Consider the following 72089-nt stretch of genomic DNA (forward strand, 5'->3'; position numbering starts at 1 on the left):
CATAACGATCTACGGCCAAGCATATACCTTACAATTATACTATAGAGCACACACAGAATTTTTTTTTTTTTTTAATATATTTTTATAATAAAGTGAGAAAAGAATGAAGAAAATCTAAAGAAAAGAACCTAAGAATCTTAAATCTATGAAAAGGAAGAAATTAATTAATGTTTAGATGTTAATTGCAATCAACTTAAACAATCATAGACTCTCTATCCTAAGGTTAACTTAGATCTAGACAGCTCCTAACTTTCAAGATTGCTTTTGAGCACTCCAAGCTCAAGACTGACTAATTGACTCAGCCAGGTAAGCGTAAGATGTGGGAGGTTCCCTGCTCGTTGCTTTCCTTAGACACCAACTAAGTTGGCCAGGTCAGTCAACGGAACCAATTGAAAACCACTTTCTTTAATCACTTGCCTTAGACACTGAGCAATTAACCAATCCGCACTCGGTTCAACTCTAGAGCTTTCTTATCCTATTGAGCTCGAAATTCCTAGGGCTGACGTCTAGTTGATTTTAAATTAAGGTCTAGGTTATGCAAATGCAAGGGAGTGATTTGTGGGCCAAGGAAGGGTGATCAAATCCCCACCTTATCTGGTTAATGGGTTATTGCCCTTAAGATTAATTATGGAGATGCAATGCAAATAAACAAGGTGTCCAATCAAGTTAGAAATTTTTATATTTAAGGTTACGCTATTTTAGTTAAGTGTTATGAAATGTCAGTGGTTTTTTTTTTTTTTTTTAATATAATTTTATCTTTTTATTTTTTTTAATTTATTTTTTTTTTAATTTTGCAAGAAAATAAATTTAAGTGATTAAGTCTAAAAAGCAATAAATTACTGGGCTATGAAAAGTAGCAAATTATTCTAAGCAGCAAAATTCTAAATAGTAAATTAGTTATGCAAGGTAATTCTGTAATTATGCAAATAAGATTATCTAGCTAGAAAGTACTGAAAAAAAAAATTTTAAAACGAGAAATAAAAATTGAAAAGTATATTTTTTTTTTTTAAATTTCTTTTTTTTTAAAAAAAAAAAATTTTTTTTTTAATTCAACCGTGCCAAGATCCCCGGCAACGGCGCCAAAATTTGATGCGTAGTCGTTGATAGCACCAAAAATAACTCTACTTACTACGTAGGTAGGATGAGTCGAGATCGTATCCTCAGGGACCTTGGGCTAAGTTGAGATTGCAAGTTAAAAGAAAGAAGCGTTGTTTTTGATTTAGAAAATAAATTATCGTAAAATTGAGGTAATTAAAAAATAAAGAGCTCGGGAGTTTTGAATTAATTTGCACTAGCAAAGTTGTATCTCTTTTTTAACTAAATAGATGTGATTAATCTTAGGAAAAATACCTGTCTTTCCTCGACACGCTCCGTACCCGTAGATCACGGCGCGTCTCCGGAAAGTACTAGGTAACCAACTCTTCTTTCCTCGGCACGCCCCGTATCCGTAGATCACGACGCATCTCCGAAAAGTAAAAGTTGTTCCTAATATTAATCTAACAAGAAAACATAAATAAAAGCATATGATAGGGAGCAAATAAAGAACTCATGATAATTTAAATAAAAAGCATAATCTTTATTGCATATAAGGAAATACAGGAAAGTTTAGAACAATAAACCATCTCTGTGTCGTTACAAAATTTCTTCTCCACTCCCGAGACTGCTAGCCTAGCTGCTCATGAAGTAATCCCTTTCTATTCCTCTATGCAAGGCTCTAGAAGAATTTCTGGGCTCCCCCCTCTAATGGGAGTACAAAAGCCTTTTTATAGATATTAGAGGGGAGGAGTTTTACATGGTTTTCCGATGTGGGACTAAAAAAAAAATACAAATCTTTCCACTGGAAATATTTCCAAATAAAAATTTAATTTGCTCGCCACTGTGTCTGCGGTGCGCGCCTGCCCGCGTCCTGCCCGCGTCCTGCCCGTGTCCGTGCCGCATCCCGCGTCCGTCCCTGCGTCCGCCCCCGCGTGTTCACGCGCGCCTGGTTCTTCATTTGAATTCACACGCGCCATCTTTTTTCTTTTGAATTCATATCACGCGCCAAAGGATTCACGCACGCCCAGGAACCAAAAAAATTCACGTGAAACCCTTTTCCCTTTTTTTTTTTATATATTCCAAAAAGAAACAAAAGTTCCTTCATAATGACATCTATATCCTTTTTGGATTCCTTGCATAGTATCTTCATTTTCTATAATACCGGATGCGTCTTTCTTTTATTTTAATTTTATTTTAAGTCCAATTTTCTTCAAACTTGAATCTTTTTGATCTATGAATCGGACTCTTTGTATCGGCGATCACCTTTCCTGTAAAACATAGAAAGAAACATCAAATTCTTAATAAATAAGATAAATTAAATATAATTTCTTAATTTAAAATACTTAAATTAAGTGTTTATCAACACTCATATAGGAAACGATGACTGGATAGTCGGTGGAATAAATTCTGATAGTCTAAACTTTGAGTCAGATGAAAGTAGAGATGAAGACTGTTGGATGGATGAGGACAGTAGCAGTAATGATGATGATGGTGAAGATGACAATGATGATGAAGATGTTCAGGCTAATATTAATGTGGAAGAGCCTCAACCTCATTTGCACGAACCTCCACAATATTTTAACGATATAAATTTAGATGATGGTGGTTGTGTTAGTGCTGGTCGAAGATTGAACTCTGACAATCAATTTTGGGACTCCTCGATGACTGAATTTTCTAAAGATCTAATGTTTGAGAGTAAAGATTATGTAAAGAGAGTTGTTGATTTTTATCACATTATGAAGCATCGGACATACAATGTAGTTCAGTCGCATTCGAAATTATGGTCTGTACGATGTGCATCATCAGATAATGTTCAAAATTATAAATGGAGGCTTCGTGTTGCATTGTTGAAAAAATATGAATATTTTTAAATCATAAAATATGAGGGTCCTCACACTTGTTTGTTTACGGAATTGAGTCGAGACCACAAACATGTTCGTGGAAGGATGATTAGCACATTAGTCTGACATATTGTTGAGAAAGATCTCGGTGTTAAAGTTGAAGCTATTGTGGCAACCGTTAATGATCAATTTCAATATACAGTGTCATACAGGAAAGTATGGTGTGGAAAGCAGAAGGCATTGGTTGATATTTATGGAGAATGGGAGCCGTCTTATGCTAAATTATCCTATTATATGGCTGCACTTCAACATGCAAATTCCGATATAGTTGTTTCATGGAATTTTTTTCAAACTGTGAATTCCAATGTTCGAGTTTTAAATTATATTTTCTAGACTTTCAAACTATCTATCCAAGATTTTACGCACTGCCATCCTGTAATTAGCATTGATGGCACGCACTTGTATGGAAAGTTTAAAGGTAAGATGTTAATTGCAACAGGAATTGATGCAGAGAATGGGATATTTTTATTAGCATATGCAATTGTGGATGAGGAGACGACTGCAAGTTGGAGTTGGTTTCTTTTCCAGCTCAAAACACATATCATTAAAGATAGAAATGGAATATGCTTAATTTCTGACAGGCATCCAGGTATATTAAATGCCATCACAGATGAGTCTATTGGATGAAGTCCACCATGTGCCTATCACCGATACTGTTTAAGACATATCTGCAGTAATTTCAACACTTATTTTAAAAATGTGCAGCTGAAAAGAGCAGTATGGCAAGCAGGAAGCGCTCATCAAGTTTGCAAGTTCAACTTTATCATGGGTAGGATCAGAATAGTGAATGAAGAGGCTTGGAGCTGGTTGTCCGAGATAGAAAAGGAGAAGTGGACGTTGGCACATGATGATGGCCTGTGCTATGGTATTTTAACTATAATTTTGTCGGAGATTTTTAACAGTATTTTATGAAGAGCTAGAAATGTGTCAATTACAGCTTGTGTTCAAATGACATTTTATCGTCTTGTGAAATACTTCAATACGAGGCATGCCCAAGCCTTGAGATATGTAGAGGAGAATCTAAATAATCTTTTTACTCCTCATGTTGCAATTAAGATTGCTGAAGATCAAGTTAAAGCTAACCAGCACCGAGTAATAGCATTCAACCTTCAAAGAGGTATATATGAAGTGCTTACGAGGAGAGCAAGCGCAGGGTTACGAGATGGAGGAAATTTTCATACTGTTACTTTAGCTGAAAAAAAATGTTCTTGTGGAAAGTAAAGCATGTACAAATATCCATGTTCACATGTTTTAGCTGTGTGTCAAGAAATTGCTGTTCATTTTAGTGTAGATGATGTATATACAATTACAGCATATATGAATGCTTGGAGTGGTGACTTTAATCTATTACCACATGAAGATTATTGGATGCATACACGTATGTTCAAATGTATTCCTGATCATCATCGTTTGAGACCCAAGCAGAAAGGTAGACCAAAGTCAACAATACTACGAAATGAGATGGATGATAGATCAATAAGAAGTAAGAACCACTGTGGCATTTGTAGGGAACAGGATCATGACCGCTGTCGCTATCCTAGGATTCTTCAACATACTTTAACTTCAAGCAGTGGAAGAAATTAAAAGCTCTGAAGATTTATTTTCGTTATTATTTTATGTATTTCTGTGAGATTGTATTTGAATTTACGTGTTTAATATTCTGAGATGAACTGAATTTTGTGTTTAAGTTGTATTGTGTGACAATATTATGTTTAAAATATATATTTTTTAAAATATATTGTATCTTATTTTTTAATACACCTGTGATAATATCGTTATTTTAGATTCATTAGTGTATTATGGCTTACGATCCGCAGTATCCCGATCCTTGAGACAGCAGTATTCTTACATTGCAGGAGCACCATCGATCACAGACTATTTAGATGGCGGCGTAAGCATTCTAATCCTATTTACTATTTAAATTTTTATTTTAAAAGTCATATACGTTATCTAATTATTATATTTTATTGCAGGAGCCCAGACACCTTCGTCTATAACGATCCGATCTTGACTTCTGGAGGACAGAGGACATCCCACATAAAGTATTAGATTATTTACGATATCTGAGATTTTATGGAGTATATCGAATTAGTCGTATACAGATGGACGTTGGTCTTATTACTGCTTTGCTTAAGAGATGACGTCCAGAGACACACATTTCATCTTTCATTTGGTGAGGCGACCATCACTTTACAGGATGTCAGTATCCTTACTAGACTACCAGTTGATGGTGATCCAGTTACCGAAGTTGATTCCACACTTACCATTCTGAAGTGGCAGGCTTTGTGCTTGCAATTGCTAGGATTTGAGCCTGACGTATATTTTTTTGATCATTCACGACTTAGGATTGAGTGTTTAGATGATCGTTATCGATATTTTCATATTACGGATGATGCACCAGAGGAGATGGTGCAGCAGTATGTTAGGGGTCAGGTGCTGCGGTTGTTAGGTGATGTCCTGTTATCCGATACTTCATCGAATAAGATGAAGTTGATATTTTTATCATTATTAGAGGATTTAGACTTTACTCGTCGACTCAGTTGGGAAAGTACAGTACTAGCTTGCCTATACAGAACTATGTGTCGGGGTTCTTATACTGATCAAAACGAGATTGATAGTTATCTTGTATTATTACAGGTATGTGAATTAAAAATTTTTATTTTTAATATTCAATTATATTTTACATTGGGTATATCATGTATGATTTTTTTAAAATTTACAGATTTGAGTATGGGAGCGTATGCCGACTATCAGTCCATTACGACGACAGTTGCTCGAGATGCCATCAGAGCAGTAGGATCCTGATGTTCCATTCAGACTAGACGGATCATTAGAAAATAGGTATCAAAATATTATTTTTTTATTTCAAATTTACTATTTTAAATTTGATAAAATTTATTTAACATGAGTACATTGTGAAACAGATGGAACGTTGCATTCAACGTTCATCACGTATCGACGATAGTGGCACGGGTTTATAGGTGCCAGTTAGATACATTAGTTGATACATATAGACAGATAAATTTTAAATTTTTTACAAATATCATTTTACAGTATTCATAATCTATTAAAATTTTAGCTTACTAATTTTTTTTATTTTAACTCTATCAGTTTTTGTGGGAGTCATATACAGATGAGATATTGGCTATACTGCCGCAGATGTGTACAGTTGGACACGACATATGGACTGCTAGGGTACCACTTATTTATTTTGATATGGTAGAGTGGCATCTTTTCGATCGTATCCTGCGGCAGTTTGGTCAGATTCAGGGCATCCCAGAGCAGTTTGATACCAGCCAGGGACTTCATCGTATTGATCGACGAGGGAGAGCTCGTAATGACTGGCGTATCAGACATGTAGAGTACATCGATATTTGAGATGCACGTCGAGATCACATTGTTCATGGTGATCCTATTTTGAGAGGTCGTTCATATACCGATGACTATATGGCTTGATTTTTTAGCATTACGGTGCAAGTCATTGGACAGTCTCGGTATGCAGTTCTTGGATACGATGGCGAGAGTTCTACTGTGCGTCTTTTGGTAAGATTACGAAAATTACTTTATGTTATTTGTGTTATATTTTTATTTTATATTTTATACTATACTGACTGTTTTATTTTTATTTTGTAGACTGATTATATATCGGATCTTGTGTTGGATGCTCGTCGTGCTTTATCTACGACTGATGAGGATGAACGGATTCGGATACTGTGGGAGATAGAGAGAACAAGTTTTGAAATATTGATGGCGATTGGTGTTGATCCATATAGCTGTGCGCCTTGGTATAGAGCAGTCCCGACGTCAGATATGAGATATACGCCGTCACCATATGTTTCACATATGCCATCACCGCATATTTCATAGATGTCATCATTAGATGCTGCACAGATGCCACCACCTTTTGATCCACAGATGGCAGCACCTTCTTCTTCCTATATCTCCCAGATGACATCACCGGATATCAGTTGGCCACGTGAGTATGATACTTTCTTTTCAGGTCCATCCGTGTATCCAGATGAGAGGGTTGAACGAGTCTCTCAGTTCGTAGATGATCCGACAGTATCAGTTATTCCTAAGCAGCATGATCAACAGATCTCCTCCACTGATATAGGGGAGGAGCCATCACAGCAGGAGCAGCCGGCGAGGACCTTCCTGAGAAGGTCCAAGCGATTACGGGCACCGCGACATCCTTGTGGACTTAGTTTTTATTATATTTGTACTTAGTATTTTTTACATTTTTATTGTACTATTTTTTGTACGTTTGACATTAAAAATTAAAAATTATGTAATCAAGTTATAACTTTCTAAAGTTAGACATGCAACTCAACTTCCTGATGTGATGGATTTTGTTCTTCAATCCTATTAACTCCTGCTCATAGTAGCTAACATGATTCAAATTAAGTTCTCAAAGTAGCAAAAGTAATCCACATTCTATTGAATATGCATAATGTCCAAAGCGAGAATAACTTATTAAGCATTAACTAACTAGGGAAACTACAACACCAAGACAAGCCTTTTGAACAAAAGAAGCCAAGCTAAATCAGCAGTCTAATTTCAGAAAGTTACATAGGAGTACGACTGTGCACTTCAAATAGTCTAAGCAAAATAAATAACTTTCGTCGAAATATGAATTCTTGGGTTCAACATTGTACAGTGATTCAAGTTTTTAAATATTGTAAATTTTACCTGAAAAACATTAAAGCCATCCATAATTTTTTTATGCTGAGAAGTCTCCAATGTGAGTCAAGATTTTCACTTTAGAAGGTTTTCATCTGTATTCTGACGAAAATGTTGGTGGATAAGATCTTGGAAATACGTTCAGCCCAAGAAAGGCTCCTTTAAATGTGCATTTTGTGAAATGAGATCAACAATTCTGGCATTTCATTTCAGGAAAAAAAAAAAAACAGAAGAAGAAAAAAAGAAACCTAACATTTTGGCCTTTTTTAGGTTTTTTTTACCTCTGTTCCTTAGAAGCATGGTGATGAATCCGTGTGGCGAAAAACAAAAATCTCTGCATGAAATATATCAAACTGACTTACCCATAGGAACCTAATAAAATGGACAGATGATTAGTATGGTTTGCCAGAGAAATTTGCTTAAAGATATGAATTATTTAGCACAAAGCCGTAATATCTAAATCCATAAGTGATTTTCTATGTTAATCTATATATATATATATGCAAGAACTAGTACGTATAATTATAATTTTTAATTAATAATTAATTTTAATTTATATATTTTAGCAAAGATATTTTTGATTTTGATAGAAAATTCAAAACATGATAGCAACTGCACATACAGTATCAAGCTTGAAAGTTAGGGTGAAAGCGTATATATAATCATATAAATTAAGAAAAATCTTTATGAGATTGTATTAGTAAATATTCTTATTCTGACCATTATTGTTGTCTTCATTGAAGGCATGTTTGTTCTCATTTTCACTGCTGCAATCTCCAATCTGCACCCTCCACAATGTGACAAAGGCCAAAAATATGCAAGCCCATCATCAGGGCAGCTTGCGGTCCTCTTCTGCAGCTTTGTTCTGTTAGTCATTGGAGTGGGAGGCATTCGACCTTGCAACCTAATCTTTGGTGTAGACCAATTCAATCTCCATATGGAGTCCGGAAGGAGGGATATCGATAACTTCTTCAATTGGTACTACTTCACCTTCACAATGGCCATGATCTTTTTTTGAATTATTTTTTATTTTAATTAAAATTAAAAATTTTATTTCTTCCAAATTTAAAATTATAATTATAATTTTTTTCTATTTTTTATATTTATGGCTTCTTTACGGTACTTTTTATTTTTTAATTTATTATTTTTTTGATTTTTTTTAAAAATTTAATTTTAAATGGAAAAAGTAAGTTGAAATGATATTTTTTATTTGAATTAAAATTATTTTTTTTTAAATTCAAAATTATACCTTATATTTTTTTACCATTTCTTTCCCATCTTTTCTTTTTTTATGGTATATTTTATTTCTTTAATTTTTTAAGATTTTCTTTGAAATATTTTTTTAAGAAAAAATTTTAAAAGGAGAAAATAATTTGAAATTATTTTTTTATTTGAATTAAAATTAAAATTTTTATTTTTTAAATTTAAATTTAAAATTTATATTTTTTTCTCATTTTTTCTCATTTTTACCTTTTTGGCATTTTTTAGGTATTTTTTTATTTAGAATATTTTTTAAAAAATTAAATTTAAATTAATTTAGTTATTTAAAATGATGTTTTTTTTATTTGAATTATAATTAAATTTTTATTTCTTAAAATTCAAAATTATAAATTATATTTTTGAATTAGAATTACAATTCTTATTTTTTTTCTTTTTTTCTTTTTTTATGGTATTTTTTATATTTTTACATCAATTTTTTTTCTTCAGATATTTTTTTCAAAAAATAATTTGAAAGAAACAAAATAATTTGAAATGATATTTTTTATTTTAATTAAAATTAAAATTTTTATTTTTTTTAAATTTTAAATTTATAATTTTAATTAAAATTTTTATTTTTTAAATTCAAATTTATAATTTTTATTTCTTTCTTTTTTTTTCTTTTTCTATGATATTTTTAATTTTTTAAATTTTTAAGATTTTTGTTAAATTTTTATATTTTAAATTTCATTCAAAATTAAAATTTGTATTTATTTCTAAATTTAAAATTATATATTTTATTTTTTTCCCATTCTTTTCCATTTTTTTAGTTATTTAAAATAATATTTTTATTTCAATTATAATTAGAATTTTTATTTCTTAAAATTTAAAATTTTATTTTTCAATTAGAATTATAATTTTTATTTTTTTTTCAATTCTATTTTTTTCTTTTTTTAATGATATTTTTTATTTTTTTACAATATTTTTTTTCTTTTCTTCAGATAATTTTTTTAAAAAATAATTTGAAATGGATAATGTAATTTCAAATGATATTTTTTATTTGAATTAAAGTTAAAATTCTTTTTTTTTTAAATTTTAACTTACAAATTTCTTTTTTTCACATTTTTTCCTCTTTTTTTTACTTTTTTTATGGCATTTATTTTTTTTTTCAAAATTTAATTCAAATTAAAAAATTAATTTTTTTTAAATTCAAACTTATAATTATATAATTTTTCTATTTTTTTCATTTTTTTTTATTTTTATGAAATTTTTTTAGGCTATTTTTTATTTGTTTAGAATATTTTTTAAATAAATTAATTTGAAATTGGGAAAGTGATTTGAAATGATATTTTTTATTTTAATTAATTTTAAAAATTTTATTTTTTTTAAATTTCAAATTATAATTCTTATTTTTTTCCAATTTTTTTAAATTTTTGATTTTTTAATGGCACTTTTTATTTTTTTATTTTTTTAAATATTTTTGGAAAGAATTTGAAATGATGTTTTTGAATTAAATTTAAATTTTTTATTTTTTTTAAATTTAAATTTATAATTTTTATTTCTTTCACATTTCTTTCTCTTTTTTTTTCTATGATATTTTCAATTTTTTAAATTTTTATGATTTTTGTTTACATATTTTTTAAAAAAATTAATTTGAAAAGAAAAAAATCATCTAAAATTATTTTTTTTATTCGAATTAAAACTTCAAATTTTTATATTTTAAATTTCATTCAAAATTAAAATTTTTATTTATTTATAAATTAAAATTTTAAAAATTTATTTTTTTTCCATTCTTTTTCGGTTTTTTCCTTTTTTTTGAGAGAAAAATTAGAAAACATCATTCAAAATGGTGTTTTTAAAAACATCTTTTTAAATGGTGTTTTTAAAAATATCATTTAAAATAGTATTTTTTTTTTGGATGATGCTTACGTGGAAAATATGGATGACGTGGTTTGGAGAAAACGTCATTCAAAATGGCGTTTTCTTCCTTTTATATTACTTTCATAAATAAGTTAGAATTTATATTATTTAAATAAATAATTTTTTTTTGTATTATTTAAAAAAAAAGACTCAGTTTTGGGTTTCAAAGGTGTACAAGATCTGATAGCTATCCAAGGAAAACCACAAAAATAAAAACTCCTATTGGTTTCCATGCACATGGAATCCTACATGTTGCAAACCAGTGGAAATAAAAAATGTCTGTTAGGGACGTCTTTTAACAATGGAATAAAAGAAGTCGTTGGCCACCAAACCTCCATTTTTTGTTTTAGAAAAGAACAACAATGCCCATATTGTAGCTGGATCGTATTAGACTTTCAGTTCTCGTCTTTATTTCTCTCATCAAATATCTTGACATTTTTCATCTTTCTATAACAATTCTAGTTGTACTTCCTTCTGTGTAACACTAATAATTAACTATACAATATTTTCGATTGTACTTTTATTCAATCTCATCATTCTTGGATCATGATCATACTGTATATTAATTGAAAGGTTCAAAAATGAACCTCCTCACAAAATACTTCCAGATCAGTGGAGTTTTAGTTGAATAATCTTGGAGCAAACAACTGCAGCATTTCTCGGTTCTGACCGCTTCGTTTTAACTCACAAAGTACCGGTAAAAGATGTAGTGGTATGGTTTTGCTTTAAAAGAGAATTGAACGGTCATCCAAGTTATGCCATCTTTGTTAGATAATTTTAAAATTATTATATCTGGATCGTACTTCTATATTTATACAAAAAATTAAATCATAAATAATTCATATCTTGTGTGATCGTTTGGATGATTGATGAAAATCGTTCACACCCCTTTGAGAGTTGGAGGAGGAGATCAGAGCACTTTTATATTTATACCTACACTTATCTTGTTTCATCAAAAGACTAACTTTCAATTATAGTCAAACTTGCAGTTTAAATCTTATTAAAAATAGATCTTTTTAATTAATTGAACTTACTGTAATTAATTAAGTACATATGATTGATCGAAAGAGTTAAACTTAATTAAGTGATTATTGCAAATCCAATAATTTTGACTACATAGTTGCATGATGGTATACTTCATTTAAACCATATAATCTTTTTTTTTTTCGGTACAAAACTATGGAATCTACTTTGCAGCATATGTTTTATGTAGCACGAAGAAAGTTAGGACATATAGGCCATTTTTCTTTAAAAAAAAATAGTATCAAGAAATTTTAAAAAAATATTTAATTCAAATAGGAACTTCTTGTACAAATCCAAAATTAAATATATATTCCATTTTGAAGCTAAACTCTCCCCTCCTATGAACTCCTTGAGCTCCTCAAGCACCAACCTCTCGGAGAAGCTCTTCCTTGGAACCCCCTCCCCCCCCTTCTTCCCCATCTCCTCTCTCTATCTTCTCTACCTCTCTCTTTTTTCCAACTGTTGGCTAGTCGATTTCGGTTGGGAGCCAAGCTCCACCCCCCAATCCTTCTCTCACTCTCTCTCTCTCTCTCTCTCTCTTCTCTATCTCCAATCGATTCTCTCCAATTCTCCCTTGATGCCATTATTTTTTAGCGACAGACTACCGATCCAATCATCATCGGCTTGATTTGATCATCAATCTCTCTTCCCTGACCAATGGACTCCTTCTCTCTTCTTTTCTCTTCTCTCTCGATGCTGCGATCGATCCGTCACTGGCATTCATCTCTTCCCCTTTGAAGATGGCTAGCCAGGCCCCTCTTATCCCCCCTCTTTCTCTGTTTCCTCTTCTTTCTTCAGCACCGAGGTAGAGAGGAGACCCCCTTTCTTTCTCCTTTGCCTTGCATTTTCTTGAAGTCTGATGGCCGTCGGGCCTCTCTTCCTCTTCTATTCTTAATACCCTCTTCCTTCTTCTTTTTCTCTTTTTCCTTTTCTTAAAGTTGGATGGTTGTCGACTCAGGGTCGTAGTTTCTTGATTCGACCATGAGCCAACCATGGCCTTTCATTTATTGGATGCCTCTTTCTTACAGCCCTCTCTCTTAGTCTTTCTTTTCTTGATGTCATTGTTGTCACTAGCCAGATTTGATTGTTGAATAGCCATCAAACCCCCTTTCTTCTAGGCTGTAGACTTCATATACAGTTCCATTCTCCCTCTCTTCTTCCCTTTTTTTTTCTAAAGGCAAGCTTATTTACAAAGAGAAGTGGTTGACTTCTTCGACGGTTGGCTATGCTACTTCGACATTTATAAGATAGAGATTTCTGGATTATGAAATTCAAATTTTAAAATTTGAAAAATTTGTTTGTTTGGAAGAAATTTGAATTTTAAATTTTGAATGGATGTAGAGTCGTTTCTTTCTCACTTCTATATTTTTTCTTTTTTTCCGCTCTTCCCTCGTTTATACTCTTTCTTCTCAATCACATACATACACTTCCATCTCGATCTTAACCATACCTTGCTTGCCTTGCCAGCCAATCAGCAATTCAGTTGGTTTCTCCACATTTGTAAAATAAAATTCAGCAAAATCATACTATTGTAATATTTGATGTTTTCAAATAAATCATCCAAATATCAAGAAGTTCTCTCTCTCTCTCTCCCTCTCTTTCTCTCTCTGTTTATCATCATTTTCTTTGGTACATATGGGCGGTCGTATCACTTTGATACGAGAGCAGCTCAAGAAATCAGAAAATAAAAAATTCCATAGGATTAACAGACAACTCTCATCTTGTTGTTAGATCCAACCTTTAAAGTGCTCTACCATATACAATGAAATCCAATTTATCGTATTGTTTATCTCTTGATAATATTTTGAGCCGACACTGTAATAGAGGGGTGAAGGATAGTCTAGATGTCATAGTAGAGTGGATGGATTTCTAATTGCTTTATGTTGTTCTGGATACATACAGTGATGGTGAAAAAGTCTCTCTCAATAAAAATCTTCTCCGTCTGTATTTTTTGTCTGATAAAGATAATATCCATCCAGACAGTATGAAGCTTAGCTCTCAAAACTGAAGGTTCAATGAGATGAGAGCCCCCACCATCAATTACCTCACATTTGGATCTTGGATGACAAACTCTGCACCATCTCGATTATCTGTAACAATGTCATCAAACTTTATCTTGACAAATCTTGAAAGAGGGACTTTCAAAAAAATAAAAATAATCTTCTAAATCGTTGTAGGGACAGCACAGAAGTCTCAGGTGACGGGGGCATCAAGGAACTGGCCTTTCTCACCCTTAAACATGCCAGATCTCTTGGCAAGACCGTCCTAGTTGGTTCACTGGTTACAACCCTTGCACCACTGCTTCAATTTTGCAACAAAGTAAACAGGCACCATGATTGATTATGACCTTTTCTGTTCAAGTCCCTAATTAATTATACCACTTAATGCCTATACATGTAAGCTAACACTATCTAATAAGATACCAAAACACACAACGCATGATTTGCATTTGCAACTAGTCCTTATGAGCAAGCACTGAGCATTAGATGTTCCTGTTTCAATCCAATACACCTTAAACAAAGATCAACAAATACATTTGACTTAAATATAATTCTCATCGACAGACAAATATTTAATGTAAACATTTTTTTAGCTCGCAAAAATTCGCACAATATCATTTTTATTGTTGTGGGCAGGCCGCGAGGGGTCTTCTTAATAGTCCCACATTGGGCAACTCTGGTGTGTGCATGTGCTTAAGTAGTGCGAACTCCCTCTTGCCCATGTGAAATGCCTTTTGCCCAGAGGGGTCGAGGGGCAAAACCGTGACTCCGGATGCGCGTGCGTCCAAAGTGACGGTGCCCATAGGGAGAGTGGATAATACCTTGCATGCGGTAGAAAGGAAAAAATTCCGTAACCTTAACACAGTGGGACACAATAGGAGAGCGCCAGGTAGGGACACCCGCCTCCTGTCGTTCAACACATCCGCCTCCTGTCGTTCAACACATGCACCCTTCAGAGTGGGGCTGTGTTGTAGGCAGGCCGCGGAGGGGCCTCTTTAATAGTCTCACATCGGGCAACTCTGGTGTGCATGTGCTTAAGTAGTGCGGGTTCTCTTTTGCCCACATGAGGTGCCTTTTGTCCAGAGGGGCCGAAGGGCAAAACCGTAACTCCGGGTGCGCGTGCGTCCAAAGTGGAGGCACCTTTGGGGAGAGCGGACAATACCTTGCGTGCAGTGGAGGGGAGAAGGTTCCGTAATCTTGACACATGTACACAACACTTATAATTCAAATTTTTTTTTTATTTTTTGTCCAAGATCCAAAATCATTCGAGAGAAGAATCCACCTGATAGACGGATCTGGCAAACGCAAGAACATCATACGGAGCGCCCACCACCTCCTCCTCCTCCTCGCGACCCCCTTGCTCCCCTTCTTTTGGTGTCGGTGTGCCCTTCGAGATGGTTTGATGAAGCAACGATGCGGCCGTCGGACTCAAGGTGGACGGCTGGTTACCTCCAGTCTTTTCCCGTTCATCTTTTGCCGTCTCTCCTCCCTTCGTCCGGCTGCCTTCTTCCATCCTCTCTCTCACTGGCACCTCCGTCATGGTGCAATTAACGCTACAAATCTACACGCGGTACGCATCCACACGTGTACTCTACCAGACGTACACCTTACATGCAAACAGATAGCAAAAGCCACGTGCCTACTGGATGCCACGTGGTGGCTTCAGAGATTATTGAGGATTTTATGGTATGGGTCGGTCCGAGTAGATTAATGCTTAATTCAGGACCGCTACACTCTCCAGTCTGATCGTCTAAAAGAAGTGATCTTGTTCACTAATTGTTTCTACGGAGAAACTAAGCAAAATTATAGTTTTACTTAAACAAGAGATCAACATATGATCTTGTTCAATCTCATCAATCTTGGATATCACGATCATATTGTATGATTATCAATATACCCACCAATGAAAGGTTCAATTAAGAGATCATAGAGTTACCTTTAAGCGGCCAATCTTCATATCCGTCAATTAGTTTGATATTTTCATCAAAAAATTGGTAAGATTTGTGGCGTAAGCTCGTTGTTGGTTGCATGGAGTTCGTAATGAAAGGAGTGTTGAAATCATCACGAATTCTGAAGCATAATTTTTGTTCTAATGTGCTGGTCTAGGTTAGCTTAAGTTGAGTCTTGGGCTCAACATAAGAAGTTTCTCTTCCAATGGTGTTTGATTTTTGTTAGTTTTTGAGTTATTTTTTTAATTAGAATGTGGTATCGATTTCTTTTGTCTTTTAATGGGAGAGAAAGTGTGGTTTTATAAATAAGCAAAGAGAGTTACATCAAAAGTTTGAAGGAATTGTTTTTATCTGTATAGTATCTTTAGCGAGATGTTTTTGTACGAGGAGCAAACTCATTGTTTCGATCTTTTATTTTTTGAATAATTTTATTTTATTTTTTTATTTTTTTGTAATTTTTGAAGATGTTTGCTTTCTGAATAGCATACCAATAGTATCAAAGCTATATATTTTGAGATTCGTATTTTGTGGAATTGCCATTCTACAACATTATTTGTTTGGGTGATATTTGTTGCAACTCCAATAATAGATCGACACTCATATTTTTTCTGCCATGTAAAATATCATCTACTCATTTCTTTCAGCTTTAACCATTCCTGCTCTCCAAAATCTTATTACTCGTGTTTCAGGTTTGAGCTTTCCAGCAAAATTCCATCCCCTCAAAAGTTTTATTATTATATTTCTATTCATATGACTGCTTGCTATGGATCATGATAATATGGAAAGGTGTTTTCTAGTCAAATTCACATAGGTGATCATCTAGTTTTCATCTCAATACCATGCAAATGATCCAAACATCCCAAGGACCATGTCAATTTGAGACTACTGATTCAACTTTTTATTTTTCTGGGTCTAGGATAATTGCCATTCAAGTAATCACGCTTACAAAATCATCAAATTCAAAATTATATCAAACCTGTAAGACTATTGACCTCAAAGTAGTCACGCTTAGGGAGGAACCATTACACGTGGGAAATAGGGCCAACGAAGAAATTTTGGTGCTGCACTAACTTTCTTTTAATAGATGGTAACAGCATCAAAGTCAGAAGTTCAGAAATAACATTTTCTTATCCAATATGCTTGTCAACGGAAAGCAAAGTTAACCAAGTAGTAAGAATATTATGGTTAAATGCATAATCTGAGGTAAATCCTTTTTAAGATCCACATATTACTGTCATTAACAGCAGCAGAGTCTCTCGGTGGTTGTGGAAAAGACTCAGCAGTCCTACCAACAACAATTCACTAGAGAGAGAGATTATCGGACAAGAGCATGTACTATAATAGATTGATTGGCTGCATCGTTATTTTTAACTTAAAAGATTGAGTTTAGTGTATTGCTGGACAATCTTGAAAGTAATACGAATTATTTTTTAAAATAAATTATCATCATTAAATTATCAATAATATTGATTACTGTATTTGATACATATAAATAAAATTATAATAAAATTATTAAAAATCTTGATTAACATATTTGATATGACAATTAGATTATCGATAATGTAAAATTAAAATTTTAAAATACCCATAATAATTTTATTATGATGCCCTTCTTTTTTTCTGATTAGAAATAACAAAAATGATGACAGACCGAAGAATGTGAAGAACCACAGGGACACTGAGGGATAAAAAGAGGACCGGCATGTATGGAGTTGTAAGGATGGTGGGAAGGGGTGAAAAGAACTTAAAAATCACAAACTGAGTCGTGGATCGAGGGTGCACATTGAAGGGATGGAGGGGAGGAAGGAGGTTTGGATAATAAATTATGTAATTTTTTTGAAAAATAATTTTATCTAAAATTTTTATCATAATATTATCAACAAAATGATAATATGAATAGCCATTTTTCTCCAAAGTAATCCACATTGGAGACAATCTGGATTATCAAAGTAATTTACATTATCATCCAAAATGTATACCAAATACAATAAATCAGATTATCATATTAAATTATTAACGGGATAGATTGCCGGCTATTATATGCAACCTAAGAAAAATTAATGACTCAATGGATCTCCTGCCGCAAGAGACATTGCCGTTTTTGCCTATTGCCGAAAATTCCCTACTGCCTCCTTTTTACAAGAGGATTAATTTTTATACACCATCAGCTAGCATTTTGAGTTGTTATTTCTCTTCCAATGGCAGCTTCTTACACATCCACCCATCTGCCATAGAAAGTATCACTTCTCGTCCGACTTGTATGTAGTAAGCATGCTGCCAACATTTATCCTCAGCCAGTATCAAACTTTCCATAGGATTCATGATCAGCATCCATCCACTTCATATTAGCTCAGAGTTTCCTCTAGGCATATACCAATCTCTACCCACCTTATCGCATCCATCCCTCCAGCCTCCAAAAGGGGAACGATAGGCCCCATGCACAATCACGAGGAGAGTTGGCATTATATACAAGAATAGATGAAAAAGACTAATTGATGCCACAAAGCCAAAATACCACACTCGGCATAGCATATCAGATTGGCCACCATGAGAACAAGACGATAGTTTATATAAAGTCAGGATATCTACAATTGATCATTGATCTCACATCCAGGTCAAAGATAATTTAAGAATATTTTCGTTAACCTCTACTTTTTCATCCTTTCCTCTGCATTCAAGCCATATATCTTAAGACAGCCTTTCAAATAACTAAATGGAATTAAACTTGATCCCAACCAGCCTGTTCAAAACTGACCGATTTCAATTCACGTTCAACGAAGTTATAAAAACTGGTCATAGATGCTTTATCTATGGGAAAAGACAATATATCTATGCCAAATTATCAATAATTGAAACATTTTAACAAAAACAGACCATTCAAAAACGTGGAAAGCATCCAAACCACCTGCAAAGAAACAAGCGAAACATGTTCAATAAGAAGAAACCTCTAAGTTCTACCTCAGTAAAGAATGCATTAAACCGTCTTGCAATGTTGATCTACAATGTTAGTGTGGTCATCACCAATGTCCTCATCCTGCAGATTGTTTTTCTTTTCTTTCTTTTTCTTTCTTTCTTTCTTTTCCAATTGGTTTTGGGATGTTAGCCCTCATGTTATCCCACTCCTGGTTCCTCATAAGGTAATGCTGACTCCAAGAAACAATATTGTCCTTATGATTAGTGAGTATTATCCAGGAGGAGATCACAACATCCAAACCATCCTTCGTTTCCAGGAAGAGAGAACTACCAGGGGTTTTTGATTACCAGGTTCAAGTACTTTGGCATACAGCACCCCAAGACCTGAACCTGACACCTCTTGGTATCACCCAGTTCACAACATTTAGATATATTATCTACCGCAACAAGTAATCACACCCAATTCAGCTAGTGGTATTTAATAGAAACCTTGCTGCAGGTATAATCACAAAATGAACATAAAATTGCAGTTGAGAAATGTTGCATATAAATTCAATCGTTCAAAAAACCGAAATACTGGTGTCTACGTTTTCTCCACTCCAAGTAAATGCCTTCTTCAATTGTGAAAAAGATAGATCTAAAGTTAAATTACCTGCCTTAAACAAAAATAGAACACTAAAACCTCTTAAGTGAAAAGTCTAATTCATCCTTCTGATGAGCTCATTAATGTAGTCTTCGCGGTTTCCTGCATCCCCTCCTTCAACATAGTGCTTCCTCTTCTTCTTCAGGCCACTCAATGGTGCCTTAAGCTTGAATGGCCACAAGAAGTTGTTTGCTTCCTTGAAATGTGGCCCCACAGTCATGATTTCATGAACAAGATCCTCAATGCAGATAATCCCATACTTCCCCAGGCCCTGCAATCCAACAAATAACACATTACTAACAACAAACAAGAGCCCAAAAACACATAAGCTGAACAATTAACATCACTTGTATCCCCCCCCCCCAAAAAAAAAGAAATGATAAGAATCTCCAGCAACACAATACCTGTTCTATGATTGAGTTATCTGTCAGAGGAATCCTCTGCTTGTTCAACTTCCCATATCCCCTCTTGTATATCAACTCCCTGACACTCTTCAAATTAGGGTACCTAAAAACATCATATTTTTATCACAAGTTTTAACACACTACTGCATGCATGGTCAAATTCTCATAGTAAAAACTAAGGGGAAAACCATGACAAAATTTAGTACCCATATGTCACATATGGCTCGACCCGGCGCAACATGTTAATCGTAGCCTTGTTAACTTTCAAGAACACACCGTTAAATATCTAGCAACCAATTGGGCAACACTACATTAACCAAGCAAAACAAAGGCAAACAAAATTACGATGAAATGATTAAGTGAATGCATGCTTACCTGCCTAAGCCTCAAGAGCTGCAAAATCTTTCGGGTTTTCGGGTGCATGGCATTGATACTATTATAATAAGATCAAATCAATAGAGAGGGAGAAAAAAATCCAACTAAGAACAGAAAAACGACCAAGCGATCAAATACCACAGATGAATACCAACTAAGGATCCAAAATGTTGGAGAAAAAGAGGGGAAAAATCGTATTTTGGACTTACCCACGGATTCGGATGATAAAGAGAAGCTTGGGTTCGGGACTGACGTAGAACCCACCCTTCAACCTCGCCTCACGTTTCAGGCGGATGAGCTCCTTCGCCTAATAAACGATGCCCATTTCTCACCAATCAGTCAAAAGAACCAAAAGAACCAAAAAAAAAATCGAATCTCGAGGGATAAAAGATAAAGGAGAACGAGGAGTATTAAGGGTTACAGCACCTGGGATTCGTACTCCTTGGCGTATTGCTGCGCTCTGGTGAAGATAAGCTTGCGGTTTTCCCGGTTCTTCTTCTTCTTGGCCTCGAGCGCCTTCTTCTTCGCCAGCGCCCACTCCTCCTCCCTCTTTCTCTTCTTCAGCACCGACTCCGGGATCACCGCCTTCGCCTCTCCCTCCACCATCTTTCTCTTCGTCCCGACGCAGAAACCCTAAGAAGAGAGGGAACGAATCTTTGAATAAAATTGGAGGAAGATATTGGAATGAAAAAAAGAAAAAAGAAAAAAAAAAAAAAAAAAAAAAAAAAAAGAAAAAACCTAGATTCCGATCCGAGTTCGCCGCATCAAAGAAGTAACCCTAGGTTTTTTGGGGGGTTCTTTACCTTGTCTGGTCGGGAAATGGCGACGGTGTGCAAGGGAGGAGGGCCGCGGGGGCGGGGGACAAGATTTTAAGGGTTCCCGGGAGCGAAGGACCCGAAGATTCCAACGGTCGTGATGCCGCATGGGTGTCAAACAAGATCTAGACGGTAGAACTCAAATTGTTTCCAGTGTTCGTACGAACACAGATAACCTAACGTATTCCAGGCTTCCAAGATTCCATCTCCAGATCCTCGCCGTCCACATATACTAAAAATCATGAAAGATCACAATGTGCTATTTTATGGCAGCACCTCAGCACAATATCGGAGCCCGAGTTGTCTTGGGCCAGTATTTCGTCCCAGATGCAACGTTTTCTTGGGCTAGAATTTTGGGCCAGGCCCTGGTTGCCTAACATAAGCTCTGATTGGGCTGGAATGTTTGGATTTGAAGGCTTATCAGGATCGTCCATCTGCCATGATTCATTCTCTGAGATGATATCCATGGTTGGTTGGCTTTGAGATTCACAAGCCTGCACGTTAGCAATTGGTGCGATCATCTGTGTGTGGGAATCTCAAAGCTGAAAGTTGGAAACTCTTATTTCTGCTTGGATCTGACCTGCATTATGGTGAGGGTGAGGTTTTTTTTTTTTTTTTTTTTTGGGTAAACAGAGGATCCATTGGCTATATGTTAAACTAAACCGTGGACGAAACTAAACCATTTGGAGAAGTGAAAATTGAAGTCTGGGAAGAACAGCTGACATTACAGTGAAGAGAATAGGAGGACGAAGAGCCTGTTGAAGATAAAAGCAGTCCAAAAGCTCCCCATATGTGATCTGTGGAGTGGTTGGGGTAATCTGAAATCCAGAAGTTGCAAAGTAAAATGCAGCAAGCTAGAGCAACAGTGGAACCAAACTTGGTCAGTGCAGCAGTTAAGGAATGCTAACCTGCATTCAGGAACACCTTGATGCGCAGCCCCGAAGACCAACTCTATAGTAGCAATAATGGTATCGTGGTCCAATAAGCATTGTAGAGGGAAAGCAACTGCACCAGAACCAGTGAAAGCCATGTAGAGGCAGTAAATGATGGCTGCTGTTGAAGTAAGTGAAAAGGTGCAACAGAAGGAAAGAGGAGAAGATGCATGCGAGGAAGAAAATTTCCCCTCCGTATGACGGCAAAAGAGTACGTAGAAGAGTCGATATCCAGCAACTATTGTAGCATTGCAAAACAAAATATAGATAACGAAGAAACTCATGCCGTTGCAGAACCGACCATTGAAACTGTAGCTTGAGAAGCATGTGGTGTGGAAAATATCCTTGAATCTTCTCTTCTGAGGTTGAGGGACTACAGGAAAAAGAATTTTTTGCGACGGCAAAATCATTGAAACTGTAACTTGAGAAGCATGTGGTGTTGAAAATATCCTTGAATCTTCTGAGGTCGAGGCAATACAGGAAAAAGAATTTGTTATGATCAAACATTTTACCATCGTAAATAATCATTTACCATCGCAGATGACTATTTACGACGGTCTTGCGATCGTATTTTAACCGTCATCATTTCGACCACAGCAAAAATTCTACGATGAAGGAATGCCGTTGCAAAAAATTTTTGCATTAACTTTTCATGACGATAATTGTTTGCGTCGTAAAAGCACATCGTATAAGATGTATTTATGATATTTATTTGCGACGAAAGATGCTGTTGTAAATAATTTTTTCTTACAATATTTTATCGTCGCAAATAAGTATTTTATTTTTACGATAACTATATCTATCATAAATAGTGGTAGTAAAATTTTTTTATTACAGTACTCCACCATCACAAATAGTGGTAGCAAAATTTTTTTTTCTTACAGCACTTTGTCGTCACAAATAGTGATAGTAAATTTTTTTTTTCTTTACAGCACTTTATCATCGCAAATAGTGATAGCAATTTTTTTTATTATTTTTAATATATTATTTACGACGATAAATACCATCGCAAAAAATATAAATTATATTTTTATTAATTATATTTATTTTTTTATTTTTTTATATAATTGTGCTTGTGAACTTGTAACCATTATTGATATACCTGCTTATCAATTAGAAAGAAAATAAAGTATAATACTCAAATATTGAAAATAAATTCATTCAACTAAAAATAACTTGAAATGCATTATCCAATACTAAAAATTTATCCAGATTTTGTTTCAACATAACATAAGTATTCAAGTACATATCCATTATCAAAAATATAATAAAAAATAAAACAGAACATAAAATTTGCTTGTTTCGTCTTCATGAAATTGTACCTAAATATAAAAATAAATAAATATATATATATTAGTTTAATAAATTATTATAAAAAAAATATAAAATGAGGTCACTAACAAAAATGAATTTTCTAAAATAAAGTTTACAATGGGACCTTTTTGTATCATCAGAAAATGAACACTACAGAAAAATGGTCATTAACGACGCTATTAATGGTCATTAACGATGCTTTAAAGCGTCGCTATTTCGCTTTACGACGCTTCGAAAAGCGTCGGCAAAGCGTCGCCTATGTAAGAGTGGAGATGAATAGCGCCGACATTTTTTAAAAGCGTCGTTATTTTTTAACGACGCTTTAAAGCGTCGTAAAAATTAACATTAACGGCGCTTATAAGCGTCGTTAAACTTGTCTTAACGACGCTTATAAGCGTCGTTAATGTTAATTTTTACGATGTTTTAAAGCGTTGCAAAAAGAATTTTAACGGCGCTTTTTAGCATCGTTAATGACTCTGCGTCATCCACTCTACTAAGACGCTTTTCGAAGCGTCGGCTTTTTGTCTTTAACGACGCTTATAAGCGTCGTTAAAATAATTTTAACGACGCTTTAAAGCGTCGTTAAAGGTTTTAAGAGAAAAAAAAATACAGGTATTATCTACAAAAAAAAAAGAATACATACATTCCTGTACGAAATTATATCAATTATTCGAACATAAACCTGTACAATCACCACATTCACATTCACACCTGTACAATCACCACCATTCACATCAAAAGCAAACTTAAATAGAAAATTTAACCAAACCAAAAGATAATATTTTATATAAATAAAAATAAAGTACTAATCGTCCATTACAATCAAGAGTAATATAAATAAATATAAAAATATAATAAAAATAAAATAATATCAATCTGCAGGCGGATGGTCGTCGTTGTCTCCACGTGACGTGCCGCTATCTCGACGGGTGCCTGATGTGCCAGGAGCCTACAAGAAACATATCAAAAGCATAATTTGCATATCTATAAATAAAAATATATAAATCATTAAATTAATACAAAAATATATATTTAATATTATGTGTTTACCTGAGATGAACCATACATCTCCTCCATCTCAACGGCACGACTCTGTCTAATCTCCTGTATCTCCGCCTCGAGTCTGCGAACGCGTGAATCCTGAGCATCTGCTGCAGCATGCTGCGTATATCTACTAACCTCAGATAACTGAGTGGGGGTGACTCCTACTCCATAACCCCTCACTCGGCCGTAGCGCTCTGGTCCCATCAACTCTGTGAACACCTCGGCCTCGATACGGCTCTGCTGCGTAGATGCTGCGGACTCGTCGTCACGCTCCGCAATGAGAGATGTAGCCCTCTCCTGTATTTTTTTTTGAAAACAAGAGTTATACATTAATAGCTAACAAAATTAAATTTAAATCATTGCAAAAAATATAATATTAATAATGCCGTACATATAAATCTCTCGACTCATCTCGAACAAAAGTACCATCCTGATGAGTATGAGTCATCCGGTAAAACTCCACTTGTCCGGGTTCCCTCCCATGCTCATCCTCCTACACAAATAATTTCAATTTTAAGCAAACAGTTATAATAATTTAAAAAAATATATGAGTATCATGATACAGACATGGTCCACGATACATAATGATATTAGTTATATAAATATTTCAACATAAAAATTAAAAGTTAATTATGAAAGTTTAAGGAACATACAAACTCTGTCGGAGTCGTGCATAACTCTTCGACCCCGATGTATGAGGAACAGACTGAGCTGCTCGTGCAGCTCTACCAATAGCAGAATAAGTCTGTAAAATAAAGTAAAGAACTTGTTATATATATAATATATAATAAAAATCAATATTTTTATAAAATATTTAGAAAAAAAGATAATAAACAGATAATATACCTGTGCCCTCTCGGAGAATCAATAATGAACCAACTCATCCACTGATGAGGGGGTACATCAGGAGGACAATTCCTAGCAACCTCCTCCTCTGTCATACCCTGTCTCATATAGTCCTTCTTCAATTGTGCTCTATATTCTTTCCATTTGTGGTTGAGAGACTTCATTACAAAATCATGAGTGGATGGAGGGAGAACAAACTTGCTCTATAAAAAAAAAAGTTAAATGAAATAAATTATATAAATGATTAACAATTAATATACAGTATGAACATCAATTCATTACCTCTATAACTCGGAGGAGCTCAACTTTGTACGTTGGAAGCATGTCATTCCATTTTGCATAGCCCAACGGACATAGCTGAGGCCTCCGAGCAACAGTCCCCAAAAATGAAGTCAATAAGCAGGCAGCTTTCTTAATTGGCTGACCTAGCTGATTGCACTCCACAACAATCTTCTCGCCCTCACACATCTGCCACACATCTCGTACTACTGTGGGTCCGCGTCTGGGGCGTACTCTCCCGGATCCGTCTGCAAAAAATACATAAAAGTAACTATATCATAAATATAGATAAAATGAAATAAAAAAAAAATTATATGAAAGACAATATATACCCTGCACATGTATCTCATCATCTGGCTGATGAACAGGAGGATCGTGCTGTGCTGATGATGAAGGACAGGGCTCAGAATGCTGTGCAGCTGAACTAGCCTCAGGCTGCTGTGCTGAAGAAGACGTACCGGCCCTGTCTGTGAAAACTGAAACTGCACATCAGCATATCGTCCCCTGCGACGCATGATGTCACCTAGCATTTATATAAATAAAAGGTAGAATCAGTTAATATATGGAGTAAAATAACACAATAATTAATGCAAAATATATACATCATAAATAATTATTACCAGTAACAATCAAGCAGTAGTGTTTTCTTCGAATTCTGTTCTAACCAACGTCGTCGTAGCATTTAAATCATCAGCTGGCACAAAATTGTAGGGCATACATTGTGTATAAGTGTCATCGTCATCATCCTCCACTTGGTTTCCCATATCATATAAGTCTCTAGGTTTTGTTTTGATGACAGTAAACCAATCTTTATCTTTTGCGTCTTGTACATAAAATACTTGACGAGCTTGAGATGAAAAAATGAATGGGTCATCCTTCAATAACACACCAGTGTGTATCAACCTTGAAAAATTTACAAGTGTAAATCCATTTGCATCTTGTTTCAAACCCCTTGGTGAGTTTATGTCTATCCAATCACATCTAAACAGTACTACTTTAAATTTTCCATAATAATCCAACTCATAGATATCTTTAAGTGCACCATAATAGGATTTTCCATCCGCTTCCACCATAACACCGCTATTCTGTGTTTTTCTAAATTTCTCTCGTTCTCTAGTATGAAATTTAAAGCCATTAATTATGAAACCATTATATCTATTCACAATCTTGTTAGGTCCTCGAGCAAGAGCTATTAGTTCATCTGAATTATTTGTCTCCATCATCTTTGATACCTAACAAAAAATGATATGACGAAGTGCAGTTGAGTTATCTGATATTAAATATGTATCAAAAATTAATATATCCCATAATTAAATATAAATCATACCTGATTCGAAAGCCACATAGGGAATAACTCGACCAACCATCGCTGTTCAATCCTTGCATTAGGACGAATGTTATGATTGGCTCGTCTCTGATAAATTAAAAATTTACTGCATAAAATATAAATATATATTTAGAACATTATATCTAATATAAAATTTAAATTTTGATGTCATTCCTTAAATATACTAACCTACGATGGTCAGATATTATGTCACTATGAAGTAACACATAACGATGTGCTTGTGCTAAGGATTTTTGATCAAGTATAATACTTTCAGCTCTTCCCAAGAATTTTCCAGCAGTTAAGAACTTATACAGTTCTGCATTCTCCACAAAGTCATTATGCCGTTGAGGTCGACTAAAAATAGTCTCTACACCTTGAAGATATCTTGAACAAAATGTCAAACATTCATCTGCAATATATGCTTCAGCAATCGAGCCTTCGGGATAGGCTCTATTTCGCACATAATCTTTAAGACGCACAAGATACCTTCAAGAATTAAATATTTATTAAAATATCAGTATGCTGTTGTTTCTAATAAAATTATCAAAAGATTTAAGGTTTGTAATAATACCTCTCAATAGGATACATCCATCTATAATGTACCGGTCCACCAACTTTAACTTCTGAAGCTAGGTGAATGAGCAGATGTACCATAATAGTGAAAAATCCAGGAGGAAAAATCTTTTCCATCTGGCAAAGTGTAATTGCAATATCGGATTCTAACTGATCAAGTTTCGAGGATCAATAACTTTGGAACATAATGCCTTAAAGAATGACGATAATCGAAGTACAATTGTAACAACTTGTTTCGGCAATGACGATCTTAAAGCTATTGGAAAAATATCTTGCATCAATATGTGACCATCATGACTTTTAAGATTTGAAAGTTTTCGATCCTTTAGGTGTACACATCGTGAAATATTTGATGCATATCCATCGGGTACTTTGATGCTTTTCAAAACTCCCAAAAAATTATCCTTTTCTCGAGCAGATATTGTGTAACATGCAGGAGGCACATAAATTCTATCATTAGCAAGCATTTTAGGATGAAGTTCCTGTCGGATACCCATTTCTTTTAAATCAAGACGTGCCTTCATGTTATCTTTGCTCTTTCCATCAAGGTTTAAAAATATTCCAAGTAAATTATCGCAAACATTCTTCTCTATATGCATGACATCAAGATTGTGCCGAATAAGATTATGTTTCCAATAAGGTAAGTCAAAAAAGATACTTCATTTTTTCCATAAATGTTTACTTGGCTGTTGTGTAGATACTATCTGTGTGTCTTCCTCATTTTCATCCTCGAAATAATTGTCTGGATCTTGAAACACCTCTGCATCTATAGTACTGATACTGACTTCCTCTGGTAACCCTTCGTGCACTGAGCTTTCAACATCATCCCTTCCTCTTTTTTTAGAGGACTTTGAGTGCTTACCATAGCTGTAATTCATGCCATCCATTTGTCTATGAACATCAGTTCCAGAAGGTGGAATAGGGGCACATCCCAATTCTATAGTACCATCAAATAAATCTTTCTGAAATCGAAACGGGTGATTTACTTCCAACCATCGACGATGTCTCATGTAACAAAATTTATCTCCATGTTTTAACCAAATTGAATGTGTTGAATCTCCACAACAAAGACATGCGACCCGTCCCTTTGTACTCCAGCCAGATAAATTGGCATATGCTGGAAAATCATTAATAGTCTATAACAAAGCTGCCCGTAGTTTAAATGTTTGGCCATTGGAAGCATCAAATGCATCAACACCCTCCCACAACTGTTTCAATTCTTCTATCAAAGGCTGTAGAAAAATATCAATATCATTGCCTGGACCCTTATCTCCTGAAATAACCATTGACAAGATAAGTGATGATTGTTTCATACACATCCACGGTGGCAAATTGTAAGGTATCAAAACGACTGGCCAAGTGCTGTAGGTAGAACTCAGGGTCCGAAATAGATTGAAGCCATCAGAAGCTAAGCCAAACCTAACACTGCGAACATCAGAGGCAAAATCAGGATGCCTATCATCAAATGCTTTCCATTGAAGACTATCTGCTGGATGTCTCAACATTCCATCCTTTGTACGTCCTTCATGATGCCATCTCATTGATGAAGCTGTTTTTGATGATGGATAAATCATTTTCAATCTAGGTATAAGAGGAAAGTAACGCAATACCTTGGCCGGTTTCTTTTTACTCCGCGATGCATCCAATTCATTCAGTACATCATCTCGATCTTCTTTTTGTGTTATCCATCTTGAAGATCCACATACATTGCATGACTCTTGATTAGCGTTTTCACCCCGATATAACATACAATCTTTCGGACAACTATGAATCTTTTCGTATCCAAGATCCAATTCCTTTACTACTTTCTTGGCTTCATAATACGATGGTGGTAAACGAGTGCTTTCTAGAAATGCATCCTTTAATAACTTGAGCAGCATGATAAAACTCTTTCCAGACCATCCATTCAAATATTTTATATGAAATAAATGTACAAGAAAAGAAATCTTAGAAAATTTTGTACAATCCGGATATAATTCTTCGTCTGCATCTTTCATTAAGGTGTGATAACGAGCTGTCTCATCATTAGATGTATGTATGGGCTCCTCAACATGCATACGTTCTGTATGCGTACATCCATCAAACATCCCAACTGTTTCTTGTATACTACTGGATTCTCCTAAATTTTGAACATCAAATCCAAAAGCATCTGTGATCAAACCCCTTATATCATCATCTCTTGCAGAATTGTCTTCTAGGCTAGTGGATCCAAAATGAGTCAGGGGTTGGTTACATGATGATGGCAACATAGATTCTCCATAAAAAATCCAGTCGGTATAACCTCTTAAAAAACTATTCCATACCAAATGTTCTTCAACATTTTGTGGATCTAAAGAAGAACTATTTACACATTTCCGACATGGACATAAAATCTTTCCATTCAAACTACTTTTCTCCATACCAAATTTAATGAAGTCATGAACTCCATCTAAATATTCTTTACTATTCCTTGGTTTATTTATCCAACTTTTGTCCATTATAGGATAAAACTGACCGAACTTGCAATTTATCTAAAAATAAAAAATTTTTACAATCTATATTAATGCAATGAGTAAAAAATATCAGTCATTTCATAAAATCCAAAAAAATAACAGCTAGATAAAGTTTACATAGTAAATGCTTGCTATCATCAACTAATAGGTAAAGAAGGCCCTATCCCATTCAGAAAATGCATTAATTCTATAGGTCAATTACAAAAATCAAATGATATGCAACAAGAGCCGAAAAAAATTTCGACAGCATTTCCCCTTAGTTCTTCCGTATAGGAAGAACAAAAGAAAAATACCATCCGAAATTTATTCCGAACCCTCAGCATACCATTTGATTATGGTAATGACCTATAGAATTACTCACATTTTCTAAACTGTCCATACTGGACAATCAATTGATCAATGTACATAATTCTTTTATCCGTACAAAAATAAATAAATGTACGGATACAATAGAATATGTACATTAATCAAAAAATGGGTCTACGTTTCTATGTAATACAATTTTTTTAAAAATTAATTCATAATTAATATTGCCTGGCATTAAATTCACAACCATCACAAAAACACCCATGAAAATCTACTTAGCATGCATTTTAAAATTATTGCTAGCCATTTCTGTGATAAATTTTTATATTAATATAATTTAAAATTATTTAGATAAATTTCAACTCTAGCCATTTCTGTGATAAAAAGTTGCAACTAATACTACAATTTAATGAGAGATTATCAACCAACTTGAATATTTCACAATGATATAGAAAACTATGCACCATGTGCTCATAATCTTCATATAACAGAAAAGATATTTAACTTTTCAATCACAACAAAATGAAGTCTAATCTGATAAATGGAAAGCTTGATATCTCGCTAGCATTAGGCTAAGAGCCACAAGGAAAAAAAAAAAGTGTCATTTGATTGGACTGATCAGTAGTATGTGAACATTAAACCATACAAATCAAACAAAGCCACTTTCAACCATAAATACATGTCAAATAAGGACATACAAACTAGATTTGGGTAGTCACATCAATAACTAAAAATGATCACAATCAAAATAAAAGAGCTTTCCTCTACCTTAAATTGAGTCCATGGTAGATGCTAAGTTGTCTTATGGGCCTAATTCTCATGCGAAAGTTCAAAATTTAAAGCTAATTAGCTTTTTATCTTGTAAGGTGCTTGATTAGGACATCATATTTTAAACCTTGAGTCGCATTACAACAAGGTTGACATCTGCTCCTACCTTCCATTCCCAAAAAGTGGAATAAGAAAATCAAGGGTTTTATATGGCACTATTTTACATTAAGAGAAAATATCTAGCCATATCTCCTCTTTTACTTCAATGTATCTGAGGAAGAAAAGTTCCTTGATCAAAGTAATCTAACAGTTTATACTCAATTCTAGAGAAGGAAGCAATCAGTTTGCTTAATTTGATTGTTAGCTTTGACCCTTCAAGGAACATCTGATCAACTATATATTAGTTAATATAGGAAAGGACAACTTCATATCAATGACCAATAATGAGTCAAAAAAAAAGTCAGGATACCTAGGGATACTATACTGGTACTTGATCAATAACTGATAACCTTTCCATATTGCAGTCATAATTACATGCAAAGAACTTGATTCAAAGCTTGGCTGACTAATAATTTCACATCCTGCACGAGTTACATACTAGATCATTAAGCTCAGTTAAAATCCAAGTTACTGGTCTAGGATCCCATCCTTAAATCCAAATTAGACTTAGTCTATAATTATATCCTGATTCCTAGCAGAGACCTTTCCTTATTAGAAGAATTATGAGAATGTGTCAAACTAGTTCAGTTTATAATCCCAACGATACAAAACTATCAATATGTTATCAGATGTTCTATTTTTCTGACATCAATGATTACTTGAAATCAAGAATCATGCGGGATCGTATCAAAAACCTTCAAGAGCTTAACATCACTCGAAATCAAAATATATACAAGATAGAAAGAAGAAATTGGTTAAAAAGAAAACAACTTTCCACTCTAGGGCACAAAAATAAAGAAAGGCTGAAGCATCAGACCTATACTTTATCGACTTCGAAAAGAAAGGCTGAAAGATTCAAGAAACACGACGGCTCCGCCACCAAAGAGCAGCATCCACCGGATATCTCGATGATTGTGGAACGATGGGAGTCGGAGATTTGGAGGTCAGCGTAGGCGGTAAGAACGGTGAGATCTACGGCAAAAGATCTAGGGTTAGGTTTTGTTGGATGGAAGAAAAAGCTGGAGACGGCTCCACATTTGGGGAGAGAGGAAGCCGCCGCGAATTCTTATTAGAAGAAGATGAAGGAGAGGCGGAGGAGTTGCAACATTTCTATCGAATATTCATCAAAATAGTATTAGAAACAAAAAGAAAAGGATCGTTACACCAGCTACTAACCGTACCCGAGCACAAACCTCCGGCGATTCGCGAGGAATCCAAAGGGTCGCCAAGCTCTCTGCCTCCGAACTCCGGTCTGGCCGAAAGGAACGGATTAGTAATTTATGGTAGGCGCGATCGAAGCCGGGCCGGCCTGTAAATCGTATTTCAAATCCCTCTTAGCAGCGGGGAAGCACCACGATACATCACCACGATACATCCCTCTTAGACACTCAAAAGCTTAAATGACGAAGAGAAAAAGGGAGGAGAAGGACCAACCTCGGAGGACAGGTACTCGAGGACGGTGGCGAGGAAGACCGGAGTGCCGGCGCTCACGGACGGCGGCTGCGCTACCACAGGTCGGCGGAGGAAAGGATGGAAAGCAGGGGCGGCGGGAGATAGATTAGGGCACGGGAGACTGGGGGTATTAAACGAACCTAACGACGCTTTTTAGCATCGTTAAATACTGTACAAAAGCGTCGGTATTTGCTTTATTTAACGACGCTTTTGCTAAAAGCGTCGGCGTTGACGTTGATAGTTTTACGACGCTTTTAAGCGTTGTTAAACGACGACGCTTTTTAAAAGCGTCGGCAGGTCAGCGCAACCTGCCGACGCTTTCCAAAAGCATCGGCAAAAAAAGGTCGCTAATCCACTATTTTCTTGTAGTGGAAATACCTCTCTAATTTCTTTGTAATATATTTAATGACAAAACTATTAAAAATGATAGTTCGAAGAAAAATTCGGACAATAAGAATATCATCACAAACCTCATCAGGCATCTAGGTGAATCTTTCATTTTTCGATGCATGTGTTTGGTGAGTACTAGATACATCTGGAACCTATATATTATAAAAAGTTGAAAGATGTAAAATTAATTATAAATAACAACTAATTAATGTACAATATAAATCTAACTAAATAAATAAATCATACATGCCCACTACTGGATGGCACCGAACGAGGAGTACCTACTGAGCTGTGCGCAAAACATCCACTCGCCATCTGAGCATGCATCTGATGGAGCTGTGCCTCCAAGTAGAAAATCTTGTCATCAAACTCAGTCCGAAGCTTATCCCGAATGATTTCCTCTGATGGTGTCTGAAAAGATTGCTCATGCAAACGTCGCTTTGTCATGCTCGAACTCCAAGTACGCATCCGTCTATGTTCATCTTCCCCCATCACCTCCACAAAGATACGATCTTTTAGTTCTGGTGTGCGCTCGTCCTCAGATACCTCTTCAAGTCATTGTTTCATCTCCTCCTGTAATAAAATATTATAATATTGACATCAATATTTAAAATATACTACATATAAAAAAATTTAAATTATGCACTTACAATACATTCTTGTGCATCCGCATCAATGACATCCTGCTTTGAAGTACGTGTTTTAATAAACATGCTTAGTCGATCTGTTTCTAATCCCTCTGCTTCCATCTATTAACATAAATAATCCAGATATATATAAGAATTTACACTAGAGTTATATTTAATATAAACTTATAATATTCTAAATATACATTTGCTCTAATAACAGAAAATGAAATTCTCCCTGTCTTATGCAAGTCTCCCAACATCTTCCTATTATTTTTGTTTCGTGCACACAATGTCTACAAAATTAAATATAATTAAAAATATAATATATAATTTTATTAAATGAAAAGAAAGTAATCACAAAAGAACAAGTACCTGGATATCTTCTTGTCCCCAATAATGAATAAGTACCTTCCACTGATCAGCTTTCACATGCGGAGGACGTTAAAAGATAAGATTTTCTTCCCTCTGGTGCTTATCATAGTATTGACGCTTGATATAAGACTTCTAATTCTTCCACATCTCACCAACCAACCTTAAAACAATTTTCTCTATATTCACTAGGGGCAGCTGTGTTATCCTATAAAATTAAAATTTGACAAAGTTAGTAACCATATAAAATATATAAATATAAAAGATAAGAGTTATTTCATATACAGATTTCTTCCTATGTTTAACAATAAATATTTAATGTAATTTTTTTGAATGCTAGTATATTAAAAACATAACCATTGAAAAAATTATGCTGCTACATTAAAATCATGGACAACCAGTAATTTGGAATTCCTTCGATTTCGTATCTCCTTTCAAATATAATCTAAAATTAAATACATAATTATAAAATAAAACTTATAAATATATTTTATCTACATCTCTTTCTAAATGTGATCTAGAATATGCTGGGGCATTTCTGTCCAAGATGTATATGTCAATGGGACATATATCCTATTTTTCACTATTACTCCTAATTGACTCTTGAACTTACTTGTATTGGACCCACAAGGTTGCATATGAGCATCAAATACCAAAGAAAACTTCTAACCCGTGCCCCAAAACTCACTACTATGAGCCGTGCCTCGACCTCTTCGTCTAGAAGTTGATTGATTTGAATTACCTAATTAGTATCTAAATATAATAATAAGATAAGATAGTACAATGATTTTAATTTTACATAAATAGAATAAGTGATTTTACCTACAACATTTGATGACTGTGGCTGAGATAATGTGGTCTTTGATCGCTGTCTATGTGGCTGAGTATTATATGCTGAAAGTGATTGTTGCTGTGACTCATCATGATTGGACTGAGATGATGAATAAGTCTATAATCTATCTAACATGGATACACCACGTGTCTTCTTTGAAGCCATCCTATATGTAAAACATAAAAAGTAAGCATCATCTTCATCTTAACTAACAAATGAACAATATTAATTAACAAAAATAAATATAAAAAATAAACATAAAAAATAAACATAAAAAGCAGCCATAAAAATATAAAAGAGATACAGAATTTAACTAACAAATAAACAATAATAACTTACATGCAAATTTTTATAATTAACAATGGTCATTCGTCTTCATCCATCTTAATATCATCATCGATGGATCTCATATAATCTACAGTTATTTTATCTACACCTTCTCTCACCCAATGAACATCATCGTCACGAGTATATATTGTCTCATCTAAATATTGTTCGTTAAAAGGCTCTACTTGAGGTACTGATTTAACATTATTTGAACCATTCTTTGAGTACATATCAAACAAATCTCTAACTGTCATCTTGAGAATAACACTCCATCCTGATTCTACAGGATTTGGAAGAATATAGCATACTTGCTCTGCTTGACGTGCTAGAATGAATGGTTCATTTGAAACATCATTGTCATTATATAAAAGATGACTAAAATTGATAAGTATCATTTTAAACTCATCTATCTTCTTTCCTTTGATATTGTCAATTCAATCACACTTAAATAGTACAAATTGCATATCATTGGTATATCAAATCTTGATAATATCTGTTAATCTTCTGTAATAGGTTATATCTCCAACACTTGTATGTGCCTTGACAATAATACCATGGCTTTGAGTGGTTCTCTTGTTATCCTTATTAAGTTTGTGAAATCGAAAGTCCTTGATGATATATCCACCATAACGTCGTACAAATTGATCTGGATCTCTAGCAAAATACTGAATTTCATCTGAGTACTGAATTTCAGATGTTTTTACTTATATTCAATTTAATACATAAACTTTTAAATTATATAAAAACTAAATGATAAATAAAAATTTTGAATTTGAGTTGCTAGAAAAAATTAAATATGATTACTTACATGTTCCTTCAATCATGTGTGAAAAGTTGATACATGGACCTTTTCAATTTAATCATCTGATGAACAAGGCATTTGTCTTCTTAAATATTTAATATGCTTCCTATAAATATTATAAATAATGCCTTTAATAAGTATAAATTTGTTAGTATATCTTACAAGTTGATCATGAAACTTACATTTGAATAGGAGTTATGGCATCAATATTTTACAGTACATAACGATGAGCTTGCTCTTATGTGAGTTCATCAATATATATTTTGGCTCCTTTTCTAATGGGACGATCCGAATTATTTCCACCATCATTATTCCAAATCGATCAATTGACTTAGTTTCAACATCTTGTAAATATCTTGAACAAAAATTCATATACTCTTCATCAGGTATCTTTTGGCAATTGAGCCTTCCGGATGAGCTCGATTATGCACATAAAGTTTGAGCGTAAGTAGATACCTATATAGATACAAATTAGATAAAATTTACATAACAACAAATCAAAATCGAAAGAGTATGATATGTTTTATTTTATACAAATAATATTATCTTTCAACAGGATACATCCACCTAAATTGCACTGCTCCAGCAATGAGTGCCTCTTTTGCTAAATGTATAGATAAATGCTCCATTATATCAAAAAATAAAGGTAAAAAGATCTTCTCAAGATGGTAAAGTGTTAAAGCAATATGACCTTGAATATACTCTAGATCAACCACTTTATTCACCTTTGAGCATAATTACCTAAAAAAATTTGTTAACTCAATCAATACCTCAACCACATCCTTAGATAATTCTTTGCGTACAGCTATAGGAAGTAACTGTTGCATCAAAATATGATTATCATGACTTTTTAATCCTCAAATATTATGCTCCTTTAAATGTACACAGCGACTGATATTAGATGCATAACCATGAGGGACTCTGACATTTTTTAATACTCTTAGAAAGATATCTTTTTATCTTTGGACATTGTAAAACAAGCTGGAGGCAAATAAGCCTTACCAGACAATCATTATTGTGGATGTAATGCTTTCTTTATATCCATTTCTTGCATATCATATCGAAAATTTAAATTATCTTTGGATTTTACTGCAACCCTCAATATTATCTAAAGTATATTGTCACATATATTCTTCTCAATGTGCATGACATCAAGATTATATCGAATCAAATTATGCTCCCAATATGGTAAATCAAAAAATATACTCCTTTTTTTTCATCCAGACTTTTTTGCACCTAAAGTGCTTTTTTGATTTTTTTCAATTTTTTTCTTTACAAGGTCTTCCTTTTTATATTCTATGAGCACTCCATTCAATTGATTTAGTATATCTGAACCTGATAATTTAACAGACCTCCTTCTGTATTCTCCTTATTCATTAAAAGATATTCTATCTCTTCGAAATCTGTGGGTATTCGGTAAGAACCGTCGATGCCCTCTATAACAAAATTTTCTACCATGTGACAACCATATTGATTCTATTTGATTGTAATAAGAAGGACATGCAAGTTCACCTTTTGTACTCCATCTAGACAAGTTTACATATGCAGAAAAAATCATTGATTGTCCATAATAATGCAGCATGAAGTTGAAATATCTCTTTTCTAGATGCATCATACGTAAGTACCTTTTTCTCCCATAATTTATTTAGTTCCTCAATCAACGGTTGTAAATAAACATCAATTTTATTATCCGATCCTTTTGGTCCATCAATAAGCACAGAAAGAATAAAAAAAAGTTGTTTCATAGACATCCACGGTGGTAAATTATATGGCATTAGAACAACAAGCCAAGTGCTATGAGCTATAAACATTGATCTAAATGGATTAAACCCATCAACTGCTAAACCAAGTCTAATATTTTGAAAAATCTACAGTGAAGGATGGATTTCATTCATCAAAAGTTTTCCAGATAATTGAGTCTGCAGGGTATCTTTGAACACCATCTTTTATTCGTTCCTCCTCATGCCATCTCATTAACTCTGCAGTTTTTGATGACATAAAAAATTTCTGCAACCTCAGCTTCAATGGAAAGTGCCATATTTGTTTTGCAGCAATCCGACTATTTTTAATAGTATCATCATTTGAATCTCCTATAAATTGCTTGTATCTAGAACTCTGACATATTTGATATTTATCATGTCCTTCATCTTTGCCTCTAAATAGCATGCAATTATTGAAATATGCATCCCATATCTCATAAGTAAAATCCAAATTCGTGGTGATTTTATTTGCTTGATAATATAAATTTTGCAAGCATACCCCTTTCAAAAATACATCATTCAACAATTCTAGTAACAATATAAATGACTTATCTGTCCATCCACTTAGCACTTTCAAATATAGTAATCGAACAATAAATGACAGTGAGGTGAATTTCGTGCAATTTGGATAAAGTGGACAATTAGCATCTTCAAGAAGTCTAAAAAAATCTTTTATTTCTTGATTAGACCCCTTGTAACCTTCATTCTCCACTAAATGATTAAATTCCATATTGTCATCTGACCTTAAAATTTTAGTTGCCTCTTGTATCATTCCAACCATATCATCTTCTGTATAAAAAAAATCTCTACTTTCACAGTCTTGGTTAGACCTAGTAGAATAGTATGTCTCTCCATGATAAGTCCAAATCGTATATGTCGTTAAGAAATCTTTTGTAATAATATATTATTTTACCATATGCCGGTCCTCAAAAAAATAGTTTTTATACTTCTTACACAGACAATAAATCTTTGCATCGTCTGCCTGATTAGTATATGCAAAGTCTAAAAATTTATTGACCCCCTCAATGTACGTAAGTAAAGTCCTTTCTCACAAATCAATCTAATTTTTATCCATAACTACTATCCACTGATACTATTATCGTTATGTATTCCCTGAAAATCATATACAATAATTTTTTTATAAATATCAAAAAAGAATAAAATTTACAAAAGAATAAAATTTACGAAGATAAATATCAAAAAAATACAAACTTCATAGTAATGTGAAGATGGCCTCCTAAAATAAAAGAACAGTAAAATACTAAGTAAACCTTAAGTAGGATATATTAAATCTTGGTGCATGCGATTTTTTACATATGCTACTAAGCATATATTAAGTCTTTATAAGTTATGCACATTTATGTTTTATATTGACAGTACATGTCTTGCTTGACTTGGAAGCTATTACTAAAAAAATATCTTCACTCCTCACTTGGATTGGAGAGGATTTATCTTCCAATCACGTATGCTTATGATTATACAACAATCATGATTGGATAGAGCCCACTAACTCCATCCTTTTAATAATTATCAAATTATTATGCTCATGTTGCTGCATTACTCCATTTATAGGATCATTGTCTCAAGGGATATTTGATTGGTAGAAACCCATATGAAGGACATAGGAAGGACAATCACACTGGATTTTTTATGAGCTAATAGTAGGAAGAATCGGGTTCTTTGGATACTCTTTAAGGATAACAGTTTAACAGTCAAATAAACAATATAATATGTGCTGCAGCCAGAGAACCCGATTGTATTATACTTCTACAAAATTTAAACAAGACTTTGTGTCATACTCCAAAATTCAACCGAGATCCAACCAAGAAGAAGAGGGCTGGAGATCGAGAAAAAGAGGGAATGAAGAGAGAGATTGGGAAGAAGGAGGAGGGACCGGGAGTGAAGAGAGAGATCGAGAAGAAAAGGGAGGGATCGTACCTGATCGATGATGGAGGAGTCCGACGAACGCGGAGGGAGAGATCCCACTTCCTGATGTCTTTTGCATCAAAGAGGTGAGGCCAAACCACCGCCGGGGAGATCGGGGGGCACGCCATAGGGAGGGGCACGTCGGGGCACCAACTAGAGTTTTGGAGCGGAGGAGGGGGGCAGGGGCATGCTGGGGAGATTGATCGGGATTTTGGAGTGGAGGAAGGGGGAAGGGGGCACGTCGGGGAGATGGATCGGTGTAGGATTTTGGAGCAGAGGAGGGGAGGGTGGTTTTGGAGCGGAGGAGGGGGGTAGGGGCATGCCGGGGAGATCGGCACACCGGGGAGATGGTTTTGGAGCGGAGGAGGGGGGTTTGGAGCGGAGGACGGGGGGGGGGAGGGGTGGTAGGGTTTTGGAGTGGAAGGGGCGGCGGTAGGGTTTTGGAGTGGAAGGGGCGGTGGGAGAGGGTTAAATCGGGGAGATTGAGCACGGGGTGGGGGGAAGATGTTTTAAGTAATTTTTTACCACGTACGGCACAATGCCGTCGCAAAAGGAAAAAAAAAAAAACTTAGGTAGGTTTAAAAAACTGATCTTTTACTACGGCAAAATGCCATCACAAAAGAAAAAAATTTAAATATATTACCTATAATGCATTGCCGTCGTAAAAATCATGAATTATTTACCACGATCCATTATCGTAAAAATCATAGATTATTAATCACGGTCCATTACCATCATAAAAACTCTATTTTTTACTATAGAATTTGATTGCCGTTATAAATAGTAATTAAAATTAACATCTTATTCGTGAAGGTTTCTTGCCATCACAAATAAACTTTTTGTAATGATAAATCAACCATCGCAAATAGTTCCGTCGTAAAAAAATCTTTTTCTTATGGTGAGATAAAGATGTGAGTCATAATTATGTGGAATGAGCAATATATATAAGATATCATTTCTCCAGGTGGTACATCCAAACCATCCAAACTGAAATCGGTGAAGTTGCTGAAGTAGAGAGCCGCGTTGTACAGCAGTAGAGAACATGTATAGTTTAGGGTGCATTTGATTAGCCATTAAAAAGTTTTTTTTTAATTTTTAAAAAATAAAAATCAAAAAATAATATTTGATAACATCATGAAAAGTAAAAAATAAAAATAAAAAAAATTAAAATAATTATTTTATATGCAAAATAAAAAATTTTTGCTTTCCAAAATTTACTTTTATGCTTTTTTTTTGCTTCCGCACATCTAAAACGTCAAATTAAAAAGTAAAGAGCTCGAACCCCTCTCTCTCTCTCTCGTCGAGCTCTTCACCTCCCCATCCCCTTCTTCCTCCCTTTCTGAACCCTTTTTTCTCATCGAGTTCTTCACCTGCCTTCTTCAAACGTTGCTTTTTGCTTTATAGCAACATAGCTATCAAATATATTTTTTATTTTTTTATTTATTAATAAAAATCAAAATAAATAAAAAATATTTTTTAAAAATTAAAAATTAAAAAATATAATCAAATGCATCTTTGGTGAGTGAGATGAACAAAACCGAGACAATGCAGGAACAGACGGATAAGCTAGAACAAAGTGAAATGATAATAGACTCGAGGGACCGTCAGGTACTGTCCCAGTAATGAAATAGAGCAAACAAAAAGATGATGAGTCAACGACTGAGAAGAACAATGTATAAGTGGTCGTGGGGAATAAGATAGAGAAAATGTTAAGGAAGCAATAGATAGGATTGGAGAAGCATCATGATCCACGCCCCACAAGTGAAGCTAAGCCATAAGAAACCATCAAAGACAGTAGCCAAGGACAACTGCAACTGTCCATCAATAGGATGGCTGCTACTTAGCAGAACACCCTGCTGGAGGAAAGTTGCTGCACCATCAAAGCTATAAGATACCCGTGACAATCAAAAAAAAAAAAAAAAAAAAAACAAATATAATAACAAGGTAGGTAAAAGCCAGCAATTGATACCATAAGTCATGTCTGTCAAAAGGATGGTAGCTATATATAAGAAAGCCCTGCATAAAAAGATCGGTGTCGATGGAATATGGTTAAGAAGAATCCTTCTGAAAAAAAAGTTTTATCAAACCATACGATAAGGAGGAAAAAATTTGACCATCGAATATGGTTAAGAAGAATCCTTCTGAAAAAAAAAAAAAATCAAACCATATGATAAGGAGGAAGAAATTTGACTTATCAGGGTCTGATTGGCCCGTGCCACGCATTGTGATTCACATGTGCAAGTCAGGGCAGGCCGTCGCATGTGCGAAATATAAAATTCATGACCCTCGAAGATGCTCCAAACAAAAGTGGGCAAGAAAAAATGATTTATACAAGCATTGATAGATTTATCTCTTACAATATAGGGCTAAAAATTTTACAAAGCTTTATGGGTGGGTTTAGGAAGGATGGAAAATTTTGAATTTTCCTCCAACCTCTAACAAATATAATACCATGTTCGTTCACCTCTAGAAGATATGTACACAGTAAATCAACATTAGTGTTGGTAGATCATATCAAATCACCTAATAACGCCTTACTAGCAATGAAATTAATCCGCAACTTGATTCAGCTTGTGGTAAATATGACACACATAAAAAGAAGAGAGAGAAGTAGCCCAATGGCATGTATCCTGCAATAAAGGATTGTGAGAATATTTGTGCAAATGCCGGGAAGTAAGCCACGACACTACAATAACAAAATCTCTTTCCATCATAAAAGTAGAAGCATATTACTCAAGAATGGCCTCTTGCAAACCCAACTTGGCCGCCACTAATTCCACAAAGGGGACAGACGCATGGGATAGAAATTTACGGCCTCCAGCTTCTAATAATGTAGCATTGTGGTCTCTGAGAACAAAACCAACCCGAGTCTTGTTAGCAGTTGTAGAACCATCAAAATTAACTTTGATTACCCCAAAGGAAAGAGATAGCCATGAAACCAATTTAGGAGAATACAAGGTGTGAAAAGAACTACTCCCTCCCCCCCACCTACATGGAGCCAAAGTATGATAATTAGAATGTAACAAAGCATGAGTACGAACTTATTGTGGAGTGTACCTGACTTGATTTAATACCCGCTCATTACGAGCTTGCCAGATAGCCCAAGCCACACCTGCGACGAATGCTTTTTGTTTTTGATCCACAAGTCATTGTTCATAATTTATTGCAGCTGGTAAATCAGAAAACAAAGAACATAAGCCATATGCTTACCTGAGAAAATGCCAACAATACTTAGAAAAGGAGCAATTGAAAATAACACGACTACAATCTTCAAGCTCCACAGAACATAAGTCACAATACGATGAGCCAGAAATTGTTTTGTTGGCAACCGTTCCCAACACAGCTGCTATCAAAAAGTACGAATCCTAGAAGGAATTTGCAACCACCAATTCCACTGAAAAGATCGATGCGATGCAGTTGAATGCAAAGAATTAAAAAAGTAGCGATATCTTTAAGCCCAATAGTTGTAAGTTTAGAGTTTTCCCAAACTAATTGATCAGCCTAACCCATAGATGCAACAGGAAGAGAAGGAACCTGATTAATTAAATCAGCAGAGAATAATCAATTCAAGCAACCAATATTCTATTGTTGAGAGGTACTCAGTAAATCAGGAACTTTTAGATCGATACATTGTTGATCTACATTAATATAAGTAGGCCAGACATTCAAAGGCAACTTGTTTATCCAAGAATTTTGTTAAGATTTGATACCTCGAGATTCGATTCATATTGAACCACAGCGAGGTCCGCGATAAAAAATGGAGTCCAACGAAATCAAAATCATCTCAAACGGAGCTCGGACATAGGAGATACACGTATTTAAAATTTGCACGAAATTCGAGGCAGCGGAGGACCGCCGGCGGCTGGCGGTGGACCGGCGGAGTGGCCCCAGCACGGGAGCACACGGCTGGGCGCGGCCCAGCGCACGGTGCTCGGCCTAGGCTCGGGCGCACGGGATGCGACCCAGGCCCAGGATGTAATGGCCCAGCCCATAGGGCTTTTGGGCTTGGCAAAAATTTTGGTGAGCCTAAAGGACCTACGAAAGGAAGGAGGAAGACTCCTAACCATAGTCTTCTTCCCTTTTGACTCCAATGAAATCGGAGTGATAGAGTCCGGTACGGGTTAAGAAAACTCCTCTATAAAACCCTCTTCCCCTCCCTTTAGGTCTTTATCATGAGATTTTGAGAGATTATTAAGAGTTTAGAGGGATTTTTCTAAGATTTTTCTGTGAGTTCTTTGAACAGGAAGAAAGGATCGCCGGAGTTCTTCTCGGCTGCCGGAGCAAGGTAAGCTCTTTCCCTCCTCTTTCTTCTTTTTGGTTGTCTTTTCTTCACCGGAGAGTGACGGCAAGCCGCCGAATTTAAGAAGAACAGGGTCATCCCTGTTCTGTTTTTGTTTCCCCTGCATGCCATCGGCAATAGCTGCCGTTGGGGCTGTCGCCAGGGTAGTGTGTTCACCACTGTCGGGAGCTGCCAGGGGAGGCGGGAGTCAGCCTACCTTGGTTGCGTGTGGGGGGAGAGGGTATGAGGGGGATCGGGTCCCCTGTTTTGGACGAGGAGAAGAGAAGAAGTGGTTTCTTCTCTCTTCTCAAATAATTGAAAAAAAAAATCAAACAATTAGTAAATTAAATAATTAATAAATTAAATAATTAATTAATCAATTTATTTTTTAGATGGTTCAAAAAAGTTTGGGAAGGAAAAAAAAATATATATATTGGGGATAAGAGTGAGAATTCCGATAAACTCCAATAGAAGATTTTAGAAAATCAATTTGATTTATTTTATAATATTGATTTAATATATATATAGGGGAACAGTCCATTGGACAAGAGGACATCGAGAAAGGTTCAATCCAGATTATCCTAGTGAGTTTCTTTCTCTATTTTCTCCCTCTACTGATTTCTCTCTCTACTAGTTTCTCTCTCTAAAATTTTCTCCCTCTTCATGGATTTTCTCTCTCTAAAAGTCTTATGGATCAGTGGAGGATCCAGATACTTAAATAAATCTTAATTTTGATTAATCCTAAGAGAGGTCCTCGATTTGTGTTATTAGAATCGATTATCGGTAATTTTCTCCATATATGATTTTTATATTTGATCAGGGTTGCGAAGAGATATGATTGTCTGCATATGATACCGAGTGGAATATTTTGTTAAAAAAATTCATAAATCAAAGAAGAACATTGATTTTTATGTTTGGATCAGTCACCGATAAAGGTAAGAATCCCTGTACATGATCACTATTATATATATGCTATTTTACTGTTGGTCTTGCATCGTTGGTTTTTGCATCATCAGATTTGAGATCGATGAATTTATTATACCTGAGATACTATTATTTGATTTTGAGCATGAGTATGTTATGTCAATATATATATGTATCAGAGATTGATGGCATGATTATATGGATATGACATATCTGAATTGATCATAATGCAAGATAGAATTGATTTGATGAAATCAACACATAATGATTAAATGAAAAGAAAGAGATATATAGTATGGACTAGCCTTGTCATGTGGAACAGCCCGCCAGGAGCTTATGCCTGGGACAGCCTCCACTGACTTACAGATGGATCAGCCGGTCAGGAACTCATGCCTGGGACAGTCCGCTAGGAGCTTATGTCTGGGACAGCCTCTCACGGGCTTTTGTACGTGGGACAGCCGGTCAAGAGCTCATCCTGGGATAGTCTTGAAAGACTTTTTAAGTGGATTCGATCCGGATGATGACTGAGGTATAGATTTGGATAGTCCAGAGCCGGAAAGAAACTGTTAAAAATCATGTGATTATGAAAGGAGAAATGAAAGATAAGACATAAATAATTGTTGAATAAAAGTGTTTCACCTGTTAACACATGATGATGCATCTATTTTAACAAGACAGAAAATTTATGAATGTTTGCATTATTCTGGATATTGAACATGAGATTTTATATTTTATTACTTATCCTTATTTTCAGACTATATTACTATATCAGTGTGATATGGGAATTCTTACTGGGCTGTAAAGCTCACACCTCTTTATTTTTCTTTTTCTTCTCAGAGTTACAGGACGTTCATAATTGGCTATGGCTTAGATTTATGGGTGAGTAGATGGATAGATAGAGTGTCATAGTACCTGATCAGAGGATTGAAGAAAATTAATTTGTAATTATGCAAGGTTTTACGAATTATTGTTGAAATTAATTGTTATGGATGTTAAGATTGTAATGATTTATTTTGGCCTTGCATATTCTTTAGGGCTTACTCTAAGGAGTGTGCGGCCATCACGTATCCGATTCGGATGTTGGGTTTGGGGCGTGACACAGGACCAGGCGCTCGGGGCGAGCGGGCCGGACCAGGCCCGGGCGTGCGGCCCAGGCCCACGTGCGGGCCACCCTAGGCCCAGGCGCTCGCTGGGAGCCTATTTTCCCGATCCATGGGAGCCTATTTTCTTAGTCCATCATGGACCGGGTGGTCCATGGCCCACTGCGTGGACTGCATGGGCGTTTCCCATGCATTTCGCACAGTCCATGATACTATTCCATGGATCGGTCGTGATCGGATTGCTCTAGGAGGCTTGCGGTGTTGATCCGATGGTTCGGGGCTTGTTTTGAGCTTGATTAGGAATCCAAAACCTAATCTAACACGGGTTTAAGGCTTTTAAAAGGCTCTGATGCCCAATAGAGAGGTGTGTGGTTCGGCTGGTGGTCTCGTGGGCGTGGACGGCTTCATGCGAAAACCAGAGAAGAACCCATGAAGAAGAGAGAGAGACACGAGGAAGCTGTGGGGAGAAGGAGCAAGACTTTTGGATTGCGGACAATGGTCATTTTAAGGGTTCAGGGGGTCTTCCTAGAGAGAGAGCTTTTGTGAGAGAGAACTTCCTGTGAGGGAGAAATCGGGTGTACAAGGATTGAGAGTGAGATCTCTTCTTGTAAAGTTTTTTTTTCTCATAGTGAAGTTTACATGCCCCATGGAGACGAGTCTTTTTTTTGACTGATCCACGTATTTTGATTATTTTTTTATTTATTTCTTCTTACTTCCTGCTACATCGCACAGTACCGAAAAGATCATGAGAGGTGGTATCCTGGTCAGACATCCACCCAGCAAGTGGTATCAGAGTGAGGTGGTACAAGGATACAGATTGCAGCGGTGGTGAGCAAGACTGAAGATGGAGAAGACATGATCAATCAAGATGGAGATTAACAAGTTTGATGGAAAGAATAATTTCTTCTTGTGACAGACAAGGGTGAAGGACGTGCTCATCCAGTAAGGGTTGATCGATGCTCTCTTGTATGATGAGAAGCCAACCACCATGGAGGTGTAGGATTGGAGACGGCTACAGATGCAGGCGGTGAGTACCATCCGCATGTACCTAGTGGATGAGGTTGTGATTCATGTGCTTAGCGAGACTTCTCCGATGGTGCTGTGATCGAAGCTCGAGGAGTTGTACATAGTGAAGTCTCTCACCAACACTCTTATCCTCTGGAGGCAGTTTTATTAGCTGCGGATGACTGAGGGACAGAGCATGCAGGAGCATCTAAGTCATTTTCAAAAGATCTTCACTGACCTCCTCAGCGTTGGTGAGAATGTTGAGGAGAAGACCAGGGTGTTGGTTTTGCTAGCATCGCTTTTCCTTTCATACGAGTCCTTGGTGACTGCTCTTCTAGTAGGGAAGAGCACCATCAAGATGGATGAGGTTACTGCGGTGATACTCCAGAACGAGGTTCTTAGGAGGGAGAATCCGGCTTCGAGCTCAGGTGGCGGTAGCTCATTTTGGTGGTTTCTGAAAGAATAGGAGGCAGTAGATGGGGCGATGGGAGATCGTGACGAGGACGGTCTAAGTCCAGAAGGGATTTGAGCAAAACCAAATGTTATCGGTGTGAGGAGTTGGGGTATCTAGCCAGAGATTGCCCTCAACTCAAAAATTGGACGATGGCTGCTGTAGCGATGGCCAGCAGTGATTCAGAGGGAGATATCTAATGAGGTATCTACTTCTTTCCAACAGTGGATATTAGATTCTGTATGCACCCATCATGTATGTTGCAGAGAGGAGCAGTTTGACTCCCTGGAGAACAGTAAGGGCACTGTTTATCTGTCCGGTGGATCGAGCTGTGCGATCAGAGGCATCGAGACGGTCAGCTGGAGGACACATGATGGTGCAATGAGGAGATTGGAGGCGATCTGATACATACCTAATTTTAGATGGAATCTTATCTCACTGAGCAGACTGGATTCGAGAGGTTATAGGACGGTAGCTGGTGGAGGAATCTTGAGGGTGCTATGCGGTGATAGGATTGTTTTGAAGAGGAAGAAAGGGAGGAGAGGATATTATTACCTGACGGAGTACTCAGTGCGAGATGGAGCTTCAGAGCCAGATGGAGCCCAGAGCGAGGTGGAGCTCAGGTGGAGGTGGATCGAGCACGAGATGGGAGACTCGGGAGGATGAGAGGCGACATCGCAAGATGATATTTCTATTACCGTAGGATGATGCCCCAAGCAGATCTCAGATCAGAAAAAGTACAGTATACGATGGAGATGGGATCTTGCAGCCTGGCTCGACTCCCATGTTTGTCCATCCATGATCAGCAGGCGATTGCCCCAGGACATAGGGACGAGAAGATCCAGAAGCTCTCAGAGTTAGAAGGAGGCCGAATATCGAGTCAAGATGGAGATTGTTAAGATTTGACGTCTCGATATTCGATCCATATTAAGCCCACAGTGAGGTCCGCGATGAAAATAAAGTTCAACGAGATCAAGATCATCTCAAACAGAGCTCGGACAAAGGAGATACGCGTGTTTGAAGTTTGCACGAAATTCGAGATGGTGGAGGACCGTCGGTGGCCGGTGGTGGGCCGGCAGAATAGCCCCGGCGTGGTAGCATGTGGCTGGGCACAACAGGGCGCGGCCCAGCATGCGGTGCCCAGCCCAGGCCCGGGCGCACGGGGTGCGGCCCAGGCCCAGAGCATGGGGCGCCGGGCCGGCCCAGGCGCATGGGGCGCGCGGGACGCTGCCCAGGCACAGGCGCATGGCGCCGACACGGCCCAGGCCCAGGCACCTGCTGGGAGCCTGTTTTTTCGATCCACCGTGGATCGGACGGTCCATGGCCCACCGCGTGAACCGCGTGTACGTTTCCCATGCGTTTCATGTGGTCCACGGTACTATTTGTGGATCGATCACGATCGGATGGCTCTGGAAGGCTTGTGGTGTTGATCCGACGGTCCGGGACTTGTTTTGAGCTTGATTAGGAGTCCTAAACCTAATCTAACATGGGTTTAAGGCCTTTAAAAGGCCCTAATGCTCAACAGAGAGGTGTGTGGTTCGGTTGGTGGTCTCATGGGTGCGGACGGCTTCATGCAGAAACCAGAGAAGAACCCGTGAAGAAGAGAGAGAGACATGAGGAAGCTGTGGAGAGAAGGAGCAAGGCTCCTGGACAGCGGTCACTTCAGGGGTTCATGGGGGTCTTCCTAGAGAGAGAGCTTTTGTGAGAGAGAACTTCCTGTGAGAAAGAAATCGGGTGTATGAGGATTGAGGGTGAGATCTCCTCTTGTAAAATTTTTTTTTCTCATAGTGAAGTTTGCATGTTCCGTGGAGGTTAGTCATTTTTTAGTTGATCTACGTATTTTGATTATTTTTCTATTTATTTTTTTTTCTTTCTGTTACATCATGCAGTACCGAAAAAATCTTGAGAGATGGTATCCTGATCAGATATCCACCTAACAGATCCTCATCGAAATTAATAGTCATACCAGAACCTACTAACCATTGTAATTGAAATTGCATCTGAAGATCAACATTGCAAGTCTTATCCAAATAATGGAACAATGATGTGGCTTATGATAATTAACCCATGAACCATAGAAGTGATACTTAGCCTTAACTAAATGGGCCCATAGAGAGTTGGATTCTAGAATCTAGTGGGTAGCAATCTTACACAAACATTGATGCTTTCTAGCGAACAAAGAAGTAAGGTCCAAACCCCAACACACTTTTGGTAAACTTATCTGATCCCAAGAAGTATGATGAACACCGCTAGAATTTGAAGGATGGCCCCACAAAAAGGCCTTAATTTCTTTTTCTAACCGATGAATAACAGAAATAGGAAGATGAACCGCCAATAAAGTGTACGAAGGGAAAAATAAAAGCACAGATTGAATCAAAGTAGCATGAGCAGCAAAGAATAAGGACTACCATTTCTAAGCCTCGATTTGATGAGTAACTCTACTAATCATAGGTTGAAAAGCATTACGACTTAAAAGCATCCCAGAAATTGGCACACCAAGGTATTGACAAGGCAAAGTTTGCTCCCGAATATGAAAAGTACCATGAATAGATGGACTAAAAGAAATATACGACTTTACATAATTTATCAGTTGATCGAAATGATGACAACACATGTCAATAAGAGTAGCTAAACAAATCACATCCCGAATAGTTACGCAAGCAATGAGCAGATAGTCATCACCATAAAAAACATACAAGATCAAGAGGCCACTAGACAGACTAAAGACATTTAGAGGATGACCAGAGACAACAGCTTGTAACAACAAAGAGAAGACCTCATAATATAGAATAAAAATGTAAGGAGAAAAAGCACAGACCTCACAAAGTCCACGAGGACCAGCAATCCAAGAAGAAGCCAAACCATTAAAAGGTAAAACAAAAGGAGGAGATACAATACAAAAGCACAAATCCAATGAAAAAATTTAGGATGAAATCCATACCGGCCAAGAAGTATGAAATCCATACCGGCCAAGAACTATCTACAAGCTTGTGGCTAAAATCCTTGTTCATTATCTTCAGCCCTTTTTACCTCATTTGATTTCAGAAGAACAAAGGGCGTTTGTTTCAGGTAGGCATATTTATTACCAATGTTCGCTTGGCTAAGCTGCTTATGCGTTCAATGTATCATGCTATGCAGTCTAAAAGCTTAATGATGTTGAAGCTTGTTATGAAAAAGGCTCGTGATATTGGATACAAATATATGATATGAAATATATAAATAATCATATCGATAATCATAAAATAAATACTAGTCACAAGAAACCAAAAATCATGTAGTACAAAAATAAATATATATATATTGATGTTCGTGTCCAAGAATTCTTATCTCTACCGATGATTGACTCCAATATAGTAATCGACAAACTCCTTGATCTACGAACTCAAAATTAATAGGTTCTACTCGACACTTTTTATACAAATAGTTGCATCTCTATATAATCACGGTTAAACATAAAAATCATATATGATTAAGGATGAAAAAATTATAGAAAAATACCAAAATATCGTAAGTCCAAGATCCCTTCTAGAGTCAATCAATTAATTTGGGTTACTTAAATACTTAAACCCTATACTGGTCCGTAATATTTCTAGAGAGAGAAATTCATAAAAAGAGAAGGAATCTATAGAGAGAAAGTAGAGAGAGAAACTGGTGGAGAGAGAAAGTAGGAAGGTGAGAGGAAGAGGGAAGAGAGAGAAATTTTTTCTTTTCTTCTATTTATTTTTTTCTTTGTTTTCTTTTTTTCTTTTTTCTTTTTCTTTTCTTCTTTTTTGTTCCTCTTTCTCTCGTTTCTTCTTTCTTCTTCTTCTTCTTCATGAAATCAGGGTACCCAAACCCTTTTTCCCCTCCTCTCTTCATCCGGCCATGATTGTGAAACCAAGGCTAGCGGCCAACGATGACATTTAGTACTGATCGAGAGATGACCCTAGCAATGTCTACAATGTCGGTGGTAGGAAAAACAAAGGAAAAGATCAGAGAACAGGAAAGATCCTGTTCACAATGTATCCATGGCTTATCATACTTAATCCGACGATGATGAGGTTGGAAAAAGAAAGAGAAGGGGAAAACATTACCTTGGTTCGACGCCGCCCATGTGAGAGATCCGATGACCTCTTTGATGAAATCCCAAGAATAGGATTTGATGGAAGGACTCAAAATCGGTAGTGATTTCCTAAGAGATTTGATGGTGGAGACTGAGGAAGAGGGATCACTATTTATTGCTTTGATTAGAGGTGTTTTAATCTAGTTTTAGAGGGCACAATCCTAGTGTTCAATAAAAATCAAGAGAGAAGAAGACTCTTGATTGCAGTCGTCTTGCTCCCCTCCTCTCATGTATTCCTCTTTTTTTTATATACTTTTTTGCCGTTGCTTTAAGAGTCATGCAGGAGAGATAAAAAAAATCTAGATCCTTGCATTCTCTCTCCTTAAAATAATTTTAATTTTGAAATTAGCTTAACTTGAGGCTCAAACTTTGAAAGTACTTAATCCTTCATGTTACCCTCAAACTACCAGATAGTCTCCCTCTCAAAGTGCTTGCTTCACAAAATTTTGATATAAAAAAAAAATTATGTGGCATTTTAAAACTAGATCCTTTCATCCACAATACATATCAAATTATCTCAATCTCTTTCAAATGAATACTAACATCTTGATCTCGAATTTAAAATATATAATTCTTTACCTATGAAATGTATTGCTCTTGATTAACTCCATGTAGAGAATAAGCTTAGCCCAATCTACTCTAAATAGTTTAGAAAATGACTTGAGCCTCGAACACTCTCCATGATCTATGGCCTTCTTTTTTCTTTAAATCATCACATGATTTAATGATTAAACTTTTTATTTTAGAAAAATCTTATGCCCTTACAACCATATGGATTAATAATATTAAATCTTGAAAAATAAGATTTATGCCAAAGCATTCTAGGTTCGAGCCTAACCAAAAAACCGTTAATCCATTAATAATAAACTTGAGATGTCCAGGGTTCTTCTTAACATTGTTTGCAATAGAAAAATCTATTGATAAAAATTGCACGGCTATATCCAGACTAGGTTAAGAATCAATAGCATTGCCCTTCCTGTGATAATCCGAATCTCAAAGTAGCCAAAGAAAAAAAAACAAAACAAAAAAAAAAAAAAAGGGAAGAAGACTCTCGATAGGAGTCTTCTTCTCTGGTGAATCCCGAAAGGAATGAGAGTCCTAGGACCATCAAGGTCCTAGGGCTCTCTTTAAATAAGTTCTTCCCCCATAAGACCCTCCACTGGCGATCTTCGAGCTTGATTCCCCTCTCTTTCTTTTCCTAAGATTTTTTCATTGAAGCCACGAACATGCTCCCCGTGTTCCCCTTGAATCGATGTCAGAGACATTATCGGAGCTCGAGGTATGCCCCTCTCATTCTTTCTCTCCCTCTTCCCTTTCTCCCCTTGACCCAAGGCTCATTGTCGGTCATCAGTTTAGTCGAAAAACACCATAAAGAATAATCTCTTATTTTTGAATATTTTTTTTAATGATTTCCTGCTGATTGGTCCTTGCCGCCAGCCACCCATGTATCGTCGCCTTGCCCTATGACCATCGGTCACTGCGTCGGACCTCCAATCATACTATCGTACCTCGTCAGAGCATGAGCCACCAAGCCCTCCCCCCCTCATGTCCCTCCTCTGTTCGGTTAAGAGAAGAAAAGAAAAGGAAGAAGAAGAAGAAAAGAAAAAAAAGGAAAAGAAAAAGAAAAAGAGAGAAAAAAAAGATTTTCTCTCTCCTCTCTTATTTTCTCTCTCTTCTTCTCTCTCTAGAGTTTTTCTACCTCTATTCTCTTTTCATCTGATTCATGGACCTTCGTATAAATTTGAGATGATGTACCTAAAGAAGTTCGAAATTACTTTAATATCCATGCAAGATATCGAACCCCACCCTGGTCATATCGAATGCCCTTGAAATTTCTGTTGATTAACCATATGATTGATCTTAGTTTTGATTCCAATCCATGCCTCATGATTTTTTAATCGAGTCACCAAAATTTGATCTTCATATGAAAAATCTTAAATTATCCCAGCATCCGAACTACCTGTCGAACTGACCACCTGATCTACAGTATTCTGTCTTTATGATTGAATTAATAAATAAAATTAATAATATTTTTAATATATTAAATAGGTTTGATAAATTTATCTATCAAAGTTTGAAAGATTAGGATGAAAAAAAATAAGTAATCTTGACATTTTTTACTTACTTTTGAAATTATTGACTATTTTATTATAAAAAAAATTATTTTATATTTTTTAAAATAAGGATCAAGTATATGCATTGTAAAATTTATGATTTATCATAAAATAGTAATTTATAAATATTTTAATATGAATATTTTTTTTTTTATGAAATATGAACATCATATTTGTGAAATGTATGTCTTGTTATAAAAAGAATGATTTCACGATTATTTTACTATTAAAGATTATTTATAAATTATGAATTTTATGAAATTATCTAGTATCTTATTTATATATGATTTAAAAAAATAATTTGATAAAATATGATTTAAGAATATCTATCTTAAGAAAATAGAAAAAAACTCTCAAATAGCTATATATGATCCTGTCAGTGGGTAATAGTAATTAGCATATGACCCTGCCAGCAGATAGTAGTAATTGGCATACGACCCTGCCAATGGATAATAGTAGTTGGTATACAATCCTGTCAATGGATAATAATTATTGGTACATGATATGGCCCTGTCACGGGTATAACAGTGATCTTAGCATTTAGTCTGAGAGAATTATTAAGAATTATGATATGAAAAGAATGACAAATGATTTATGACTTTATATGCGAAGTTAATATGATTTATGAATTTATTTATGCCATACATTGAAAACTATATTTATATAAATTGCATGATTTATGCATATACAAGAGCATCATTGATTTATGATATATTGTTATTATGAAAATTTTATGTTTCAATGATAATCATCTTCTCTAAATGATTTATTGATGCATGTATAAACTTATGCTTGATCTGGATAAGATATTGTAAGGTTTACTTACTGAGCTGGTGTAACTCATATTTTTTTCTTTTTCTATCCAGACAAATAAGGTTAGAAAGTAAGGATGATTTAGGTTGGAGGGTCTACACCACTGAACATGAGATTTACAGTTAAAATTGAATTTATAGGATTGTTATGAACTTGTAATCAACTACTAATAAATTTTGAACATAGATTTGGTATTATCTTTTAGATTTATTCGCTTTGAACTAATATTGATTTATTTACTTGATGAATAATGGAATTGAATCTTTTATTATAACTTATTTTTGATGGATTTTAGTTGATTATGATTGATTAGCTTCGTGTTATCATGGGCTCTATCCCTCGATAGTATGATTATGTTATGTTTCAGATTTGGAGCGTGACACTTCCATTATCAAATAATTTTTTTTTACTTGAAAACTAATATCTTCCATCATAATATCTTTCGAATTAAAGAATTAATTTTCTCATCAGCTTAAACCACCACACTTCTACTATACACTTTGATTTAAATTTTTTAAATTTTGTAGATTTATCGAATAAATTTTGATAAGAATATCACTTTACATTAGAATTTAAAAAAGATCTAATCTTTCATTTTTTTAATAAATAAAATTAGAGCAAGATTTTAAGTTTCTTTATCTTTACTATACCTCGAGCATACCATATCAAAATTAAATTTTGATATATTTTTTATATTTGAAACCATTGCATAAGCTTCACCGCTCATCTATAATCTAATATATCTAAAATTATTTTAAAGTGAGTTAACCCTGGATTTATCTAGCAATTAATGAGATGATTTCAAACCAAATTTTCTTTTTAAAAAGATTAACTCAAATCTTCAATAAGTTAGAATACCTCAAGTCAGCATCTTTATGAGTAGAATTAACTCGATTCTCCTAGAGCTTCCTTCATCATGGCCCTTAGCATCAATAAATAAGCTGACATAAAATCTTGTCCCTTATTTATTAAAACTCATGTAAGTCTTTCAAAAAATTTAACAAAAGCAAGATAACTTACGTCAGCTCAAAAATCTAAACTTTGACTTGAAATAATTAATACACCCACTGTCTTCAACAAATATAAGAAAGATCAAGTAATCTAATCCAAAGATAGTAATACAAATTATTAAAAATTTTATCAAGATGTATATATCATACTCTCATAATAAAATTCAATTCATCAATAGAATTAAATATATTTTTTATTTATGTGTGAGTTTCATACATGAATCTTTTATAGGTTCAATGCTCGAAAAATATTTTTCTCTCATATGATACAATTTTTTTTAGGCCATATCCTAAACAAACTTCCTTCTTATAAATCTAAAATTATAATGATCAAATAATTAATATAAAAATTAAAAAAAATTATTATGATCTTCACTCATATCAAGTTTATAATTTTAAAATTATCTAAATAATAATTGAATAAGTATACTTGACACAATATATCAATATATCCCACTTTACTCCAGGGTCAATATCTTTCATATTTAGATCAAATCCATTTATTGAAATCCAAGACGTAACTCATCAGTTTTGTTATACACATCATATGCCACTTATGTATAAATTTTAAGATAAATTATATTCGTAGCCTCTAAACTAAGTCGGATATTTTTAAATGGTTCCTAAATTATAAAATCCTAAACTTAAGTCTCCCAACTATTTGAACCTGTTTAATGTTGCCCCCGGGGTGGATTCTGACTGTTTTCTTTTATCAAAAATTTGATATGGCAAAATTTGGTACTGATGTGGATAAAATCTGATGTAGATGTGATAAAAAAAAATATTTTATTATTTTATTATTTTTTTGTTCTTCTTCTTCTCTTTGCCGTCGCACGAATCACAAAGCATCAAAAAAAAGAATGAAGAAGACTTCTATAAGGAGTGTTCTCCTTCCTCCCGACCGACCCCACCCCCACCTGCCCTGGTGCACTGCCCCCCCTCCCCCCCTCGCCTGTCCCGGTGCCCACCCTGTCTCACCCCCTTCGATCGCATCCTCGCCCACCTCGATGCCGGTGGGTTGCGCATTGGTGCCCCTTGGCCCCGCCCCGGCCTAATGTGCCCCAGTGATTCCACCCCTCGGTGCACCCCACCCCACCCCCCCACCACAGCCACCGTCACCGTCGGTGGGTTTTGCGGCCCCCCCCCATTGGCTCAATAGAGTGGGAGGCTTGGAGCGATGGAGCAGGAAAGCTTAGACGATCGCTGGGGTTTTGTGTTGGATATTTTTTTTTCTTTTTTGTTTTCAGAGATCTATTGAAGGAAAGCACCTGAGAGAGGTCAGACGAGAAGGCTGATGCCGGTGACGATAAGAGGAGGGTGACAGCACAGACCGATAGGAGGTGATGGCGAGGAGAGCAGGGATGGGCGATAGGGTGCGGGGAAAGGAGACACGTAGTTGAGGGGGTGAGGGCCGGGGGGTCTCTGCCAATCGGGGATGTTGGTGGCGACAGGAAGGGGGCTTGGCAGGAGGCGAGGGAGGAGAAAGGGGGGGCAGTGGTGAAGGGCAAGGGGTGGCCGATCTTGAGGCGAGGTAGGGTGGGGCCGGGGGGTGCCAGTGCACAACCCACTAGCGCCAGAGTGGGCGGGGGTACGGTGCACTGGGGTGGGGCAGAAGGCCTAGGTGTTGGAGAGGGGGGGTCGGAGGGGCAGGCTGATTGGAGGGGTGAGGGCAGAGAAATAATAATAATAATAATAATAATAATAATAATATATTATTTTTTATCATGTTTGAATCGAATTTTGCCACATCAATCCGAATTTAGCCACGTCAGATTTTCGATGAGAAAAAATAGTCAGAATCCACCCTGGGGGCAAGATTAAAGGGGTTTAGATAGTTAGGGGACTTAAGTTTAAGATTTTATAGTCTAGGGACCACTTAAAAAAATCCGACTTAGTTTTAGGACTACGAACATAATTTACCCTAAAATTTATCATAATACTAATTGATCGAAAATCTAAACTTTGAATCATTTTTGTAACTTCTATCACGTCTTTAGTAATCATAATTTAAACTCTGATACCATTCTGTCATATTTCGAATCCAGCATCCGGATCGGATACGTGATGGGTGCAACTTCTTAGGCCAACATCCTAAAGAATATGTAATTTCTTAAAATTTATTACAATTTCAAAATCCATGAATACTATTGATCTCAATTCGTAACAAATATTCTACATTAATAAATATCAAACTTTATATAATTTATAAAACTCGATCATCCAACTGTTATTAATGATGCTTTATCTAAACCATCCTTTCAAATCGAGATCCCAATCTTAGTTAAGTGCAAGCATCCTGTAATCTTGAAAAAGAAAATAGGAGGAGAATTGTGAGTTTTACATCCTAATAAGAATCTTCACACATTCAAACTAATATAATAATATAATTTAAAAATAATAGATAAAAAATATCAAATAGAAAACATAAATAATAAATCACATACCAAGTATCTAGTATAATTCAATATCAATATAGACAAAAACTTGTATCGTAAACCATCGAATATCCATCTTTTTCAAAATTGATATACCACACATATATCATTAAGTAAAACTCTTTTTATCTAATTGTAACTTAATATCTTATCACCCACATCTCACTAATATGTTCAGATCAATCAATAATTATTTTTAAGATTTTGGACTAATCATGGTCACACTCTTGCCTATGACTGGTAAACTCAAATATCACATTCTTGTCCGTAGTAGGACTATTCTCAGTAGTATATTTCTATATATGGTGGGGCTATTCTCAGTATCATATTTCTATCTATATCGGTCTATCCTCAATACCATATTTCTGCTTGTGGTGGGGTTATTCTCAGTGTCATGTTCCTACCTATGATGGTCTATTCTCAATGCCATATTCTTATTCATAGCGGGCTATTCTCAATATTATATTCCTACTCATGACGAGGTTATTCTTAGTTCAACGTAGCTAGTCCACACATCCCTTTAACATGATTACAATGGTTTTGAAGGGATTTATTTTATTTTTTTTATATGCAATGGCGATTATATATAAGGTTATAGCTTCAAGTACTTTTATTGGAGATAGATTTGGACAAGTAATGGTTGTTATAACGAAAGTAACAAGCAACGATTTTGAGAGGCGGCTATTACAGTAGGATAAGAAGATGCTTGTAACTTTTTAAGGTCTCTCACGGTAGACTCATTATCAGTCATAACAAAGAAATCTCGTAATTGGCACACGGTTAAGGATATTCCAAATTTCTTTTGGAATAGGCCGTATGGATCAGTCTAAACAATGTAGAATCCAGGTTGGGGCTGAACCATGTGCATCCATACCACGGCGTGAACCCGCTCTTACCTTTGACAAATTAGGATCAACTTCACTATCTAAGATTTATAACCTTAGGATAAAATTCATGATCAGGTTATATGTTAGAATTTATTGATTAAATCCCGTCCGGATATAGTTCATACTAATATGTATTGAGATTTTTAATTTTTTTTTATTTAATCTGAACTCTAACAAAAAATAAGTCTTTGATAAAGTGATAAGATTGTACTTGATGGTTATTATAATAAAGTTAAATTCTACATAACCATTATAGATAAAGTCCATCTCAATCTTTGTGACTGATTCAGATATTGTTTGATGGATGAGATACATTATAAAATAATATTTTTATAGACTTAATCTCCAATTTATCCAAAAGCTTGTAAGGTCCTCCGTTGGGAAACCAAGGTGTGGCTCATGACCAGTGAGGAGCACATCCTCAATTCTAGATATTGTGGATAGCATTGATAGCTTCTTTTAAAAGTAAGATTTATTATCCTATAAAGTTTCAATATTCTAATCTTATAGGATTAATGGAGAATCCATCCCTTATGGGACCTAAAAAAATTGCTATTGAGATACTTGTTGGAAGATGGAGCTTGGTAAATTGATTTTGCAGCTCTCAATATGGTGCACCAACCTAGGAGTGCATGCTTCTATAACCGGACCAATTCATAGGCCGGAATGAGCCGGACTCAAGTCGGGTTTTGCTCAAACGTAACAATTTTCTCCATGCCTAGGCCTTCGGCCTAGCCTGGCCTTGGGGCCTACCTTGGAGGTCGAATCCCGACGCTTGCTCAGACTTCACAATTTGGGCTTGGCCTCGTCATGACAATTTTTTAACTTTTAAATATATTTAATAAATACTAAATAAATTTAAGATACGATAAAGATGAATAACTAAATATTTCTAGTTCCTATTAAGTTCGCATATCGATGGCAATGATCAATTAAAACAGGGCTTGAAAAAAAAAAAAAGGGAAGAAAAAAGGTTTTAGGCTATGGCGCCAAGCCGCGAATAGGTATATAATTCTTGTGTGATCCTGTCCATACTAACGTGTGGCCGGTATTGATGCTAAAGTTTATTTTGTTGGATTCTTTGGAGTTGCAAGTGTGAACAAAAGTCTTCGAATGATATATCTGTATAAAGTTCGGATGAAAAGGTGTTTCGATGGGGATTCTTCGATGCTCAAATCAAATAGTAGAACAAATAAATAAAAGAACGTGGAGCTTAGAATTATTGCATGTCTTGAGTTCCTTTTTTTATCTCTTTTTATAAACGAAGGTCGAAGTCATAGTCAGCAGGTGAGCTGACACGATTAGATTAGTTCACTCTTTCGGACAGCCGAGCCGATCTTTTTTTAATCATTTTGTTAGTAGCCGTCGGCAGCAGAAATGGTTGTCTTCCTCCACACTGCCAAGCAAAAAAAAAAAAGAAAAATAATATATTTTTTATTAATTATTTTAATTTAATTAAATTAAAAATATGTGATCTTGATCAATCGATCGTAACGTCAACCCTAATGAATGGGCTGCAGAAGAATGATCTCAAAAGCCGGCATACCGGATTCCACTCCTAACGTCAACCCTAATGAATGGGCTGCAGAAGAACCGTCTCAAAAGCCGGCATACCGGATTCCACTCCCATTTCTCCTCCGGCATACCTGATTCCACTCCCATTTCTCCTTATAAGTGCACGAAATATAAACAGTATCTTACATAGGGAGTAGCGGGTAATTAAATGGAGTCTCTTCTATACAGTGGGAACAGCCCCCTACCTGCTAGCAAATGAAGCCTAGGCAAACTGAGAGGCCTAGTGCCATTTGCCTCCCAATGGCAGCTCAAGGCCACATAAACCCCCTCCTCAACTAGCCAAGATGCATCATTCCAAGGGCTTCTTCATCACTTTTGTCCATTACAAAAAGCACTATGTTAGATGAATTCTAACCTTCCGCGATCTCATAATCTGGCTTAACAGTGGATTGTCATCGGTGATTCCTCGAATTAGTCTAGTGGTTTGGAATGGCATCACAGAGTTTTGGACGGCGGGCAGTGGCAGAGCTTGGACATCATATGTTCTGGAGTGCCAACGACTGTGTTTTGATGGGCTACCCCCATCAGCTTAGTGATAAAGGTTAGTGTTTTAGTGAATTGTTAGAATAATTCAGCTGACTCTCCAATTCTGACTTTCAATCGGTCTGATAGACATGAATTGCCGACTATCAATCGGTTAGCCGACCAACAGTCGGCTATCTTAACCATCCTCAACAAACTCCAGTTATAACGACTCGATTGATTTCAGACCGATGACCATCGACATATCAGAGTTGCCGATCGATGGTCATCCAGACCTCCACAATTGCTGACTGATATTTATTCGGACATCTACAATTGCTGACATACCATTGACGTCTTCAAACTACAGACATATAGTCGGCAATCTAGAAACTGCCAGTACAGAAAATGCATAATGACCAGAACATGATCAGTGACGGATATAACCATCCATTCTACGATCACATAATATCGAGATAAGGGAGATCTACGTGTTTAACTGTTACAAATGGTTACCAACTATTTATCTATAAAAGGAGGTGAATGAATAGCATTTGATAAGAGACTCTTTGGAGCTAAAACTCTGTCTCTCTAAATATTTAATCCACTGTTCATCACTTTTCACTGACTTAAGCATCGGAAGGTCTCTGTTGGACATAATTTCGGTCAGTGTAGATTTTATTTTGTAGGTGCTCTCCATCGATGATAGATGCAACAGAAAATTGACCGCAACAGATTGGCGCACTAGGAAGGGAGAATACGAGCAATCATGGCAAAGATCAAAGCTCAGAACTATTCTATAGGATCTGCGAGGTAATCTTTTCATCGAAAAGATCTGCCTCCCCCACCTCCATTGGTAAAGCCCAGCTCTTCGCGTCCTGTAGTCACTACGGATGCATAAATTGCTGCTCTAATATAGTAGATGAAGGTGTTGACAGATGCAGTCTACATCGTCTAACAATAACAGACACAGCAACAGTAGCAACCATCGATGGAGGAGCCGGTGGCTCATTCATGCTATCTAGGCACAGCCGCCGTTCTCCATAACGCTCACCCTCTTCATCTTCAGAACAATGACTGTCTTGATATTCTCATCGAGTCGAGCAACTACTTTTTCGATATTCTCATCATGCCGCTCGTCACTCGTGGCGATCTTCCTCTTCTTCCCGTGTACATAGTATCAAGAAGAAAAAGAGGCCGTATGTACCTTCTACTTCTCCATCCTCGAGTTCTTTAGGAGATTCTATCCTTGAATTTTTTCTGCAACGGTGGCTCGATGACTACGAGAGTAAGTTTAAAGAGATCGACCGCCAACTTGTTTGACTTCATGTAAAAAGTCGGAAGTCTTCTAATGATTACGACTTCCACACTGCACAACCTCTCTCCCAATATATCTTGGATGAGCTAATCCCGTTTCGGTTCAAAATACCGCAGATGGAGCCATATGATGTCTCCACCAATCCAATTGATCATTTAGAGAGTTATAAGATTCTCATAATGATCCATGAGGTGACCAACGCTCACATATATATTGGCTTTTCGGTCACTAATCGGAAAGCTGCTTGAGCATGATATTCTGAACTTCAGTCAGGGAGCATAAATTCTTTCGAGCAGCTCAAGCATTTCTTCGTAGCCCATTTCAGTACTAGCCGAAAGATGCCACGAACATCAGATAGTCTCTTCTCCATTAAGCAAAGCGAGATCGAGACATTGAGAGATTTCATGGCTCGCTTCAACACAGCCATGCTTGAGGTTAGGGACCTCAATGAAGATATGGCCATTTCGATCATGAAGAGAGATATGAGGGGATCCAAATTTACTTATTCTCTGGATAAAATTCTCCCTCAGACCGATGCTGAATCCTTAGAGCACGCAAACAAGTATATTCGCACGGATGAAGGTGCTTCTGACCGGTGTCAAACAGAAGAAAAATGTTAGAAAAAGAAACAAAAAAAATGAAGTTCTGATCGATTCAAGTCCATCAACAACCAATAAAGGAGCTTCACCCCATCGACAAGTCCAAGGCCGAACAACTATGGCAGCAGGTATGACTCCTATACTTCTCTTTCTGCTCTCTGTGTGCAGATCTAAATGAAAATCAAAGGAGAGGAGTATCTTCATCATCCTCCGTCGATGAAAGTGCCACCGAGGAGTCATGACAAAGAGAAGTATTGTCGGTTTCATCGTGATCATAGTCATGATACCGAACAATGTATTCAACTTAGAGATGAAATAAAGGTCCTGATCTAATGTGGCTACCTCAAAAAATTTCGATGAGATCATCCGACTCAACCTTCCACTGACCAACAGCTTCAGCCACAAACTGAGGAAACAATTAACAATCGGCCAACGGTAGGAGTGATCAACATGATCTCTGGGCGACCGAAGGACTGGGGGTAAGTTTCGAAGAAGAGTCGACAAAGCAACGACGACTTGACAATATAATCTTTTTTTCGAAAGATGATGTTCGAAGAATACAAACTCTCCATGATGATGCTACTGTTGTCTTGACAATGATAGCAAACTATGATATAAAAAAAAATTTAATCGATAATGAAAGTTCTAGCGATGTTCTCTTTTACTCGACTTTCTTCCGAATACGACTACCGACTGACCGACTCAAAAGAGTTTTAACATCATTAGTCGATTTTACTGGAGATGTAGTTACCGTAGAAAAAAAAATTATTTTCCCACTAATCATGAGAATAAATCCATAATAAAGTACGTTCTCCTGATATTCACGGTCGTTCGAGTTTTCTCGGCTTACAATGCCATACTTGGACGATCTAAACTTAATGTCTTGAGAGCAGTAGTATCGACATATCATTTATTGATCCGATTTCTAACAAAAAATAGAGTCGAAGAAATATGTCGAGATCAACAACTTGCTCGATGTTGCTTCATGATCTCTACAAAGAATAATCAGTCTGAAGACTCTTTGTCCGTCGATAAGTTGGACGAAAGAGAAAATAAAAAAGGGATAAACCAGCCAAGCAACTGATTTTTATTTCGTTAAAAGAAAAAGATCCTGAGAAGATGATCTAAATTGGATCGTAATTGTCTGATCTGAAGTAACAACAACTGATGAATCTACTGAGAGCAAACATCGATATTTTTGCTTGGTCGATAACTAATATGTCAGAAATTTTTTCGAAAGTAATAACTCACTGGCTGAATATTGATCCTAAAGTTAGACCGATAAGAAAGAAGTAAAGATCTTTTATTCTTGAAAAATAGAAAGTCATCGACGAAGAAGTCGACAAGCTCCTCGCGGATGGCTTCATCAGAGAAGCTAATTACCCCAATTGACTTGTCAATGTAGTAATGATGAGAAAATCTAATGAAAAATGGAGAATCTACATCGACTATATAAATTTAAATGAAGTTTGTCCGAATGACAGCTTTTTTTTATCAAAGATCGACCAACTAGTTGATGCGACTTTAGGATATCGACTTTTGAGCTTTATGGATGCCTTCACAGGCTACAATCAGATTTAGATGGCACCCGAAGATGAAAACATGCTGCCTTCATAACTGACAAAGACATCTACTGTTACAAAGTAATACCATTTGGTTTAAAAAATACTGGAGCTACTTATCAACGGCTAGTCAACAAACTGTTTAAAGCACAAATTGGACATAACATGAAAGTCTATGTTGATGATATGTTGGTGAAAAATTTTCAAACTTCTGATCATATTCAGAACTTGAAAGAGGCCTTCGACATACTCTGATGATATCAAATGAAATTGAATCCGACTAAGTGTGCATTCGAGGTAACTTTCCAAAAGTTTCTCGAATTTCTTATGTCGCAATGAGGAATTGAAGCTAATCTTGAGAAAATAAAGGCTATCATCAATATGAAACATCTAAGCTCTAAAAAAGAGATACAAGAACTCAGTGGAAGAATCACCGCACTCAGCCGATTCATCTCAAAGTTGATAGAAAGATGTTTACCCTTCTTTAAGACTTTGAGACAAACCAAAGATTTTTCATTGTCAGATGAGTGTCGACAATCCTTCGAGGATCTGAAAAAATATTTAACATCACCATTACTCATAAAATCGAAGGTGGGAGAAACTTTGTATCTTTATCTGGCGATATCGATAGAGGCAGTTAGTTCGGTACTTATCCAAGAGGACGAAAATCGAATTCAACGATCGATTTATTATAATAATAAGGTGCTTCATAATGCTAAAATAAGATATTCAAGAGAAGAAAAGATAATCTACACTCTGATCATATCATCATAACGACTTCGTCCATACTTTCAGGCATATCCAATAGTTATCTTGACAGATCAGCCATTGAAGATGATATTGTACCGACCTGATACTTTAGGTCAAATGGCAAAATAGATAATAAAACTCAGTGAGTTTGACATTAAATATCACCTACGATCATTGATGAAGGCACAAGTTTTGACCAACTTTATCGTCGAGTGCATCATATCTAACGATAATCCTGAGAATAAACTCGATGATAAATCAAAGCAAATCAAAACTCCTGAGGCCAACTCAGCATCAGTGTGGGTGCTACATATTGATGGACCATCTAATGTATAAGACAGTAGAGTCAGTCTCATCCTCACCAATTCTGAAGGGATCGTAACTGAATATGCCCTTCGATTTAATTTTAAAGCCTCAAATAATCAAGCTGAATATGAAGCTCTTTTAGCCGACTTGAAGATTACCAAAGAACTTGACATTAACGACTTGAAGGTCTTCATCGACTCACAACTGATTACCGGATAAGTTAAGGATGAGCATGAAGTCTGAGATTCCGTATTGATGAAGTACCTTCAGAAAGTGAAAGATCTTACATTAACTTTAAAATAATTTGAGATCTCTTACATTCCAAGAGCAGAGAATGCTCGAGCTGATGTACTTTTTCGACTCGCAACTACTTCGTTCAGCTCACTTGATCGGATGTTCATCGAATATCTTGAATAATCGAGTATCGATAAAGTTAAAGAAGTACTACAAATCAATGACGAGCCAAGCTAGATGGATCCGATCATCTAGTATTTGACTTATAAAATTTTACCTGTAGATTCTTCAGAAGCCAAGCGACTAGATGGATGGCCTCACAATATATTTTGATGAATGGACAATTTTATAAAAGGTCATTCTCTCTTTTCTTACTAAAGTACTTGAGACCAACAGATGCCGACTATGCACTCTGAAAAGTTCATGAAAAAATTTATGAAAATCACTTGGGAGGCTAATCATTGGCTTATAAAGTCTTACGACAAAGATATTATTGGTCCACTATGAAGAAAGATACGGCTGAACTTATTCGAAGATGTGAACCATATTAGAAATATGCTAACATACAACATCAACCAGCCAGCCAGTTGACATTAATCATTGCACCATGGCCCTTCACACAGTGGAAAATCGACATACTTGGTCCTTTTCCTCTAGTAACTAGTCAGAAAAAATTATAGTAGTTGCCATTGATTACTTCACAAAATGGGTAGAAGCTGAACCTTTGGCATAAATCATTAAAAGTTAGATGAAAAACTTCATTCAAAAATGAATCATATATAGATTCAGTCTACCACACACCATCATCATCGATAATGATTGATAATTCAACAATTAGAATTTCAAAGAGTTTTGTGTAAAATTTTATATTATACTCAAACTCACCTCAGTCGGTCATCTACAGTCCAATTATAAAGTGGAGGTAACAAATCAAATAATTCTACATGGTCTCAAAATCAGATTGAGTGAAGCTAAAGACCTCTGGATGAAAAAATTATATCCGATCTTATAGGCATATCAAACAACTCCTAGTATACTGATAGAAGAATTATCATTCAACTTAGCCTATGGAATCGAGGTGATGATTCCATTTGAGATCGGATTACCATCAATAAGAGTTGAACAATATAATGAGCCGAGCAATTTTGAATGTCGGAGAGCCGACCTAAACTTACTCCCGAAAGTCTGACAGCAAGCTCAAGTTCGAATGGCAGCATATCAGCAGAGAGTAGTTCAATATTATAATACAAAAATCAAGCCGAATGTGTTTCATCCAAGAGACTTGGTCCTAAGAAAAGCAAAAGTTTCAAAGTCTTTGGATCAAAAAAAATTATCTTCAAACTGAAAAGGACCTTATAAGGTAACCGAGACACTTTGTTTCGATGCATATTGGCTAGAAACTCTCAACGGAATGACTATTCCTCGAATTTGGAATGTCGCTAATTTGAAGATGTACTATCAATAAAACTGTTTATATGTACGATATATTAGAATGAAATGATGAGATTCAGAATCTTGAAATCTCCAGTCATCTACAAGTTATCTATAAAATGGCATCAGATCGATAAATAATCGGTCAATTTATATTGACCGTATCTTGATTTTTCATTATAAAAACTGATTTAAGTCGAATGACGGTATCAAATTGATAAATAATCGATCAGTTTCTACCAACTATATCTTAATTTTTTATTATAAAAATCGACTTAAGTTGAATGACTATTCATGCTGACTTAGATTTAGCCAAGCAGAATATTATGCCGACTCAATCCTGATCGAGTAGAAAATATACCGACCTGGCTACGATCAGTCGAAGGATATTCGACTTATCACCATCTATCAAATACCTAAAAAGTATATAAGCTAAATCGGCTGACATCTGACTAGTGAACAAACTCTACTATGATTATTGATCGACATTCAATTCACCGATAAATGATTGGTAGTCCGACTATAATTCAACGATATTTACAGTACAAGTTTAAAAAGAGATTTCATATTTGAAATTTTTTTTTCATTCATTGAAGAAGAGATTATAAAATTTGACTAAATTCTGATTATAAAATTAGACTTATTGTCCGATTACAAAAATAAGAAAGAAAGATATTACACCGGTTACCAGTCGGCTTCTTCTTCACCTTGCTTTGGAACAACTTTGGTGGTTGGAGCCAGTTCTGGTGCAGTCAATGCATCTCCTTCATTCGGTGCGGTGGTCTTCTCAGCGGCCTCTTCTCTCAAACTAGAGGGATGATGCTGTTCAAATCCAAATTTGGATATAGTTTTTCGATCGCATCCCTGCCATCCTCGTATCCGATACAGTAGGAGGCGAATCCGTCCTTGAGAATTTCATCTTTATATTCCTATGATTTTTTGAAATTCTCGATAGCCAAATTCAATACACTTTTCACTGATTCAGCTTCTTCCTTGGCGGAGGCCGACTCTGCATCGGCCAGTGCCAACTTCTCCATAGTGGCCCAATGCCTTCCACACTTCACCTCAAGCTCTTTTATGCATTTGTCCCTTTCTCGTCGGAGTCGATTGATTGAGTGCTTCTTGCTCTTGATTCGGGACTCCAGGGATGTAATATTCTATTGAGCTGACCCTAATTCAGCTCTGGACGACTGCAGTTCGACCATCACATAGGAGATCTCTTGTTGAAGCACCTTCTCCCTTTTAGCTGTCGCTTGAAGTTGTTCGGCGGCAGCAGCTTTCTCAACATTGGCGATCAAGACCTTGTCCATCCACGTCTGACGAAGCTCGACGAATTTCTGATATTCACTCTCAAAAGTGTACATATCATGTGTCCACTGAAAAGAAAGAATAAATCAGACCAAAAAAAAAAAAAGAAAAGAGGTATCGTCAGCTTACTCCAAGCATCGTCGGATAAAAAGAAGAAAATATCTCGGACACTGTCCGATCTTTCCTACTCTCCCTATCAGTCGGGAGAAGAGCAGCCTCAATGAGTCGTTTGGCTAATGATGAATTGGCCAAGGCCAACTCACCGACGGAGATTTGGATGTCAAAGAGGATGGGGAGACTCTCTAACGATCCATTGTCGGCAGAAGTAGCCGGCACCTTTCTCCGCTCTCCAGTCGGCGGTCATTCATTTGAACCCGCCATAAAATTGGTGCTCGACTGCACCCGAGACCGTGCCACTTGAAGAATGGCTTGTGCAGCAGCAGATAGTTTTGGTTCAACTGTGACTGCAAATTCGGTCTGAACTCCTACTGATGGAGCCGCTGATGGTTCTGGTGTGGTATTTTCATCTCTTGCCATCTCAACCCTAGCCGACGGTACTTCAATTGGAGGAAGCTTTGTCAAAGCCGGCAATACTATAATCGGCTCAGTGTCGGGAGCTATCACCGACGGAACGTCGGACTTCCTTGCCGGTGCCGACTCAGAGTCAACCCGACTTCTCTTTGGCAGTTGAGATGATCTGGCGTCGGCCACTGCTCTCTTCTTAGCAGCATGTAGACAGATGTCGGTAGCTGAGATGCGTGCTGTCGACTGCATACCTGCAATCAAAAGATAAAATTCAGTATAAAATTCAGAAGCAAACGAAAAACAAAGCGATCGATTATGCTATACCTAAGAAAGTTACCGAACTAAATCCGGCATCATAAAGAGCATGCTCTATCATCAGCTCTTGTTGCACTAGGACTTCCATATCTTTAAGTTGGAGAAAATCTTTTTGATTGATGATGTCAATCTGACTATATTTATTGGCGCTGATTCTCGGATCACCTTAGCATGAAGGAAAGCCCCAAGAACATCAAGAAGAAATAGAGAAAAATTGGTTCTTCGACCCATGAATGAATGATGGAAGATCGGAAATGAAAGACAGACCCTTCTTCGAGTTAAAAAACCATCAATCCTAGGCTTTTGGGTGAGGATGAAAGACAGAAAAGGTCCAAAAAAGAGAAGGACGAGGATTGGTCAGGATGAAATGACATAACAGAGCAAAGCTAATAATCAACCGAATGGAGTTTGGAGCTAGCTAAGTGGGACAAAGACGGTAATAATCAAGAAGATTCCAGACAAACTTCGAAATCAAAAATTGAAGACCAGCCCGAAGATCCTCCATATAAAATGCAATCTGATTCGGAAGAAGAGAGTTCATCCGACCATCCAGACCAAGAGCAAAGAGCTGAAATTGTTTCAAAATACGGTGCTATTCCTGGAGCCGATCGACATTGGGTCTGGACAAGGAAAAAACTTCCGTCTCCAGATCTGAAGGAGAATCGTCGATCGGATTCTCCGACTGACTATCTCGAGAAGATGAAGCCTTCGCTTTCTTACCCTTACTTACCATTGAAAATGAAAGAACCTAGAAGAAGAAAAAGAAAAAGCCTAGGAGGAAGAAACGAGAACTCGATCTGGAGCTAGGAAATGACGTGAACGGAAAAAACTCTCAGCACCTGGGGCATAACTTTCTGTTGCAGAAGAAAGTGATGAGTGCAAAAGCAGAAAGTTCAAATGAAAGTGAAATTATATATATAGGACCTTTCAACAGTCTGGATGAGGTTATTCAAATCAGGGCTTCCCCAGATTTTGACACGTGGCCACATAAAACCAACCATTGATCAAACGGTTCGATGCACCTATTTTTAGATCATGCCACCTCACCACTATCCACGTGAATGGTACAAAGCCAATGACATCTAGATACGTGGCCGAAATTGACTAGTCAGAATCGAATCATCCGGATTCGTCGGACATCGGACTATCTTCTCAAAGCGACACCTCATGATGATCTCACAGTTATCGAAATGATAAAACGGCTGGAGATCCTTCATTTTTCGAAAAATCATTAATGTTCACGATCGAATCGGGGCTTGAGACAACACGTAGCAACTCTCTTCGTCCAACATGTCAAACCACGTGTCAACTGCATGTCAGATTACTTTGGACATGGGAGTAGAGGGCAACTGTTAGGGCAATTCAGTCGACTTCTCGATTTTGACTTTCAATAGGCCTGATAGGCTCGCACTGTCGACTATCAATCGGTTAGTCGACCAACAGTCGGCTATTCTCAATCATCCTTAATAAACTCCAGTTATAACGACTTAACTGATTTTAGACAGATGACCATCGACATATCAGAGTTGCCGATCGATGGTTATTCAAACCTCCATAATTGCCGACTGATGGTCATTCGGCCTCCACAATCCTCGACATATAGTCGACCTCCACAATCCCCAACATACAGTCGACCTCCACAATCCAGAAACTGCTAGCACAGAAAGCACATAATAGTCAGAACATGATCAGAGACGGATATAACTACTCATCCCATGATCACATAATATCGAGAAAAACGGGATCCACATGTCTAACCGTTACAAATGGTTACCAACTACTCGTCTATAAAAGAAGGTAAATGAACAGCATTTGATAAGGGACTCTTTAGAGCTAAAACTCTGCCACTCTAAATATTTAATCTGCTGTCACTACTCCCCACTAAAGCATTGGAGAATTTTTGTCGAATATAATTCTGATCAGTGTTGACTTTATTTTGCAGATGCTCTCCACTAGCGATGGATGCAATAGGGGATTGGCCGGAACATGAATAACATATAAAGACATGTTTTTATGTATATTCCAGATGCATACCATAACAGGTGCATACATAATTGTAAAATGCTTTTTAACCGATTATTGGTTGAGTGTTCGTAGACCAGAATCATACACACATGCCATGAATCACACACATATATACCCCTGATTTTATCGACCTCATTAGCTGTTTGTTTTAGGGCCCACGCATAGCTAATGCCGTATGTATGTGGCTTTTAGCCAACACATATACATGGATGTCCAACAACAAGTCTCCAAATAGACAAAATAATGTGTATTGATGTGTAATAAGAGAACAATATAGATTCACATTTAAGCATGCCTAATATAGTTGAGAGTCAGGATCATTAACGATACATATTTTGCACCATAAAGGATTATATTGTCTAAATATATAGTCATCATATCATCCATCTTGAAGGTAGACAGCTATCAAAATGATTTCATTTGCACTTTGTGTTTGGCACCAAGCATGACCACTCAAATTCTTGAGAAAAGCGATAGCCGTCCGCCGCTGAGATGGATGCATGATTGATATTCAGGGATTTACAACTTCTCATGGTGCAAAACACGCACCGTGAAGGATCCGAATTGGTATAATTGCAACAATAGTGGAGAGAAAGGAGGAAACAAACAAAGTGTCCCTAATTGAGAGAGAGCGAGAGAGAGAGAGAGAGAGAGGGAGGGAGATTAAAATCTAAAAAATGCATGGACTGTAAGCCTGGATTAGGATGGGTCAGTTATGTGAATATTAGGCCCCTTATCTCGACTTGATGCCTGTTAGGCCGCCCGATGACCCAGAATAGGATATTATCTAAAAAAGGTAATGGGTGGATCTCTTGACCTTTTTTTTTTTTTTTTCCCCTATCTTTGAAAATGATATACCGGAAGATTCATCTATCCTCTTTCTCATCCATCCCTTCTCCTTTACTTATTCTTCCTCCAATCCATCCTTCGTACCAAATATAAGGATAGCAATACTAATACGATGGTTTTGATTTGATATAATCAGAAAGAAAGAAGAATTTTCTCAACTTACTCAATTTGGATCTCTAAAAAAAATTTAAAAAATATTGAAAAATTAAAAAAAAATGATATTTATTTAAGAATTTTGGCTGAATCGATAGTAATTTTTTTAAATTATTTTTAAAAATTATACACATATTAAATTACTGATCGATGATTTAAGAGGATTACCAAA

General features: G+C 36.1%; 2 protein-coding genes and 1 long non-coding RNA gene across 8 annotated transcripts; all 3 read right to left on the minus strand.

Annotated features, from left to right (window-relative positions):
• Positions 1-14279: 14279 nt before the first annotated feature.
• LOC140859038 (uncharacterized) lies at positions 14280-15318 on the minus strand. The gene is made up of 2 exons (XR_012142436.1): positions 15039-15318; positions 14280-14952 (listed from the first exon to the last, which is right to left on the minus strand). It is a non-coding gene; the product is annotated as an uncharacterized lncRNA (long non-coding RNA).
• Positions 15319-19120: 3802 nt separating this feature from the next.
• LOC105049335 (large ribosomal subunit protein uL30w) lies at positions 19121-20913 on the minus strand. The gene is made up of 7 exons (XM_010928959.4): positions 20779-20913; positions 20467-20673; positions 20250-20347; positions 20041-20098; positions 19872-19951; positions 19666-19768; positions 19121-19532 (listed from the first exon to the last, which is right to left on the minus strand). Exons 2-7 carry the CDS (start codon positions 20644-20646, stop codon positions 19317-19319), a joined length of 735 nt encoding a protein of 244 aa, XP_010927261.1. The 5' UTR covers positions 20647-20673; positions 20779-20913; the 3' UTR covers positions 19121-19316.
• Positions 20914-25034: 4121 nt separating this feature from the next.
• On the minus strand, positions 25035-39738 carry LOC105049336 (uncharacterized). Of its 6 annotated transcripts, none has more exons than XR_012142674.1 (9): positions 39398-39738; positions 34561-34736; positions 33742-33946; positions 33391-33662; positions 32987-33313; positions 32821-32892; positions 25603-25793; positions 25274-25518; positions 25035-25194 (listed from the first exon to the last, which is right to left on the minus strand). XR_012142674.1 is itself a non-coding variant. In XM_073260874.1 (9 exons), the coding sequence occupies exons 6-8, from the start codon at positions 33230-33232 to the stop codon at positions 25477-25479; spliced, it is 444 nt and encodes a 147-aa protein (XP_073116975.1). In that variant the 5' UTR covers positions 33233-33313; positions 33391-33489; positions 33573-33662; positions 33742-33946; positions 34561-34736; positions 39398-39733; the 3' UTR covers positions 25035-25194; positions 25274-25476. The 6 variants fall into 6 exon arrangements, 3 of the variants coding, with proteins under 3 accessions (XP_073116975.1, XP_073116976.1, XP_073116977.1); XR_012142675.1 differs by having other exon boundaries at positions 33022-33313; positions 39398-39737; XM_073260874.1 differs by lacking the exon at positions 32821-32892 and having other exon boundaries at positions 33022-33313; positions 33391-33489; positions 33573-33662; positions 39398-39733.
• Between the last annotated feature and the right edge of the window lie 32351 nt (positions 39739-72089).

Source organism: Elaeis guineensis, chromosome 7 (assembly GCF_000442705.2).
Source record: "Elaeis guineensis isolate ETL-2024a chromosome 7, EG11, whole genome shotgun sequence".
Classification (NCBI taxonomy): Eukaryota; Viridiplantae; Streptophyta; class Magnoliopsida; order Arecales; family Arecaceae; genus Elaeis; species Elaeis guineensis.

Bases quoted from the DNA above. Each gene is read 5' to 3' on its own strand.
- LOC105049335 (XM_010928959.4), bottom strand. From the start codon at position 20,646: ATGGTGGAGGGAGAGGCGAAGGCGGTGATCCCGGAGTCGGTGCTGAAG. The intron at 20,348-20,466 runs GTGCTGTAACCC...ATCGTTTATTAG, and splicing joins CCAAGGAGTACGAATCCCAG to GCGAAGGAGCTCATCCGCCT. The intron at 20,099-20,249 runs GTAAGTCCAAAA...TTATTATAATAG, and splicing joins TTTATCATCCGAATCCGTGG to TATCAATGCCATGCACCCGA.
- LOC105049336 (XM_073260876.1), bottom strand. From the start codon at position 33,232: ATGGGGGAAGATGAACATAGACGGATGCGTACTTGGAGTTCGAGCATG. The intron at 25,794-33,021 runs GTACTCCTCGTT...TATAAATGCTAG, and splicing joins TTTTGCGCACAGCTCAGTAG to GTGACATCATGCGTCGCAGG. The intron at 25,519-25,602 runs GTATATATTGTC...TATTTTTTGCAG, and splicing joins TGATGAGATACATGTGCAGG to ACGGATCCGGGAGAGTACGC.